At 41.6% G+C, this 72,089-nt stretch overlaps 1 protein-coding gene across 1 annotated transcript; it reads right to left on the bottom strand.

Annotated features, from left to right (window-relative positions):
• Nucleotides 1-16,157: 16,157 nt before the first annotated feature.
• LOC110537617 (junctional adhesion molecule 3B) lies at nucleotides 16,158-69,770 on the bottom strand. Its single transcript, XM_021623792.3, has 9 exons — nucleotides 69,594-69,770; nucleotides 21,710-21,778; nucleotides 21,423-21,536; nucleotides 21,051-21,203; nucleotides 20,030-20,232; nucleotides 19,268-19,367; nucleotides 18,993-19,116; nucleotides 18,734-18,788; nucleotides 16,158-18,639 (listed from the first exon to the last, which is right to left on the bottom strand). Exons 1-9 carry the CDS (start codon nucleotides 69,676-69,678, stop codon nucleotides 18,604-18,606), a joined length of 939 nt encoding a protein of 312 aa, XP_021479467.2. The 5' UTR covers nucleotides 69,679-69,770; the 3' UTR covers nucleotides 16,158-18,603.
• Nucleotides 69,771-72,089: the final 2,319 nt, after the last annotated feature.

Here is a 72,089-nt window from a genome sequence, read left to right as displayed (position 1 = left end):
GGGAGTACAGGAGGGGAATGAGCACGCAACCCTGAGGGGCCCCCGTGTTGAGGATCAGCGTGGCAGATGTGTTGTTACCTACCCTTACCACCTGGAGTCAGCCTGTCAGAAAGTCCAGGATCCAGTTGCAGAGGGAGGTATTTAGTCCCCGGGTCCTTAGCTTAGTGATGAGCTTTGAGGGCACTCTGGTGTTGAACGCTGAGCTGTAGTCAATGAATAGCATTCTCACATAGGTGTTCCTTTTGTCCAGGTGTGAAAGGGCAGTGTGGAGTGCACTAGAGATTGCATCATCTGTGGATCTGTTGGGCGGTATGCAAATTGGAGTGGGTCTAGGGTTTCTGGGATAATGGTGTTGATGTGAGCCCTTACCAGCCTTTCAAAGCATTTCATGGCTACAGACGGGTCGATAGTCATTTAGGCAGGTTACCTTAGTGTTTTTGGGCACAGGCACTATGGTGGTCTGCTTGAAACATGTTGGTATTACAGACTCAGACAGAGAGAGGTTGAAAATGTCAGTGAAGACACTTGCCAGTTGGTCAATGCATGCTCGGAGTACACGTCCTGGTAATCCGTCTGTGAATGTTGACCTGTTTAAAGGTCTTGCTCACATCGGCTGCGGAGAGCATGATCACACAGTCGTCCGGAACAGCTGATGTTCTCATGCATGTTTCAGTGTTACTTGTCTCGAAGCGAGCATAGCATATTTAGCTTGTCTAGTAGGCTCGTGTCACTGGGCAGCTCTCTCGATCTTAGTTCTGTATTGACGCTTTGCCTGTTTGATGGTTCGTCAGAGGGCATAGCGGTATTTCTTAAGTTTCCAGGTTAGCGTCCCACTCCTTGAAAGCGAAAGCTCTAGCTTTTAGCTCAGTGGAAATGTTGCATGTTATCCATGGTTTCTGGTTGGGTTATGTATGTACAGTCACTGTGGCGACGACGTCATCAATGCACTTATTGATGAAGCCAGTGAGTATTGAGATAAACTTTTGTTATTGACCAAATACTTATTTTCCACCATAATTTGCAAATAAATTCATTACAAATCCTACAATGTGATTTTCTGGATTTTTTTTCTAATTTTGTCTGTCATAGTTGAAGTGGACCTATGATGCAAATTACAGGCCTCTCTCATCTTTTTAAGTGGGAGAACTTGCACAATTGGTGGCTGACTAAATACTTTTTTGCCCCACTGTATGTTTTGTGGCAACGGAAAAACATAATCTAGCAACTTTTAGCGACAATTCAAGGAGCCAAGGAAAAATATTTTGTAATGTCAAGTCAGTCTTGAATTCATTGTTCAAAAGAGTTGGGGTCAAGTAACTTGCTAAAGAGTTGAAATCTGTTCATTGTTGGTGTTTTTGTGCAAGGGTGGGATTTTGAATTCACTGAAACTGGATACTGCCATTGTCATAAAAAATGGATCTGAGGAATTGAAAACGTTGTTACCCTATGTGACTGAACCTGAAGTGTCCACTGTAAGAACTGTTTTATGAAGAGTGTAACTTGCAAATTACATCGTCTTTTCTGTTTAGCTGACCTTAACCTCATGTACTTGTTTGACACAAATAGCATACCCCTTTAAAGCTGGAATCCTTAATGGTGAAACAGCCACGTCCATTTGGGAAATTACAACAACAACGAAACACTGTTTTTTCCCTCGGACATCATTGCATGAGTGATAGAAAAGCACAAAATGTACAGTTTTGTCCATAAAACAAAACAGTGCTGCGGGCAGCTGAGTGAAAATGGAGGAAGACTAAACTTCCAGGGGTCCTATCATCCTTTCACTCCCTCCTCTCACCCTTATTTCCCTCTGTATCCGCAGCTAAAGCTACTTTCTACCACTCTAAATTTTAAGCTTCTGCCTCTAAACCTAGGAAACAATTTTCCACCTTCTCCTCCCTCCTTAATCCTCCACCACCCCACTCTCTGTGGGCGACTTTGAAAAAAAGTTGTCATCTTTCTCCTTTCTCTCTCCAGATGACATCCTGCGACTAGTGAGGTCTGGCTGCCCGGCAACCTGCCCACTCGACCCCATGCCCTCCTCCCTTCTCCAGACCATCTCTGGAGACTTCCTCACTAACCTTATCAACTCATCCCTAACCACTGGCTGCGTCCCCTCTGACTTATAAATGGCTAGAGTTTCTCCCCTCCTCAAGAAACCAATACTCTACTCATCTGACGTCAAACTATAAACCTGTATCCTTTCTTTCCTTTCCAAAACACTTGAGTGTGCTATCTCTGCTCAACTTTCTCGTTATCTCTCTCAGAACGATCTTCTTGACCCTAACCACTCAGGCTTCAAGACGGGTCACTCAACCGAGACTGCTCTTCTCTGTGTATACATCAATGAGGTCGCTCTTGCTGCTGGTGAGTCTCTGATCCACCTCTACGCAGACGACACCATTCTGTATACTTCTGGCCCTTCTTTGGACACTGTGTTAACAACCCTCCAGGCAAGCTTCAATGCCATACAACTCTCCTTCCGTGGCCTCCAATTGCTCTTAAATACAAGTAAAACTAAATGCATGCTCTTCAACCGATCGCTACCTGTACCTACCCGCCTGTCCAACATTACTACTCTGGACGGCTCTGACTTAGAATACGTGGACAACTACAAATACTTAGGTGTCTGGTTAGACTGTAAACTCTCCTTCCAGACCCATATCAAACATCTCCAATCCAAAGTTAAATCTAGAATTGGCTTCCTATTTCGCAACAAAGCATCCTTCACTCATGCTGCCAAACATACCCTTGTAAAACTGACCATCCTACCAATCCTCGACTTTGGCGATGTCATTTACAAAATAGCCTCCAATACCCTACTCAACAAATTGGATGCAGTCTATCACAGTGCAATCCGTTTTGTCACCAAAGCCCCATATACTACCCACCATTGCGACCTGTACGCTCTCGTTGGCTGGCCCTCGCTTCATACTCGTCGCCAAACCCACTGGCTCCATGTCATCTACAAGACCCTGCTAGGTAAAGTCCCCCCTTATCTCAGCTCGCTGGTCACCATTGCATCTCCCACCTGTAGCACACGCTCCAGCAGGTATATCTCTCTAGTCACCCCCAAAACCAATTTTTCTTTGGCCGCCTCTCCTTCCAGTTCTCTGCTGCCAATGACTGGAACGAACTACAAAAATCTCTGAAACTGGAAACACTTATCTCCCTCACTAGCTTTAAGCACCAACTGTCAGAGCAGCTCACAGATTACTGCACCTGTACATAGCCCACCTATAATTTAGCCCAAACAACTACCTCTTTCCCTACTGTATTTTATTTATTTATTTATATTGCTCCTTTGCACCCCATTATTTTTATTTCTACTTTGCACATTCTCCCATTGCAAATCTACCATTCCAGTGTTTTACTTGCTATATTGTATTTACTTTGCCACCATGGCCTTTTTGCCTTTACCTCCCTTATCTCACCTCATTTGCTCACATCGTATATAGACTTGTTTATACTGTATTGACTGTATGTTTGTTTTACTCCATGTGTAACTCTGTGTCGTTGTATGTGTCGAACTGCTTTGCTTTATCTTGGCCAGGTCGCAATTGTAAATGAGAACTTGTTCTCAACTTGCCTACCTGGTTAAATAAAGGTGAAATATATATATATTTTTTTAAAACTGCCAAAGCTGACTTTCTCTCCTCTGTTCTCATCCTTCTAGATCTATCCGCTGCCTTTGACACTGTGAAATATCAGATCCTCATCTCCACCCTCTCAGGGCTGGACGTCTCAGGCTCTGCACACTCTTGGATTGCATCCTACCTGGCAGGCCGCTCCTACCAGGTGACGTGGAGAGGATCTGTGTCTACACCATGTACTCTCACTACTGGTGTCCCCCAGGGCTCGGCTCGGTTCTAGGCTTTCATCACTCTATACACCAAGTCACTCGGCTCCGTCATATCCTCACATGGTCAAACGCTACACTCAACCCGAGCACTCTGTTCTGCCGCCTCAGGTCTCTTGGCCCTCCCACCCATACGGGAGGGCAGCTCCCGCTCAGCCCAGTCCAAGCTCTTCTCTGTTCTGGCACCCCAATGGTGGAACCAGCTTCTCCCTTCTCCCTGAGTCCCTGCCCATCTTCCCGAAAATATCTGAAACCCTTCAAACAGTATCTTAAATAATCCTCCTCCTCAACTTGAATGTACTTTCTATGCCTGTGATATGTAGTTGTCCCACTTAGCGATCTGTCGGTGAATGCACTAACTGTAAAGCGCTCTGGAAAATAGTTCAATGCTAAATGACTCAAATGTAAATCTAGTGGCCGAAGGAAAATAAACAGACTGAAAATGAGTAGAAGTGACACTACTATGCTACTATGACTGGATTGTGATATGATTAAAATGTATCAATACCAATCTTCTTGAAAATGACTGTGCCTTCCTAAATGTTATTAATGGCCAATGTAACCCTGGAAATACACTGCCGTTCAAAGTTTGGGGTCACTTAGAAATGTCCTTGTTTTTGAAAGAAAAGCATATTTTCTTGTCCATTAAAATAACATCAAATTGATCAGAAATGCAGTGTAGACATTGTTAATGTTGTAAATGACTATTGTAGCTGGAAACGGCAGATTATTTATGGAATATCTACATTGGCGTAGAGAGGCCCATTATCAGCAACCATCACTATTGTTTTCCAATGGCATGTTGTGTTAGCTAATTCAAGTTTATAATTTTAAAAGGCTAAGTGATCATTAGAAAACCCTTTTGCAATTATGTTAGCACAGCTGAAAACTGTTATTCTGATTAAATATGCAATAGAACTGGCCTTCTTTAGACTAGATGGGTATCTGGAGCATCAGCATTTGTGGGTTTGATTACAGGCTCAAACTGGCCAGAAACAAATAACTTTCTTCTGAAACTCGTCAGTCTATTCTTGTTTTGAGAAATTAAGGCTATTCCATGCAAGAAATTGCCAAGAAACTGAAGATCTCATACAACGCTGTGTACTACTCCCTTCACAGAACAGTGCAAACTGGCTCTAACAAGAATAGAAAGAGGAGTGGGAGGCCCCGCTGCATAACTGAGCAAGAGGACAAGTACATTTGAGTGTCTAGTTTGAGCAACAGAAGCCTCACAAGTCCTCTACTGGCAGCTTCATTAAATAGTACCCCCAAAACACCAGTCTCAACATCAACAGTGAAGAGGCGACTCCGGGATGCTGGCCTTCTTGGCAGAGTTGCAAAGAAAAAGCCATATCTCAGACTGGCCAATAAAAAGAAAAGATTAAGATAGGCAAAATAACACAGACACTGGACAGAGAAAGATTGGAAAAAAGTGTTATGGACAGACAAATCTTAGTTGAGGTGTTCGGATCACAAAGAACATTCGTGAGATGCAGAAAAAATTAAAAGATGCTGGAGGAGTGATTGACGCCATCTGTTAAGCACGGTTGAGGCAATGTGGTGGTCTGGGGGTGCTTTGGTGGTGGTAAAGTGGGGGATTTGTACAGTGTAAAAGGGATCTTGAAGAAGGAAGGCTATCACTCCATTTTGCCACGCCATGCCATACCCTGTGGACAGCGCATAATTGGAGCCAATTTCCTCCTACAACAGGACAATGACCCAAAGCACAGCTCCAAACTATGCAATAACTATTTAGGAAAGAAGCGGTCAGCTGGTATTCTGTCTATAATGGAGTGGCCAACACAGTCACCGGATCTCAACCCTATTGAGCTGTTGTGGGAGTAGCTTGACCGTAAGGAACGTAAGAAGTGCCCATCAAGCCAATCCAATTTGTGGGAGGTGCTTCAGGAAGCATGGGGTGAAATCTCTTCAGATTACCTCAACAGATTACCTTTGACGAAAGCAACGTTTGAAGGACACAATTATTATTTCAATGAAAAATCATTATTTATAACCTTGTCAACGTCTTGACTATATTTCCAATTCATTTTGCAACTAATTTCATGTATGTTTTCATGGAAAAACAAGGACATTTCTAAGTGATCCCAAACCTTTGAACAGTAGTGTCAATATACTTGGGATTCCTATTCAACGCATAGGACTGTCTAATCCTATTTCTAATCCTATTTTCTTTCTAATCCTCCCGAATGGCGCAGCGCTCTATGGCACTGCATCTCAGTGCTAGAGGTGTCACTACAGACCATGATTCGATTCCAGGCTGTATCACAACCGGCCGTGATTGGGAGTCGCATAGGGCGGCGCACAATTGGCCCAGCGTCGTCCGGGTTAGGGTTTGGCAGGGGTAGGCCTTCATTGTAAATAAGAATTTGTTCTTAATTGACTTGCCTAGTTAAATAAATAAAATAAAACAATTCCTACACCTAAATTCAGCTTGCCAAAGCCACAATGTAAAGTTTTTCCCAATAAACCTGTCACTGTCAGAAAGAGTGTAAAGAGTGTAATGATGAATCCTGCCTATCGCTGTTTGTAGGAGTTTGTCAAATGGAAGGGCTCGCTGTTCTTCCGTTTCGTTGCCGTGCTAGTGGATCCTGACCCTATTACCGCTAGGTACGTGATGATCATTCATCAGTCACCAGTTCCAATAAAGAAATAACCTAATTAACTGAGGGAACTGTTAAATCAATCCCATCCCCGGTCCAACTCCTGCTCAAGAAGAACCCAGTGAGATTCTCTCAGCACTTCATCGAGTGCGTCTTCCACTTCAACTACTATGAGAAACACAAGACCTACAACTAATACTATTTCATCCTTCCACGAGATATAGTCCAGACACAAATCTAGGGTTGCTATCCAAGCCGGCTGGTCATTTGTTGTATTGGTTCTGTTGCCAGAGACGTGACCCAGTCCTTAAGTATTTTAATTCTGTATCAATGGACGCGACCCAGTCATTCGTTTTTATTATTCCATTGCCATACTGGCTGGCAACGTTCTTATCCCTTGCTTGCTAGCTAGCCAACTACGGCTAATTTACAGTTTTTTATTTTTTTATTTTTTTATTTCACCTTTATTTAACCAGGTAGGCTAGTTGAGAACAAGTTCTCATTTGCAACTGCGACCTGGCCAAGATAAGGCATAGCAGTGTGAACAGACAACACAGAGTTACACATGGAGTAAACAATTAACAAGTCAATAACACAGTAGAAAAAAGGGGAGTCTATATATACATTGTGTGCAAAAGGCATGAGAAGGTAGGCAAATAATTACAATTATGCAGATTAACACTGGAGTGATAAATGATCAGATGGTTATGTACAGGTAGAGATATTGGTGTGCAAAAGAGCAGAAAAATAAATAAATAAAAACAGTATGGGGATGAGGTAGGTGAAAATGGGTGGGCTATTTACCAATAGACTATGTACAGCTGCAGCGATCGGTTAGCTGCTCAGATAGCAGATGTTTGAAGTTGGTGAGGGAGATAAAAGTCTCCAACTTCAGCGATTTTTGCAATTCGTTCCAGTCACAGGCAGCAGAGAACTGGAACGAAAGGCGGCCAAATGAGGTGTTGGCTTTAGGGATGATCAGTGAGATACACCTGCTGGAGCGCGTGCTACGGATGGGTGTTGCCATCGTAACCAGTGAACTGAGATAAGGCGGAGCTTTACCTAGCATGGATTTGTAGATGACCTGGAGCCAGTGGGTCTGACGACGAATATGTAGCGAGGGCCAGCCGACTAGAGCATACAAGTCGCAGTGGTGGGTGGTATAAGGTGCTTTAGTGACAAAACGGATGGCACTGTGATAAACTGCATCCAGTTTGCTGAGTAGAGTGTTGGAAGCAATTTTGTAGATGACATCGCCGAAGTCGAGGATCGGTAGGATAGTCAGTTTTACTAGGGTAAGTTTGGCGGCGTGAGTGAAGGAGGCTTTGTTGCGGAATAGAAAGCCGACTCTTGATTTGATTTTCGATTGGAGATGTTTGATATGGGTCTGGAAGGAGAGTTTAGAGTCTAGCCAGACACCTAGGTACTTATAGATGTCCACATATTCAAGGTCGGAACCATCCAGGGTGGTGATGCTGGTCAGGCGTGCGGGTGCAGGCAGCGAACGGTTGAAAAGCATGCATTTGGTTTTACTAGCGTTTAAGAGCAGTTGGAGGCCACGGAAGGAGTGCTGTATGGCACGTCAAAAATAATAACAATAGCCGCATTTGCATTTGTTTAAGCTGTTTACTAGTGACATGTATTCGGATACATCCATAACAATGCGCTAATGAGGCGCAATTTCGCCTGGCATAGAAAATGTGCTCACGGGGCCTCCTGAGTGGCGCAGTGGTCTAAGGCACTGCATCGCAGTGCTAGCTGTGCCACTAGAGATGTTGGTTAAGGTTCAGGTTCTGTCGCAGCCGGTCGCGAACGGGAGACCCATGGTGCGGCGCACAATTGGCCCAGCGTCCTCCGGGTTAGAGGAGGGTTTGGCCGCGAGGGATGTTCTTGTCCCATCGCACACTAGCTACTCGTGGCGGGCCGGACGCAATGCATGCTGACACGTTTGCCAGGTGTACAGTGTTTCCTCCTTCACATTGGTGTGGCTGGCTTCCGGAATAAGCAGGCGTTGTGTCAAGAAGCAGTGCGGCTTGGCTGGGTTGTGTTTCGGAGGACTCACGGCTCTCGACCTTCGTCTCTCCCGAGTCCGTACGGGAGTTGCAAAGATGGGACAAGACTAACTACCAATTGGATACCACGAAATTGGGGAGAGAAAGGGGTAAATAAAACAATTATTAAAAGAATAAAGAAAATGTGCTCACTCGACAGGACTGACACTGTTGGTCAGAGGCGCTAACCAACAACACAGCTAACTCAATCACTTCAAACTGAAGCTGGAAAGACTGCAAACTAGCTGCACTTCATTTCACCTTTTTTAAAGTAAATTTCTTTGTGTATGTATATGCGTGTATGTATATATATTTTATTATTATTTATTCATTTCAAAAAACAAATATATATTATTTATATATTATATATTATTATAAAAATGATGCCAGCTGATTCATGATTTCGACTTGCTGACAAACGCTGCCTGCCCTGCTGTCTGTCTCGTCCCGACCCCCACACGTTCATTACTATTGGACAGCTGGAAATCGAATTTGAATATTAAAACAATGTTGCAAATGTCAGAGAGACAGATGGCAAGGTTTATACAAATCTCTGCTGTTGAAAACGAAATGTTAGTCTAAAAGAAATGTCAGATAATGTCTAGATGCCTTTTATAGTGGAGATCAAATTTATAATTTGCCTGGCTGGGTTAATGAGACAGTGGATTGCGCAGTCAGATGGAACAGAGTAAATAGGCATTTTAACGTCATAAATTTAGCCGGTGGTAATTTGTGGAATAGACACTGGCTGGATTGCGTTTTTAACCAATCAGCATTCAGGATTAGACCCACCCGGTATATAATTCGCAACAAAACTGAAGTGTGCGCAATTTTGGGGCCAAACAGACGGGTTTGGTTTAGATTGTTGACAACATGTAAGATATATTTCGTCACCAATGTTTATTGAAAACAAATACATTTGCACAATGAGCACGTGTCTGTCAAATGCATCGTTACAGTTGTTGGTTAGCTAACTAGCTAATTTTTGCCATATTAGCATTGACATGAAATCAGTCAAAACAAGGCATGGTATCAAGAACAAGATGAAACGAGCCACTTACGTTTCCCCACGTCAGTTTCTTGTCATTCTTGCTAGCAATCTGGCTATCCAGAATCACAACACAGCAGACTTCTGCTGGTGCCATTATGTTCAATAGCAATTATGTAGCTTGCCAGTGCCTGGTCCTTAACAGGTTGGAAAACACTGTTGTAAATGTCTGATTATTTGTTCTTCCTGAAAGGAGCCCAGAACAAAGAGAGGGTAAGAATCTATAAGTTCCTGCTGGAGCACTTTAGACACCTTTAACATTACCATCAAGATCAGCTAGAACATCCTAGGTAAGAGCAACAACTGTGGTAAATTGCAGGGTTCTCTCCAAAGAATGTAAGAGGGGTGATGTGCCACCTTGTGGACTGGCTGCATCACTATGTAAATACAAATATATATATATATGTATGTATATATATATATATATATATATAGCATTTTTTGCTTGATTTGTTATCATTTAAGGACATTTTGTTTCCTCTACATTGCAGGAAATGGCAGTTAGTTGCAAAATATGAGTTCAAATGCATGCTTTGTGGATGGGGAGCTGCCCCTGGACAGTGGTGGGGCGGCGGTGCCTGGTGAGACCTTTGGGATCCTCAGCCTCAAGGAGATCAAGCCGTCAGCGCTGAGTGGGGCGGCAGGGGCTGGTGGCGACGAGTAGATTGCCATGGCCAAGGTGGACCAGAAGAAGATAGTTTCATAGGTACGTTAAACTTTGAATATTGGTACTAGTAAAAATAGATTATGATAATTGTACTTGTAAATAATACAAAAGGGTATCATTTGGTTTCAATTGAAGCTTTAATTATTTACTTTTACAAGCAACATGTATTAATAGTACACACACTGTTTTATTATTAAACAATTGTTGTAGTAGTGATAATATCACTCTTTATGTAATTTACATCCAGTGACTTACAATATACATGCACTTGTCCCACACAGTACTTAAAACCACAACTTGTGTTCCAAGCCACTAGAGGGCGCCAATGGCTAATTAACAAACCCCCATCCATCATTTCATCCACCCACATTCAGAAGAAAGATTTGATCGATAACAAGATTCCCATCATCATCAATCTGAAGAGCATGCTGAAACAGAAGCGCTGGCCAGTTCTGAAGGACATCAGTTCTGAAGGACATCATGGGCTCCCTCCAGGTAAGGGAGAGCGAGAGAGGACAGCCACCATCATGACATGGAGTCCATTGTCAAGGATAACGTCCCTGATAACGACCTTAGAAATTATACTGAACAAAAATATAAAAGAGCAATTTCAAAAATGTTACTGAGTTACAATTCATATAAGGAAATCAGTCAATTGAAATAAATAAATGAGGCTCTAATCTATGGATTTCATTCACATGACTGGGAGTACAGTTATGCATCTGTTGGTCACAGATACCTTAAAAAAGGTAGGGAGACATCGGTGGCATTGTGTTGTGTGACAACTACATATTTTAGTAGCCTTTTGTCCCCAGCACAAGATGCACCTGTATAATGATCATGCTCTTTAATCAGCTTCTTGATATGCCACACCCAGCAGGTGTATGGATTATCTTGATAAAGTAGAAGTGCTCACTAACAGGTATTTAAACACATTGAGAGAGAAATAAGCTTTCTTGTGTGTATGTTATTTCAGCTCATTTACATTTATTTTACTTTTTTTTTCAGTGTAGAAACGTAAAGTCAATCTAAACTTAAATGTTTAAAACACTTTTTGAAGAGTAAAAAACATAAGACTACGTATGATTTGCCATACAAAATATATTCCGGACTACCGCAGCAACACAGTGACATAATACAAACAGTCCGGAGTCTCACTCTTGATAATACCATCATAGAACCCCCCCATTCTGTTCGCCTCACATAACTCATGCTGTATTTTAACAACTATACATTCTAAAAACATTTAACAAGACTAGCCAGGCCATGACGGACCTCCACATGAGGTCTGTGGTGTACACCACCGTTGGGTTCGCAGAATAGCAGTGGATACCTCTCCTAGAAACTGGACAGGAACATCAACTAGGATATACTCGGATTCAGGTTGACCACTGTAGGTTTTAGCCTGATTCCCCCCCCCCCCCCCCCCCGTTAAGGTGAGTGAACTGCCTGAGCTCTCTGCAGTGCCTTATCAGTTTCAGAGTCTTGCAAGCAAAAAGTTCATGATTTAGTGACAACATCCCTTACAAGCTGTCCCACAGCTTCACCACAATATTTCGGTTGTTTTTATGTGTTCTAAACCCAGAGGCACAACATCACCATACTTACAGGAACACTTTCGAAATAGACCAGGCCAAGGTTTTAGGTTTGAGAAGTCAGTGAGAGAAGTGAAAGGTTCTTCCTTAGTTGTTAATTTTCTCAATCTAAAGGCACAACCTAGATTCAAGCCCATGTCTGAAGTAATTGAACATGTTACTACTCCAACCTCGTGAAAGTGACAAACTGACACGTTTTAATTTGTCAAAAACAATACATTTATGGATTCTTTCAACCCGACTGCCACCCACACAAGGTTTCAATCCACACAACGTTTCATGACCCTAAACCCGCCTGGGGGACTGCAGGTTATGAGTCAACATGTGCATCACTAATACATCCTAAACAGGGCTGAAAAGTGACTGGTAGCAGGAATATATAACTACTTATGGTAATATATACATGTGAACAGGAGTAATATTGACCAGTAGCAGGATAAATACTAATGTTCATGGAAATCAATTAATGAACAGCAGTGTAATGGAGTAATACATCTAATCAATTACCATTTTAGCAGCAGGTTAGGTTGTCTGAGTGGGTAGAGACCTGTGGATGGGCATAGAATCTGTTTGGATAGTCTGAGGCAGAGCAGTAGTTTTGATCCATTTTAAGTCTGTTTGTCTAGCTGAACCTTGATGCACCGGTACCGCCTGCTGGACAGTAGTATGGAGAACATACGAGGGTCACCAGTATCATCTCATCTCTCGTTTCATGATAAGCATATGGACACATGTAGCCCACATGGAGGGGTTTTTACGTACATCCAAAACGGAAGCTGGCGAAAATCATGTAGGCCTACACAATACCTAGATAAAAAGGCGATGTCCGTTCACTGTTTTGCTGCTTCCAAATTTGATCTTTGAATAAAGCTTGGGTGAATTTTCAAAGCAGTCTCAAGAGTCAAAACGTTTATTGCTAGGCTTGGCTACTTGGCGAACACAAGTAGCCTTCTTTGAGGGAGAGGTTTTAATCAAATGAAAGCAAATGGTAAAAAACATGATTTTTTTTTCTTCTTTTTCTTAATACTTAATAGTATATGAGGCTTTGGTGACAAAACAGATGGCACTGTGATAGACTGCATCCAATTTGTTGAGTAGAGTGTTGGAGGCTATTTTATCAATTACATCGTCGAGGATCGGTAGGATGGTCAGTTTTACAAGGGTATGTTTGGCAGCATGAGTGAATGATTCTTTGTTGCGAAATAGGGAGCTGTTGGGAGCTAATCATAACTTCTGTTTAATTTTCACTTTGGGATTTATTTTCAGCTGCTGCTACAGCGGCACAAGTGCCAAACACATTGTTTATTCCATGTGTAACTGTGTTGTATGTGTCAAACTGCTATGCTTTATCTTGGCCAGGTCACAGTTGCAAATGAGAACTTGTTCTCAACTAGCCTACCTGGTGAAAAATAAATACACAAAAAAATGCTGTTTTTATTCAAATATAGAAGTATCTATCCCTGTCAATCCTGGTATTACAAATGCATTTTGAAAGATATCTGGCTGTTAAATATAGAATATGAAGCAATGTCTGAATCAGAATTTCAATTGTCTACAAGCTACATATTTAATTTCATTTGTCATATGCGCCGAATACAACAGGTGTAGTAGGCCTTACAGTGAAATGCTTACTTACAAGCCCTTAACCAACAATGCAGTTTTAAGAAGAAAAATAAATAAGTAAAAAATAGAAAATAAAAGTAACAAATAATTAAAGAGCAGCAGTAAAATAACAATAGTGAGGCTATATACAGGGTCAATGTGCGGTGGCACCGGTTAGTTGAGGTACTATGTACGTGTAGGAGTTAGTGACCATGCATAAATAATAAACAAAGTAGCAGCAGCGTAAAAGGGGGGGATGCAAATAGTCTGGGTAGCCATCTGATTAGCTATTCAGGAAGCTGTTCAGGAATCTTATGGCTTGGGGGTAGAAGCTGTTAACAAGTCTTTTAGACCTAGAATTGGCGCTCCAGTCCTGCTTGCCATACGGAACACGAGAGAACAGTCTGTGACTAAGGTGGCTGGAGTCTTTGACAATTTTTAGGGCCTTCCACTAACCCCACCTGGTATAGAGGTTCTGGATGGCAGGAAGCTTGGCCCCAGTTATGTACTGGGTTATACGTACTACCCTCTGTAGTGCCATTCGGTTGGAGGCCGAGCAGTTGCCATACCAGGCAGTGATGTAACCAGTCAGGATGCTCTCGATGTTGCAGCTGTGGAACCTTTTGAGGATCTGAGGACCCATGCCAAATCTTTTCAGTCTCCTGAGGGGGAATAGGCTTTGTCATACCCTCTTCACGACTGTCATGGTGTGTTTGGACCATGATAGTTTGTTGGTGACATGGACACCAAGAAACTTGAAGCTCTCAACCTGATCCACTACAGCCCTGTCGATGAGAATGGGGGTGTGCTCGGTCCTCCTTTTCGTGTAGTCCACAATCATCTCCTTAGTCTTGATCACGTTGAGGGAGAGGTTGTTGTCCTGGCACCACACGGCCAGGTCTCTGACCACCTCCTTGTAGGCAGTCTCGTTGTTGTTTGTAATCAGGCCTACCACTGTTGTGTCGTCTGCAAACTTGATGATTGAGTTAGAGGCGTGCGAGGCCATACAGTCATGGGTGAACAAGGAGTACAAGGGGTGGATGAGCACGCACTGTATGTGGGAACTCCTTCAAGACTGTTGGAAAGCATTCCTCATGAAGCTGGTTGAGAGAATGCCAAGAGCGTGCAAAGCTGTCATCAAGGCAAAGGGTGGCTACTTTGAAGAATCTCAAATATAAAATGTGTATTGATTTGTTTAACACTTTTTTTTGGTTGCTACATGATTCCATGTGTTATTTCTTATTTTAGATGTCTTAACTATTATCCTAAAATGTAGAAAATAGTCAAAATAAAGAAACTCTTGAATGAGTAGGTGTGTCCAAACTTTTGACTGGTACTGTATATTTATTGTCACATATCAGTTTGCAAACAATGTAAAAAATAATAATATTTTAGTCAATAAAACTGCATACAAAAATGTTTTGCTTTCTTGAGGAAGACAGCTCCAGAATTAAAGTGTTTCAGCCTTGCTCAGTCCTGTCTGTGGTGGTGGGGCAGCCAGCGGAAAATACGTAGAGTAGGGGTTGGGAATGTTCTCTAGTGTCGCCGTGATTGGCTCAGTGTTCTGTCAATCATGGGGACACTACGTCACCGCAAAATCTACAGGGAGAGCTAGACAATTCAAGCCCCTTGGGTGCTGCCATAGAGTTACATCAGAAGTACCCATCCAAGAAGGCTCAAGGTAATTGGCCACAGATAAAATGACGTCAAATCAAGTTATATCTACTGTAGATTTGATTGGACTTATCGTGTCAACATCATACTTTCAAAATCTTAGCTAGCAGTCATCATCATGAATCAAGTCGACAATCTACTGGCAAATCCTTTTCAATCCTTGTCATGTGAAGAGAAATGATAGATAAAACGTATCGGTGCAAAGAAAGCTCTGCTGTCGGGACAGATTTATGTAGGCCCTAACAGTTTGTGGACACCGTTTGTCACCATTATAGCGAAATTAATGAAAAGTCTAGTGTTGTGTTGTGGCTTTGCTGGCATGCATTGGTGATGAAAAAGAAGTTTGCCTCACCAAGATTTACATAGTAAAATCACCACGGGTGGTATTTTCAGGTACTGTCAACAATTTACTGACTAAATGAAAGGTCCTTAATGTAGAGAGAAAAGTGCTGCCATTAAGCCACAAATCAATGGCTGGCGGCCCCATGATAAATCTCACCAAGAACAGTGTCCGGAGGTGGCCATTTTCCAGTCACTAAAGTCATCAGTTGGCACTAAGCTGCAACGCTAGAAGTTCTACTATCTTAAAAGCTGCTAAACCTAATGCCAAACCCTACACTTGATCCTAACCAAACTGCTAACCTTATGTCTAATGTTAAAGACCAAAAAGCTAATTTCCCAACATAATATCCTTGTTACATGTTACTCAGGTAACATAAACTAAGTTACATTCGGGAAAGGAGTCAGCACCATCTTCAGTGACCGGAGAACAGGTATGCTAAATTTTGATCTTTCGACAGATGCCAATTGATCATAAGAACATTGTGATAATGTGTTTGGTTTGACTGTTTGTTTTTTTTCTTCACAGGTTCAAAGACTGGGGAAGATGTCACCTGATCAGCAGCAAGTAAAAATTGTAAAGCGTTAAACCATTTTAAATGGGTCGAATGTTTCACCTGATTATTCTCTTGTATTTTCAGAACTCGTGTCAAGGTAATGGAACTTGCAGTCCCCACTCAATAATAAAACAACAAGACAAATCCAGCAATAGTTGTTTATTTTTCTCTTTTTCATGTTCTCTTCTGTCCGCACTGAACACACTCAATGTCCTATCTAATATTTACTGTTTTTATTTTTGTAAATTAAAATCCACTGCACATGTCAGAATATTAGAAGTGAGTTTTATTATTCATAGACATACGGTTTAAGAATTCTCAGAGGATTTGTACCTGGCCTGAGATGGGTGATACATGAGTGTGGTTCAGAAAATAATCAATAAATTAAACATGTGAACACTTGAAAAGCTTGAACCTTGACATGACTTCAATGCCAACCTCCAGCATTGGGGAAATTAGAGGAAGATTTTCAACACTGGATAGATGGAACCTCATGATCTTTGGATTGGAGGAAATGTGATTGGCAGTTACTATTTGGCTTAGCTAGCCCCAACCACAGAACATGTATTGGAATACATCTTTCACTGTGTATTTACAACTAAATTGTAGGTTTTAAAGAAAGGGCTTGTAGATAACATCTATTTTCAATGCCTTGGAAGTTGCAGGTGTTTTCTGGCTTTATGGTAAATGTAGGCCACATGCTTTTGTGTTTCTCCATCCATTTAGTCTGTTAAACTTTGTATGTTCTTCTGTTTGTGTACTAGTGCTGTGTCTTTACTCTTTACCAAAAATAATTCCCACTATATTTAGGCACTAATACATCTCTATTTCTACTCCAATGGAAATGAGTTTAATCCTTCAAAGAATGTGAAACGAGAATCTATTTACAAAGCAAAGCAGATATGTACAAATTATTTGGGTGGGAAAATGTTACACTATTCTTGTCTTAAGAATAGGTGGCAATGTCATTCCTCTCAAACGCTGTTTGTAGAGTTAAAAATGCCATTAAAGTTTATGTTAAAAGTGTTGAAGCTGATCTATTGTTGTAATGGCAGAAGGCACTTAAAAGGAATGATCTTTATCAATGTACAAAGGAAAAACTTCAGTACCTGTTTTGTGAAAAACTATTTGTTTATCAGGCAATTGTTGTGTATGTATCTCAGAATGTTTTGTAACTCTTGGAAATGTCTGAAATGAATTTGGGAAAATGTCAAATACCATTTGTCTAAGTTGTTTACTTCAATTTTCTATTTCAAATTCAGTTTTCAGTTATTTTTGCCTGGAGTAGAGATGATTGAACAGTATTGATATCTTCCTATGTGCTAACATTAGGCAGATCAGCTCTACCATGACCATGTCTTTTTCAAACCATGGAAAGAGTTTCATATTGCCTCCTTTTGGTAGTTTTATATCTGATTATTCTCCAATGTTTTTCACCATAGTCTCGATTGGTGGGGGTGGGAGGGAACAAACAATTATCTATATACAATCAGTACAATTGTTAGCCAACATCAACCCTGTATTATTACAAATACTGAACATATTCCTGACATACAGCAAAAAACCCAACCTGGACAGTATATTCAAAATATACAAGATAAACAGAAAGCACAGAAGGACACTTTAAAATCAAGGATATGCACCACTGATTGTGTACAGTGTTTCCTAGCTTTTGGCTGGTACTCTTTGAAGCCTCCTACTGTCTAAGACTATATCTACAATACAAACATCAACATGTAACTTTCTTTCAATATTAACATGGAAATCCCAGCAGTAAATAAAATATCTAAGACCATTCTAGAGGAAAACCTTGAGATGCTAGGTTTTGTAATTACATTTTTTTTTTCATGATCAGGAAAGGTGACTGTTTACAGCTGAATATTGATTGAGTGGTTGAAACTTAGATATTTTTCCCAAAACCAAATAAAAAAAACGGTTAGTATTTTACAAATATTTAAAAAAGTAAACCTTTATCTATAGGCGTTTCAAAATATATTCCATCAAAAATAGTCTGACATTTTGCTGGTAGAAAAAAAAAGTTATAAATGACAGGTTTTTGAAGCAAATGTTTACAGTAGAAATGTGTTGTGTTAGATTTACTTCAGAACTTAGCTAAATACTTTTTTCCCTCCTAGCAGAAGATCTTACATAAATGTTGTTTTTTTTCCCCGCAGATGATGTTAAATACCTTTTAAAACATGCAATAACTAACTCCATAATTTAGCAAAATAAGTTGATTGGTGATGAAAGCGGTCAACAAGTTGGTTTCAAAACTTGTCTGTAACAATGGTTAACAGTTCTATATAGATGTGAAAACTTGTCTGTAACAATGGTTAACAGTCTATATAGATGTGAAAACTTGTCTGTAACAATGGTTAACAGTTCTATACAAATGTGAAAACTTGTCTGTAACAATGGTTAACAGTTCTATATAGATGTGAAAACTTGTCATCTTTGGCAAACTTGAATCATTTCAGACATGCTGAGAGCTCAAGGCACGTACTGTGGCAGCTCACTGGTCATCTCACACACTTAATGAGTTCCGTCCAAAGTACCACACCTTTCACTTCCATGCCCTTCGTCTTTCTCTTCAGATGACAAACGAAGATTTGTGTCGGAAGTCGCCCTGGAATAAAAAGGAAGAGCAAGTAAGCTAAAGTTAAAGGACTGCCTAGTTGAACTTTTTGGAGTTAAAAAAATTGTAGTTTTTCTTTACGCACCTCGTCCTCGGCTCTGACGTAGTCCACTCCTTCTCCTTTGGCTGGTGCTTTGTAACTGTGAAACACAACGGAGACATGATCAGAAGGCATTATGCTGTTGCAAAAACAACACATTTCTAGAAAGAATTGTTCCATGCATGTTATAAAACCAGGTCAAGTTGTGAGGTCAAGCTTGTTCATGAAGTCTAAATTGGCAAATGTTAAACCTCAATGAGCCATGACCCATCACTATTGCCGCTCAAGAGGAAGTTTCACTCACTTGTTTCCAGTCTGTTTCTGGCTGGCGAAGTAGCCACGCTTGTACGCAAAGCAGAGGCCCACTGTTATGCACAATAGCACCACCACCAGCACTCCCAGGATGATCCTGGCAATATTGATATCATCTGGGGAAGAACAACAGGAAGAATGAAGAATTGATGTTGAGATACCTTCAACTGGCCCTTTATGAATTGAACACCGGACTACTGGAATGACATGCTTCAACAAACAACATGTGTCTTGTGTACAAATTTGTCAGCTGTCAGACAGACTTACAGATTTCCATTGTCTGCGGTCCACACTCTGAGTGGCCCGCGTCGTTCTTTGCTCGGCAGAAGTACTCTGCTGAGTCGTTCATTCTGACAGCACTGAATTTCTGCAGAGGAAAAACCAACAGCAGCAAGTCTCAATTACACTCAGTATAAACGGAGTCCTTTCATTCTGGTGTATTTACTGCATGTGGGAAAGTGCAGGCTTATAACGAGGTTCAATTTGAATTACATTGGGGGTGGAACTGTCCCGAAAATGAGTTGCTTTATTGTTCAACAGATATCCCTTCAGTTCTCATTGTATGCTGTCTCCCATCAGATTTTAACCCACGTTAATGAAGGTCTTGTCCTCTAATTCTAGTCCTGTTACTAATTAGTTAGCTTTCAGTTGGATATGAAAAGCAGATTTGGCAGCATGTGCTGGTGGTCTTCAAGGACAAGCGGCCAATATGAACAGTAGTAGGGTGTGACTCCCTGGAAGTAAAGTATGTCAGTGACAGCCAGGCCAAACTTTAGAAGCCAGTGTAAAGGTTGAGTGGAGTGAAAAGGCCGAGCCACTGACTATCTGGCTGAGCAGGGGAGAGGGAGTTCAGGAATGTGCCAATGAGGACAGCAGATTCCCCTAATGGCCCAAGCCCCCTCACACCATCAACTGTCACCCCAAAATATCTGCCCCTACCGCTGGGGGCAAGGCCACCACCCCCGCAGCCTCGCCTTGCACTACAGTGGCCCCTTCCCTCCCAGTCACCGCACACAAACACACACTCACCAGGGTGCCTGTTTCGGCGTTGAGCGTGTAGGAGGAGTTGATGAACTTAGGGCTGGTCTTGGGGTCATCTGGGATTTCCTCCTTGTTGCGGAACCATTGGTACTGAGACTTGGGGAAACCTTGATCCTCCACGCATCGCAGCTCTGCCGCCGTCCCTACAGGCACCGATTTGGGGACAGCACATTTTGGCACCACTGGCTTCACTGTGGACACAATCACACATTTAGCAATGGCAACATTCAGCATCTGATTGTGTCAAAAACAGCATAGCCTATGATACACACTGAATTGTAGTTACTAGGCCAATGAATGATCTCGGAGGGTGGGAATGTGTTTTTTGCCCCGTGCCAAACCCTGCCAACACTTTCCATCTTTAGCACTGCGATTTAGCGAGGGTGCAGTTTCAGAGGTTTCCCCATATAGCCCAGAACACGCCTTTGGGGCAGGGACGGGCCTGTCAAAAAGCATCCTCATACACTACGTGTGCCAAAAGGTTGGCGTGACCTAAAACACGGTTTCAGCTTACAGCATCGATAGTTGTAACCACTAATGCAGCTCGGTTTTAGTAAAACAGAGGAAAAACAAGTCCCTGTAAACTGATATGGCTGTTTTAGGTACAAAGACTACATGTTCATTGTGTTTTGTATGTTATGTTTCATAGCAACTTTCAAAGCTTCAAGGTTTAAGACTAACGGCAAACATTTTAGCAGTGAAATTATGAGATGCATTAAATCATGATGAGATGATGAGATGCATTATTGCAACGCAAATGACTGATGGCAAACATGTAATTTCACAGAGGTAGCAGCAATGCTCCCTTCCCCAAACATGTCATTTCAGTCATAGCCACAAGGTGATGCATCTTCTTGTGGGTGTATAGTCTTGAATTTATTCTGGTTTCAATATTATACCACAGTTTACTGTAGTAATACAACTAATGATGTGCTTCTGGTGCAAGAAGCTGATGATGATGTGTTGAGCAGATGTGAAGAAATGTGGCTGGCTGGGATGATAGACCTACCTCTTACGACGAGGTTGATCAAAATCTCATCAAAGGATTTAAGGTCAGTCTGGGCGCTGACCTCGCAACGGTAACTGGCTGAGTCTGATCTTGTGGCGTTGGTTATCACCAATGTCGCAGGCTCTCTGATCATTGCTCTGCCCTCCAAATCTCCTGCAGGATTAAAAAAACATGCTTTAAGTTGCCATTGATTTAATACAGGAATAATTCATGATGAGTATAAAACAGAATGTCGTTCCCTCATTAGTCCAAGTTGTTTGTGTCTGTAAGAGGATTTGAACATTTTTGGGGGGGGGTTTGTCACTTTGATATTGATGTTGGAGATATTAGTGAAGACGCCATTATGACAAAGCACTCCGTTGAGTCTGTTACCTGAGATTTTCTTCTCAAAGTAGACATAACTGGGCTCCCCATCCTTAATTTTCTTCCATTCAATTCTTGGGTTTTTTGTGGAGATGGACTCTATCAAACAGGACAATTCGATAGCTGCCAGAGGAGACAAGAGGGAATTAGATTTAAGGTTTTTTTTTAAAGGAAGAAGCAGAGGGTCGATGTTATCTACTTCTGGTTCCTTAGTGTCATGTCAAGGTCAAGCAGGAAATGTTTGTAACTGATTGTCATGTTGGTGTATATATTACGACATCTCTATTGGCTCTTACATTCAAACTCGTTGGCCCATGGCGCATCATTCGTTGTTTTCAGTATTACTGCCAATACGTTGAAGTAGCCTGCAAAACAGGAAAGGAAAAAATATGAGCCTTACTAACAAACGTTGCTATTACACACACGTGCAATGTCCATTGGTAGCTGTTTGCAGTGCTGTGGTATGTCAGCTGGCTGTTATGCCTGCATTAGGGATGTTTCTAACCAGTCAGTTCATCCAAAATTCCAGAAAGTCAATCAACATCAACCCCTCCATCCCCTTGCTCCCAGTCTACCACCCCACCCAGACGCATTCTTCATTCTTTCCAGCGTACCATGACCTGGATCTGTTACCTTCCATTTTTAGTCTGGCGGGGCGAACCAATGCGGACATACTCAGTTTCTGCGCACGGTGGGTAATTGTGCAGGGAGACGGGCGCCCTTCTCTGTGCGAGCTCTCCCGTGCCAGTGGCAGCCTAGCCGCCTGCCCGAACCCTCTCTTTCTTTCTCTCTCTCTCTCTGCTCCTGACACGTGTGCCCATGTAGCAGTAATGGGCCATGAGTGCCCTGGAAACACGCCCGCTTTTGTCTATGACAGAGGGATGTACTATAAAAAGTTTAATTGAAGCAATCTTAAATGTGTTTTCTTCTGAACAAACTAAATTATCTAACATTAATGGCAGGTAATTTCACTTCTTTTAACGAAAAAAATACACAGCGTTTTCACATATGTAGACACTGGGTTGGTGCTGGAGGTTGAAAAGTGATGGAGTTGCAAGTCATTTATCTTACATGTAATTTCAAGATATTTTACCTTAAATCGTCTTATCTTTAAATGAGATAAATTACTTGCAACTCAATCACTTTTCAACCTCATATTCATTATTTCCAGCACCAAACCAGTGTCTACATATGTGAAAAGGCCGGGCTTCTATGATCTGTGGTTAAAAAGATAAAAAGAGTCCTAAAAAATGCTTCTCTGTGACATCACAGGGTGGGATTAAAAGTTTTTTTTAAAAATGATTTTCAAAACCTGCAACAAGTTTTTAGCCAGAGGGAGGGTATTTTCTAGCTCCCTACATCACCGTGACTCTCATAGTGTTTGAAAATCACAGTTTAGAACTTTTTAACATTATTGTTTTCTACCAAACATACAAATGTAGAGACACTGGTTTGGTGCTGGCATTTTTTAGGCAAAAAAAATATCTGCCAATGATAGTAGATTGGTAAAAAAAAAACACTAATTTTAATAAATGAATTATCACTCATTATGAGATATTTATGATTGATTAGATTTCACTTTTTGCCGTGTGCACTTCAGAATCATACAGAAAGGCCATGCTCCCACACATGCATCCCAACCCAGTCATACACCCATGAATAGTCTCCCTGAGACTAAAGCTTAGGCTCAAGTAGCTGCTAGAGGCCTAAGCCCCCCAATCCATTAAAAAGACAGGAGCCCATTTAGAGCCTTTTACTGTTTTAGAGTTCACCAGGCCTCTGCTGACACAGTGAATTAGCAAAGCACCACACAGTTCTTTCACACAGTAAGGCGAGTCGGTGACCTGAAGTCTTTCTGAAAGCGTAAGGTCACGGATCCTTTGGTAGACCATTCCCCAGGAAATTCTACTCACACCCAGGCATTAAAGTAGGTGTGTTTTCTGTGACACTCACCCAGTTCCTTGTAAGTCAAGGTCAGTTTGCTTTGGTATCATACCAGTTCCCTGCTATCCAATGCACTATCCAATGCAAGCATGGTTGAGGGAGCTGACTGGGGTTGCCTTCTAAAGCAGACAGGGTAAGCTGCTTACCCTAATGTCTCTGAGATCATTACTAGATCACAGCTTGTTTACCTTATGTCGTCAGTTTAAACACCATGCTATTGTCCCACGTTTTGAAAAAGGTGATTATCCGCCCTCTTACATTAATCTTATATTGAACAATTAATGAGATGTAGTAAGGGAGTGATCCGTTTACCCTCACTTCTTGGACAGACCAGAGCCTTAGATATGCAGTTTTAGAAACTGTTTTTCGTCCAGTCAGCATTACATGGCAATACAGGAATTTTGATAGTGCACAGGGCTGCGGGCCAGAATGTTGTAGGTTGGCATACCACTGTAGACAAGAGTAGGGGTGGAAATATCGCCTTTATGGTAAAAACATTGCATGAATCTGTCATCGTATTTGCAGGTCAGAGAAAAAAATTGCCTTTTAGAAACATTTCACGCAATTGTACTTCATTTTACATATTAGGAGATTATTTTTTATGACCACACAAATTACTGAAATTGCAGGCTAAGGATGGACAGAGAAATAGGTCTATGTGTTTATCTTATCATATTTCTGCAATTCCAAATCAGTGTGTCTTGTTTGCAACGAACCTGTCGCTGTTTCTAAACATTTTGATCTGAGCGTGGTACTTTCAAAAGTTAGGCCTACCTTTCCACCCTAGGCCGACCAACACAGAAAAATGTCTGCTTTAACTGCTGGCTACTCTTCTTCTGTGGCTTAACCCAACAAAAAAAGGTCACAAGTGTTTACCGAAAAGCTGTCTGGGTTTAAACAAAAACATTATATTGTACCGAAAGTGAATAGCTTAATCAATTGATAGTGACAGAATTAGATTACTTCTCAAGCAGTCTATTTTTTGTCTCCTCGGTTAAAGGTTGTAGCTCAGCCTCTGAATGTCAAAGAAAATTAAACAATGAAATCCCCATATCCACCGGAGTTACATCTTTCCCTGTCACGCCCTGACCTTAGAATTCTTTGTTTTCTTTATTGTTTTGGTTATGTCAGGGTGTGACATGGGTGATGTATGTGTTTTTTGTACTGTCTAGGGGTTTTGTAGGTTTACAGGGTTGTTTATCATCTAGGTGTTTATATATGTCTATGGTTGCCTAGATTGGTTCTCAATTAGAGGCAGGTGTTTATCGTTGTCTCTGATTGGGAACCATATTTAGGCAGCCATCTTCTTTGGGCAAAAAGCACTGTTATAGATCAGTTTATATAATCGGATCCATTTTATTTTCTTCAAAATGTTTAGCTAACAAGGGGTAGGCCTGTGCTTTTTGCCATTTTATTTAATAAAAAGCCCATAACATCACTGGGGCCGAGCTCCCTGCCATCCAGAACCTCTATATCAGGCGGTGTGAAAAGAAGGCCCAGAAAATTGTGAAAGAAACCAACCACCCAAGCCATAGACTATTATTTCTGCTGCAGCACGGCATTGGCATTGGTCACTCCAGTATGTAAATGTGGTATTGGACCTGACTTTTTAAATATTTCCGGTATATAGTATGCTTCCTTACTTAAATACACAATAAAGTTTTTCATATTTCTTAATCTTATTTCTTGTGTTTTTTTCTAGTAATACATTGTTATTGATTATTGCACTGTTGGGTTTTGAGTTTGCAAGAAACACATTTTACTGTACTTGTGCATGTGACATTAAAACTTGAAACTTAATAAGCAACTAATTCTAAAACACTGAAAAATACAGAAATGGAATCAATTACAAATGACTATGTTTAAAAAATACTATACCCTCCCCTTGACTGAAATGTAAAAAGCATGACCCTACTCCATTTTCCTCCAGGTAACCATTAGGTAAATGTCGATCCATTGCTAAAGTTGAGGAGTGGGAGCGATGGAAAGGAAGGACTATGAGTAATTCTTTAGTGTAAGCCTTTGAAACTTTAATGTTCCCCACATTGCTAATGTTAATGGCTATGAATCTTTAATAACAGTATTTTGGGCTTTGTCTCTCGAGATGTGATCCATTTAATACAGTTCTAGTTCAGACAGACAACAAAAGTTAGGCCCTGAGAGGAAAAATTTATTCAGTTTGCCTTTTAAAAAACCCACAAGCATTAGAAGTGACAAGGCATAAAAGCAGTATAAAATACAGTATTTTGTTAATACTGTAACAATGCTTGACTGAAAAGCTAATTTACTGTATTTCTAAACTGAAACATCAAATTGTTTTGTCAAAGCCTGAAACATATTCACATATTCTTCTATTTCAGAATATCAAGGGACAAGAAGACATGCCCTTGGTTATGAAAATAGAGCTCTTTGGCCATGCACACCAGTGGTGGGTTTAGCGTCGAAAGAAGGATGCATATCCAATAAGGAACCTCATACCTACTGTAAAATATAGAAGGGGAAAAGGGACACCTAGTCAGTTGCACAACTGAATGCATTCAACCAAAATGTCTCTTCCATATTTAACCAAACCCCTCTGAATCTCTGAAGGGGGGCTGCCTTAATCGACATCCACGTCATCGTCACCCAGGGAGCAGTTGTTGTGGGGGTCAACTGCTTGCTCAAGGGCAGAACGGAAGATTATTCCAACTTGCCAGCTCGGGGATTTGAACAAGCAACTAACCGCTAGGCTACCTGCCGCCCCAGGTAGTTGTGAATCTTTGAAATTATGGGGCTATTTTGCATCCACTATTTTGCTTCCATCTTTAAGACAATAAACCCATATCAGCTTGCCTAAATATATTTCTAAACACAATAGTATTTTGTCTTTGATTTCACAAAACAGCTTTATAATTTTTTTTTACTTGCTAAAAGACTAGCTAAGGCTGTAAATAAGACAGTATTAGTGCATATTTAGTGCTTAAGTTAGCTTGAAACTCCAATAAAAGGTTGTGAGGTCTGGCCTAGAAACAATTGTCCAGGACAAAAATTGCAAAAACTCCAGGAATAAATTCCCATCTACATCCAGAGCATACTCGTTGGGAGTGCAGAAGGCAGCTTTTTAAACAACATACTAAATACTGTGAAAATATACTGTCCCCAACGAGTCCCGACGTTTGGTAATTTACACACAAAATAGTCTAGTCTGCAGGCAGGAAGTCTGAATTCCTAATCATTTCCCTGGTTTGGCAGGCGAGGCTAGCTGAACAATACAAGAGATAGAGCGGATCCAGCAGGCCAGGCCCTTGCTTGAACATACATCCTCTTAACAATGACATCCTCCTTAGCGTTTGCACAGCAACAGATGGAGCTTTCCTGATGGGGGGCATTAGCGGATCGGCGGCAGTGGCCAGTAAAGCATTCGGAGTCTAGGCGGCAATGAGGAAGTGATGACTGTGCGCTGTGGGACAGGTATCTCCCGTCTCTCTTCCCCTGTCTGCCACATCCTGCCCTATGACGCCTGTCTTCCTGTCTATTCCCTCTCCGCCTTGCTCTGGGAGAGACTCTTCCCAGTGCCATGATGCAGCCCCTAACACCTGGGCCTGAGAGGCTGCTCTAGTGTTTCCCACTGGGTTCATATACAGTGGACGAACAGATCTTTGCAGTGTGTGTGCCTTTGTGTGTGTAGTTTAAGCCCTCAAACCATAAAGGTGCTCTGTGACTTATATTAACCTGTCTTTCCTTCTCTCTTTCCCGTCTTCCTGGCAGGGCACATCTGTGTGCGATCTCCCTCGCCTTCCTCAAGAGGGAAGGCTGGTTCTTCTTGGTAATCTTAAAATCCCAGGCGTAGCAGTGCTGAATAACATTTTTAGCAGAGCAACTGGAGAAAAAAGCCATCCCTTAGCTTCATTTCAAATTATACATGCAGATGACATGGAGATGGTGATTGAACTGATGACTAGAGAAAGGATGCCTGCATGTGAATTGGATCCTAGCTTTCTATGGTGTTTTCCTATTTGGAATGGCACAAATATTTCCCCTTCTGGTAGTAAAAGAAAGTTATAGAGGAGTGTGAAGTCATAAATGGAGGGTACCAATTAAGCTTCCCAGTGAAATCCCCAAGTGACAACGCTGCCTAGCACCTCAGCAAGATACTCCCATGCCCCTTTGAAAACCCCAGACATTTAAGTACCTAGTTTGCGAAGTATCTTCTAGTTGCTGTCTTCAAATAATTTTTTGAGTAGTGCACACAAACACGTGATTAGAAATTTGACACATCTCCTCAGTGAACATTCAACAGCACGTGAAGCGGATAATATTCCTCGTTATTTTTAAACTGCTCCATTGGTTCAGTTCCCCCAGGAGGAGGAGGCTGTGCGTTCGCTGAGCAAGTGGTGCCCACAGAGCAATTCATTATCCTCCTTAGTTAGCGATGGCATTGGATGGGATGTGTTTCTGTGCTCTGCAACTTCCACTCCATGTGTGGATTGTGTTAAACTAGGCTCTACCCCAGTGCTAAGAAATACTGTCCAGTACAACACTCCTCAAGACTTAAGCTCTCTTCTCCCTCTACTGCTCTTAAAAGTTCTGCATGGCTCCCTGTTGGCCAAGGTGTGGAAAAGGTCATACATTCTCCAATTCAGCCACTCGGGTAACTGCACTTCTGTACCGCCACAGTGTCTTGGCCTGCCGAGAGTTTAACTTGTAGCCGAGGGAGGCTATGTGAACACTTGGAATAGCCCAAAGAGAGTAAATATTTATCTTCGCAAGCAAAACTAGGTTACAGTTTTTGTCACCACATACAGTGAACTACAAAAGTATTGGGACAGTGACACATTTTGTTGTTGTTTTGGCTCTGTACTCCAGCACTTTGGATTTGAAATGATGCAATGACTATGAGGTTGAAGTGTAGACTGATTATGGATAATGCTGAATGAATCATGAATAATAATGAGTGAGAAATTTACAGAGGGTATTTTCATCCATATCGGTTGAATCGTTGAACCACTTTTTGTACAGAAGTATGTAGCCTTGGTGTGCCTTGGCATGTGCGAGCCTTGGCGTGTGCGAGCTGGAATGACTCAAAGGAGCAGGAGCCTATCTCCAGTTTATGTAGTGTGAGGCAGCTTGAAGTACAAGTACAGCCCCTGGACAGGACCCTCGTCTATCGCTGGCCTTACCCCCAATCTATCTACTTAATGCTGCGTGCCAAGCAGAGACGCATCGGTTTCCCAGAGATGCATCTGGTTCGCATCAGATCTCATTTTTACAGTCTTTGGTATAATTCGGCCGGATCGAACTCACAACCTTCCAATCTCAGGGTGGACACTAACCACAAGGCCACTGAGTTGGTCATAGTCCCCCCATTTTAAGGAACCAAAAGTATTAGGACACAATTCACTTATATGTGTATTAAAGTAGTAAAAAGTTAAGTATTTGGTCCCATATTCATAGCACGCAATGACTACATCAAGCTTGGGAATCTCCAAATTTGTTGGATGTATATGCTGTTTGTTTAGCTTGCGTTTCAGATTATTTTGTGCCCAATAGAAATTAATGGTAAATCATTTATTGTGTCATTTTGGAGTCCCTTTCATTGTAAATTAGAATATAATATGTTTCTAAACACTGGATACTACCATGATTACGGAATAATGAATCATGATGAGTGAGGAAGTTAGAGGCATAAATATCTCCCCCCCCCCCCAAAAAAAAGAATTTGCTAACCTCCTTATTGTAATGGTGAGAGGTTAGCATCTTGGGGGAATGTTTATTCACAATTCATTCAGCATTATCCATAATCATGGTAGCATCCACATTAATGTAGAAGTGTTTAGAAACATATTCTATTCATATTTACAATAAATGTGACCCCAAAATGACACAATACTCTATTTACCATTAATTTCTATTGGACACAAAATAATCTGAAACAACCAAAACAAACAGAAAATGCATCACATTTGTAGAGTAACAAGCTTGATGTAGTCATTATGTGCTATGAATATGGGACCAAATATAATTTTTTTGACTACTTTAATAAACATAAGTGAATTTGTCCAAATACTTTTGGTCCCCTAAAATGGGAGGACTACATGTATGTACAAAAAGTGCTGTAATTTCTAAACGGTTCATTCGATATGGATGTAAATACCTTCAACTTAAAGCTGACAGTCTGCATAAAACAATATGTACATTTACACACCAGAGATGTGTTTCCATCAAACTGACTTATTGCGGATAAAAGGCTGTGCGTGATGACGTAGGGCACGTAAAAAAATAACTTGTTTTAAGTACCGAATAAAAAATACATAAATCGGTTTCAATCACATTTTCAACTATACTGATGGTTTAGTCAGAAAAACTGTTGCATTACAGTATATAGCCAATGTGCCCACTCAAATCTTGGCACGTACTCTAGCCAACAGCTCGCAGATACAGCGCGGGTAAACTACCTACACGATGAGATTATATTTTTTTATTTGTCAAACGGCAACCAAGCATCGATCAACATGTCACCATAACTGATTTGCCTAGTTAAATAAAGGTTAAAAATTCGTAGGTGGAGGACCACACATCAATCACTTAACTCCAAGTTTACTTTGATATGATGGTAATTGTATCGATATTTGCGCATAAAGGTGTTTCCACCGCCATTTCTCAAATAATTAATTTTACTGACACAAAAAGATCCCACCATGTTGAACGAACAAATTGTCGACATTTATAAAATTGTCCCAGCATTTCCTGTTTCTGTCTGCCCGGTCGTGACTTTTTTCATATGTCAGGTAATTCATTCGCATGGAATGGTTGGCTAAAAACCTGGTTACAGAGAGTCTGTTTTTCTTTGGTCGGTGCTGTGAGCAATTTACTGGGAGGCCCTTCATGAAATGTGCAGGCTAAACCACATTGTGTTTTGAGTTACTTTTATCCCACTAAAACCAAATGCTTTCACAATACTGTTAGACAGGATAGTGTTCAACAGAAGTAAAATGAAAATAGCCTATAATCTCAGTGGCATGCTTTGCTTTCTCTCAAAAATACAGATCTGATTTGTTTTACCCCTAGGAGATGCCAATTCCCACTTAGCTTAGCTGCAAATTTATACACTGTGTCTGGACTCAGCCAGACTAATGAATTCATGAATTGACATTTATATTCCATATAGAATAAACTCCTTTCTAAGAAACGATTAGCCCTGACCCCAAAACAAAGCATGTTCCAGTTTCCACAGTTTCTATACCAAAGCATGCAAATTTCCCTTCCCCCACCAGTAACCAGGAGCTCTGGTTGTCAGGGTTGGGGAGTGACTGAATACAGTTAATCTCTTACATGTAATCTGATTACAAAACAACTGTAAATCTAATATGTTACCAGAAAAAAAGTATTGTAATCAGATAACAGATACTTTTGAATACTTTTAAAATTCAGAAAGAACGTTTGTGAAAAAAGACTGATACATTTCTGTTTTCTCAATGACTTTAAATTAGGCATTGAAAAAAGGTGCAAGTTAAAAAATTTTCCACCTGAGGGAATCTGACCACAAGTCAAATGTGTTTGATGGATAATTTGTGTTCTTTCCTGCCTCTTGTGGGGAAAGTAATCAGATTACATTACTGAGTTTGGGTAATCCAAAAATTGCGTTAACCCACTGTTACTAGGCCGTCATTGTAAATAAGAATTTGTTCTTAACTGACTTGCCTAGTTAAATAAAAGGTTAAAGAAAAAAATAGAAAAAAATACAGATTACATTTAGAAAGTAACCTACCCAACCCTGCTGGTGGTGGCCCACCTTTTTTATGAGCTGGGGGGAAGTGGCTAAATGGGGGTTTTCCATTACAGCACCATTGTGTTGCCAGTGATTATGTTAATTTTTTATAAAAAAAAATATTTTACATTTATTTAACTAGGCAAGTCAGTTAAGAACAAATTCTTATTTTCAAAAGTACCAGTGGCCTGGGCTTGGCCCCAGGTTAGACCAGGTCCGCCGAAGCAATGGCCCATAAGATGGAAACAGCCTTTTGGGGAAAACACTGGTGGTAAGTCCTTAGTAGAAATGTGCCAAACTGACCTCAAGTCTTCAGTGAAAATAACAACAACAATAGCAGGGACCGGTTTTAGGGCAAAGCTTGCAGGCCGTGTGACCGCAGGTTGTGTTGTCACAGCTAAGGTCATCCAGCAGTGTCAGTGACCTCCAGTTCCTCAGTGGAGGTCACTCTCGACAGCTGACTTGACCGGTCAACTTTGTTATCCCCTCTCACCCCTATTTTTACGCTTCAGGTCCAACACAGTTTAACATTGTTGTGGGGATACATAGTGGCGAGGGCACACTGAAGCCTCTTTATATAAGAAGTGAAGATTACCACCATGGGCCGACTAACACCATTACCAGAGGTATTTAGTTGAATTTTCACCCCGTTTCTTGGACGATAAGCAAAATCGCCCACCATTTGCTTTCGTAAAGTGCCACTTCTCTTCTTATTGGATGATACTAATAACCTATCGTTTCAATCAAACACTGGATCCATCTGTTCATCCTCCAAGCTTGAGCTCTGACAAGATATTCTGAAACGAAAGGTTTGTCTGCTGTCACAGATGGGCACAGATGAAACCCGAGGAGCAATATAAGCATCTGCGCATAGGCGGCAATGAAATACAATGAACAAAAATATAAACGCAACATGTAAAGTGTTGGTCCCATGTTTCGTGACCTAAAATATAAGATACCAGAAATGATCCAAAAGCTTATTTCTCTCCAATGAAATACACAAATGTGTTTACATCCCTGTTTGTGAGCATTTATCCTTTGTCAAGATAATCATTCACCTGACAGGTGTGGCATATCAAGAAGCTGATTAAACAGCATGATCATTACACAGGTGCACCTTGTGCTGGGGACAATAAAAGGCTACTGTAAAAGGTGCAGTTCTGTCCCACAACACAATGCCACAGATGTCTCAAGTTGAGGGAACGTGTAACTGGCATGCTGACTGCAGGAATGTCCACCAGAGCTGTTGCCAGAGAATTGAATATGCATTTCTTTAGCCGCCTCCAACATCGTTTTAGAGAATTTGGCAGTACGTCCAACCAGCCTCACAACCGCAGACCACATGTAACCACGCCAGTCCAGGACCTCCAGATCTGGCTTCTTCACCTGTGGGATCGTCTGAGACCAGTCACCCGGACAGCTGATGAAACTGTGTTTGCACAACCAAATTTCTGCACAAACTGTCAGAAACTGTCTCAGGGAAGGTCATCTGCTTGCTCGTCGTCCTCACCAGGATTTTGACCTGACTGCAGTTCGGCTTTGTAATCGTCTTCAGTGGGAAAATGCTCACCTTCAATGGCCACTGGCACGCTGGAGAAGTGTGCTCTTCACGGATGAATAGCGGTTTCAGCTGTACCAGGCAGATGGCAGACAGCATGTATGGCTTCGTGTGGGCGAGCGGTTTGCTGATGTCAACGTTGTGAACAGAGTGCTCCATGGTCTAGGTGGGGTTATGTTATTGGCAGACATAAGCTACGGACAACTAACACAATTGCATTTTATCGATGGCAATTTGAATGCACAGAGATAACGTGACGAGATCCTTATGCCCATTGTCGTTCCATTCATCCCATCACCTCATGTTTCAGCATGATAATACTGTCGCAAGGATCTGTACACAATTCCTGGCAGCTGATGTGTCACACTGCATGAGGCAAATGGTGGTCACACCAGATACTGACTAGTTTTCTGATCCACGCCCCTACCTTTAAAAAATTATCTGTGACCAACAGATGCCAGTCATGTGAAATCCATAGATTAGGGCCTAATTTCTTCCGTGTAATTAACCCTAGGCAACTTTAACATTTGACCACTATTGCAATGCTGTGATTGCACAATATGTTGTGATAGTACCCTAAGAGTCACACATCATTTTTGTGCCTCATCTCCTCGAATCACAGGTTGTCGCTGGACTTGCCTTGCCATTGCTGTTTTCCTCTCTCTTTTCAGTATTGGGTAACAACTGAATATGGCACCAGCAGAAAGTCCTTTTGTATCCAGGATGCTGGGGTTGCTAGTGGATACCAGATCAGGGAATGACGTCACATTGGTTGCATCTATATGATGATTGAAACAGTCACGGGAGGAATGTTAACTCCTGTCATAAAAGGATTTGATATCTAATGGTAATGCATACAGGCAATCAAATTCCAAGTTCAGAAATGTACATGGCTTTGTGGTCTTCCCTCATTCCATTGCGACTAAATATAGTGCAGTTCAAGCAAAGATAACGCAAGCCTCTCAAAGAAAATACCTCGGAGTCCTTCAGCTGCCGAGCAAATGTCACCAGGCTTGATATGGGAGAGGAGGGCTGTGTTGTAACAGTGCAAGAGAGCAGCAAACTTCAATTGTATGTGCAATCTTTAAATGATAATGCCCAAGAAGTCCGTGTTCGGAGGATATATTGTCATGGGTGTTGTTGCAAACCGTGCCATACAAGGGATTACCAACATATTTCCATTAAAAACATTATTTTGATGAATTTATTCATAATCCTTCCACAAGATATGTATTTATTTTTTCTCTATTTAACTATGCAAGTCATTAACAACACATTCTTATTTACAATGACGGCCTAGGAACAGTGGGTTAACTGCCTTGTTCAGGGGCAGAACGACAAATTTTTACTTTGTCAGCTCGGGGATTCGATCTTGCAACCTTTCATTTACTAGTCCAACACTCTAACCACTAGGCTACCTGCCGCCCCATGTAGTCCTGACACAAATCTAAGTTTGCTACCTAAGCCGGCTGGTCGTTTGTTCTATCACCCAGACATTGTATTTTTTTCTGTATTCTTTATAAATGTTCTTTATAAATGACATACTGGCTGGCAACATTATTATCCTTTGCTTGCTAGCTAGCCAACTATAGCTAACTTAGTACATCAAACTGTGCAGCCAGAAAAACAGTAGTAAGTAGTTGCATTTTGTGTTTGTTTAAGCTGTTTTTAGTGACATTTATTTGGACGAATCCATAATGAGCTAATGATGCACGATTTCGCCTGGCATAGAAAATGTACTCTCTTGTCAGAACACTGTTGTTTAGAGGAACTAGCCAACAACACAGTTCAAACTAAAGCTGGAAAGACAGAAAACTATCTGCATTTCATTTTGTTTTATCTGTATATATATCTATAAAAATGATGCCAGCTGATTCATGATTTCAACTGTCAGAGAAAAGCTGCCTGCCTATCTGTTTTGTCCGGACTCCCGACATGTTTCTTACTATGGGACAGCTGTATATCGAATTTCAATATTGAAACAATGTTGCAAATGTCAGAGAGACAGACAGCAAAGTTTATCCAAGTCTCCACTGTTGAAAACCAAATGCTAGTGTAAAAGAAATGGGAGATAATGTCTGGATGCTTTTTATAGTGGAGCTCAAGTTTATAAAGTGCCTAGCTGGGCTAATGAGACAGTGGATTGTGCAGTGCCAGTGAGATGGAACAGAATAAATAGGCATTTCAACAACATAGATTTAGGTAACTGCTGGAATGCAGTTTTAACCAATCAGCATCCAGGATTTGACCCAGCCGTTGTATAACATGCTATATCCAGTAAGATACCTACTGCTGAAAATAAACTGTGTGCACTGTGTGTGTATAATGGTCTCTGATTAGAAGTTATGGTTGGGAATCAGTAGTATGCTCATTTACATTCCATCTTCTCCAGGTCGACTCTGGCAGAGTTCAGTTTTATCCTGAAGGGCTCTTTGCGCATTCATTTATTCTGCATTTGCATGTGTGGCTGTGATAAGCCCCGCTTCAGGGCAGCCCCCTGTGCTTTTACGGCAGGGAGGGGTCCTCTTGATCTACGCAGGTCAAAGAGTAGGCCTGACTAGAACCAATGAGAGAGTGGAGGGGTTAGGGGGCGATGGTGTCACCGAATGCCTGGGAACCTGTCACTTTGCGTCAGCGTTTTCATCTGGCCGCTATCACTTTGTCCTCCAGCTGAGTAGTTACTAACTCACAGGCTGGTCCACAAAACTTCACTCTTCACCTTTGGTGGCGCAGCCATACCAGTTGTGATCTGCACTCGCTTAACATTAGAATACAGGATGTCAAAGTGCTCCAAAAATGTGCTATTCAATTGAATTATTAACTAAATGCAAAACATTTCTGAATGGTCTTTGAGCATTGCCGTCCCCATTCATTGAGTCATGTGCAGCGTCTTTGCATGATAAAATCTTGTTCCTGGATTAAAATAGTGCTCTTGTTTGGTGTCCTACTGGTGGTTCACAGGGTCCAGGCCCTCCTGCATGCCAATTGAGACCATTGTTTTGTGACACAGTTTTAGGCAGTAGGAGTGAGTGAATGATAAATTCAACTGAACAATTGTCGATGGCCATTGTGTGCCAGGAATAATGGCATTCCAGCTTTACCCAGTAGAAAAGCATAACTAAAACTTGCATCCCCCGGCCTACAGGCCTAACTGAATTAAGAGGTCCAGAGATATGCCTGACCAGATTTACATTTGTAAAGTTGTTTAACAGAAACATTGCTGCATTAACTCCTATAAAGATATGAAATATTTATGTTAAATTCAAGGTTGTTAAGATAATCATGTTTCGATCATTTAATGCAGTCTTTATTCCTCTTGACTTAATATGATATCAGATCTCAACACTCAATATTACCTAGATGTAAAGAAACAAGAACTTGATTCACAGTATGTTTCATCATACTTATCTGAACCAAACAGACCCCTCTGTATACATAGACATTTACAGTCAGACATCAGTCCTACTCATAATTAACCAGCATTTATCCTTACTTTTCTCCATAAACTATTCTGCTGAGCTACAGAGAAAAATGTCATACTGTGTGCTACCTACAGTGCATTTGTAAATTATTCAGACCCCTTGACTTTTTCCACATTTTGTTACGTTACAGCCTCATTCTAAAATTGATTAAATAAAATGTTTTCCTCAATCCAAACACACACACACACACACACACACACACACAATGACAAAGTGAAAACAGACCTTTACAAAGTATTCAAACCCTTTGCTATGAGACTCAAAATTGAGCTCAGGTGCATCCTGTTTCCATTGATCATCCCTAAGATGTTTCTACAACTTGATTGGAGTCCACCTGTGGTAAATTCAATTGATTGGACATGATTTGGAAAGGCACACAGCTGTCTATATAAAGGTCTCACAGTTGACAGTGCATTTCAGAACATAAACCAAGCCATGAGGTCAAAGGAGTTGTCCGTAGAGCTCCAAGACAGGATTGTGTCGAGGCACAGATCTAGGGAAGTGTATCAAAAAATGTCTGCAACATTGACGGTCCTCGAGAACACAGTGGCCTCCATCATTCTTAAACGGAAGAAGTTTGGAACCACCAAGACTCTTCGTAGAGCTGGCCACCCGACCAAGCGCGGGAGAAGAGCCTTGGTCAGGAAGGTGACCAAGAACTCGTTGGTCACTCTGGCAGAGCTCCAGAGTTCCTCTGTGGAGATGGGAGAACCTTCCAGAAGGACAATGATCTCTGCAACACTCCACCATTCAGGCCTTTATGGTAGAGTGGCCAGACGGATGCCACGCCTCAGTAAAAAGGCACATGACAGCCCTCTTGGAATTTGCCAAAAGGCACCTAAAGACAGTCAGACCATGAGAAACAAGATTCGGGGCCTCCCGGGTGGCACAGTGGTTAAGGACACTGTACTGCAGCGCCAGCTGTGCCATCAGAGTCCCTGGGATCGCGCCCAGGCTCTGTCATAACCGGCCGTGACCGGGAGGTCCGTGGGGCGACGCACAATTGGCCTAGCGTCGTCCGGGTTAGGGAGGGCTTGTCTCATCGCGCATCAGCGACTCCTGTGGCGGGCCGGGCGCAGTGCGCGCTAACCAAGGTTGCCAGGTGCACGGTGTAGCCTCTGACACATTGGTGCGGCTGGCTTCCGGGTTGGATGCGCGCTGTGTTAAGAAGCAGTGCGATTGGTTGGGTTGTGTATCGGAGGAGGCATGAGAAAAAGGGGTGTAAAAAAAAGGAGAAACAAGATTCTCTGGTCTGATGAAACCTGAATGCCAAGCATCACGTCTGGAGGAAACCTGGCCCCATCCCTACGGTGAAGCATAGTAGTGGCAGCATCATGCTGTGGGGATGTTTTTCAGCGGCAGGGATTGGGAGACTAGTCAGGATCGAGGTAAATATGAATGGAGCAAAGTACAGAGAGATCCTTGACGAAAACCTGCTTCAGAGCACACAGGACCTCAGACTGAACACCTTCCAACACAACAACGTACCTAAGCACACAGCTAAGACAACACTGGAGTTGTTTCGGGACAAGTCTCTGAATGTCCTTGAGTGGCCCCGCTAGTGCCCAGACTAGAACCTGATCGAACATCTCTGGATAGACTTGAAAATAGCTGTGCAGCGACGCTCCACATCCAACCTGACTGAGCTTGAGAGGATCTGCAGAGAAGAATGCAGGTGTGCCTGTTTTTTATTTGTAATTAATAAGGAAACATTTAAAACACGTGATATACGTTTTTTTTTAAATACATTTGGAAAAAAAATGTAAAACCTGTTTTTGCTTTGTCGTTATGGGGTATTGTGTGTAGATTGATGAGGGGGAAAAAAATCTATATAATCCATTTTAGAATAAGGCTGTAACGTAAGAAAATGTGTAAAAAGTAAAGGGGCCTGAATACTTTCCGAATGCACTGTATTCCCCGTGTTGTATTAAATGGCAAGCATACTGTTTATATTACTACCTCTTAGGTAATCTCTTTTTACTTGCCAAGGGCAGCATGAAATTCAAAACAGCCAGTGCTATAAATCTGATAACACCAATAGAATAATGATAGGGTGTGCTGATAACAGGTAAAATAATCTAAGCTTGGAACTGCTAATCTACATATTTATATCCAGGCACATTTACACAGGAAGCATTATAAGTCATGCACATTTTAGTGGGTATGAAAGTGCGAATGGAGAGGAGAGGTGCGCCAGTTCGACATTCTGCTGTGCATAAAGGGAAGCCACCATGCTATATGGGTTGTGCATAGCTTGTTCTGGAGTCAATACTGTACATTAAGTGCAGGTTAGTGGTGGACAATTAGCAGTAGCGGGTCTGGTAGGGTTAGCGTTTGAGAAGCCTTGCAGCTATAGTGGCCCCCATAGTTTGCTAAATGGTTGCACTCTCAAGTAAGCATCGCAGCACTACATTTCCTGATATTTTACAGGCAGCTGGGGAAGCCTTGAGCATCCTCCCTTAAGATCAATAGGTGGCTGATTTTTCAACCCCCGGCTGGCCCGTGTAAGATGCTGAAAATACCTTCTGCCAAGGCAAATTGAGTGGACGGCGCCCCTGAGGTAGCACTCCGGTGTTTACAATCTGACACGCCACACATCTCGCACGTCAAAATACATTGGGGAGCTCCCTCAGACCGTGGTAGGGGCTTAAGAGATCCATGGGCCTAATTCAGCTCATCACAGAGTTTTGGCAGGGGACAGAGTCAATCCCGTGCTCGAAGCGAAGCTCCTACAACAAAAATCTGTGTTAAATCGTGTTGCTCTCGGGTGCCAGAATTAGCTGCTCACAGCACTCTGCACAGATGGCATCTGCCCTGCTCGCTGCAAATGCCTCACATTCTAGTCAGCAGACTGACCTTTTCCTAAATCCTAATTAGGAATGTAATTTCCACCCCAGCCTTTTCCATTGCAACGAAAATAAATGTCTATGCTTTGTCGAGAAAGGGAAAAATAGCTTTTTGTGGGTTTAAATAGGTTTCTTGGCCAAATATTATGGTCAAGTAATGTGATTGTGATGACATTTTGAAAAAACGAAACAAGCAATGGGGTTGACACATGGATGATGCTAGTTCACTCCATAACCCCTGACAGTGTTCATACACAGATAGATAATACTATTGTGGTTAAATCTCTAGACAGGCCCTGAGAATAAGAGCTAAATATGTATAACATCATCCTATAATAATCCCAGCTTCCACAGACATATGCACAACCCCCCACATGTACTTCTCATCCTCCAACTGCGATAATAACTCTTTCCTAAATCTTTCCAATAACAAGATACAACTCCTTAATAATTCCTCACGAGCATAAAGAGATACCAATGCGTGAGTTTCCGGAATGTCGCCTCAGCGTATAGTTTACGTCGTAATGGCCTATTTGGCCCGATACACTGGGGTAGGTTCGGCCACATTGGCCCGAACTACAGTGATAAGCGGCCATTGTTGAGAGTGCCAGCCGACGTATGCAGCAGACACCGGTGAGCTAAGGCTTGTCTGACAGCTGAATAATAACGCCACACTGCTAGCAGAGACGGGTTGATTTAGTGGGGGCAAAAGCCTTAATCCGCCTCACTTCCTGGTCCAAAGGATGCTCGCTGTGCTCTGAAAAAGGGCTGAGTTGACAGGGCGTCCTGTGTGACACTGCCTCTGGGGACAAGAACATTGGCCAGACTTCACTGGCTCGCTTGAGCTTTTCACAAAACTGAGACTTTTCACAACCTTAAATATCTAAATCTAGCAAAGTGGTTTGGCTTTATCTATTCATCTCTCTGTGTTTCCCAATGGAATTTATCTACTACGTAGGCTTAGATCCTGTTGGAAGTGAGTGGAACAGTTTTCTATTGGACAATGTGACAATGGCCGAAACACATTGTAGCACAGCCAAAGATAGTCACTTACTGAACTCTTTAGCCACACAATCATGGTGTTCACAGGGCAGAGTCTGTGAGAAGGCAGCAGGAAGCTCATGAAGTCTCTATAATGGGCCTCCCGGTAGCATTCAGTCCACTCATCGAGATGCTATCAGCCCTGGAACAGCAGCCCAAGCACAAATCCCCCACTGTCTTCCTCTCCAGCAGTTCCCCCCCCCCATAGCTAATCCCATTAATTGCCTTTTGTTTGCACTCCTGAACAAAAGCCATCTTGTGCAGTGGGACAGCAACGTCGAATGCCTGGACAGTTAGGCTAGTTGAATGGATAAATAGCCTATACATCCCCCTAGTCACCTCTCTATTCTGGACACTGTTAAGTGGTTTCTTTTTTCATGACATGTCAAGGTTGTCAACAGCCATTTTATTTGATGAGATAGTGTGTTGCAAGGTATGCCTTTTAGAATGTTATTCTTACTGGCATTAAAAGAAAAATGAGCTAGCACTTCTATATAAAGAATAGTGAAGGGTGGGGGGGAGGGAATTGATACAGTCACATATTGCAATGACATTTTTGGACGATATGTCTATATTCGACTCAATTTGTTAAAAAGAAATATACAGTGCCATCAGAAAGTATTCAAACCGCTTGACTTATTCCACATTTTGTTATGTTACTGTCTGAAATCAATATTGATTCAATTGTTTTTCCTCACCCATCTACACACAATACCCCATAATGACAAACTGAAAGCATGTTGTTGTTTTTTTGCACATTTATTGTTAATGAAATCTCATTACCTAAGTATACACACCCCTGAGTCAATACATGTTAGAATCATTTTTGGCAGCGATTACAGCTGTCTTTCTTTCTGGGTAAGTCTAAGAGCTTTGCACACCTGGATTGTACAATATTTTCCGATTATTCTTGAAAAAAATATTCAAGCTGGGTCAATTGGTTGTTGATCAATGCTAGACAACCACTTTCAAGTCTTGCAATATATTTTCAAGCAGATTTAGGTCAAAACGGTAACTCGGCCAACATCTCCTTGGTAAGCAACTCCAGTGTAGATTTGAACTTGTGTTTTAGGTTATTGTCATGCTGAAAGGTGAATTCATCTCCCAGTGTCTGTTGGAAAGCAGACTGAACCAGGTTTTCCTCTAGGATTTTGCCTGTGCTTAGCTGCATTCCATTTATGTTTTATCCTGAAAACCTCCCTAGTATTTAACGATTACAAGCATACCCATAACATGATACAGCCTCCACTATGCTTGAAAATATGGAGAGTGGCACTCAGTAATGTGTTGTATTGGATTTGCCCCAAACATAACACTTTGTTTTCGGGAGAGAAAAGTTAATTGCTTTGCCACATTTTGCCTTGTTGCAAACAGGAAGCATGTTTTGGAATAAAAAATATTCTGTACAGGCTTCCTTTTCGCTCTGCCAATTAGGTTAATATTGTGAGGTAACTTCAATGTTGTTGATCCATCCTCAGTTCGCCTATCACAGCCATTAAACTCTGTAAATGTTTTAAAGTCACCATTGGCCTCCAGCAAATAAGTTAGGAAGGACGCCTGTATCTTTGTAATGACCGGGCATATTGATACACCATCCAAAGTGTAATTAATAACCTCAAATGGATTTTCAATGTCTGTTTTATTTTACCCATCTACCAATATGTGCCCTTCTTTGCGAGGCATACAAAACCTCCCTGGTCTTTGTGTTGAAATGTGTGTTGGAAATTCACTGCCTGACTGAGGAACCTTAAAGATGTATGTTTTGGGTACAGAGATGAGGTTGTCATTAAAAATGTATGTTAAACAATGATTGCACACAGTGAGTCGATACAACGTATGTGACTTGTTAAGCAAATGTTTACTCCTGAACTTATTTATGCTTTCCAAAATAAAAGGTGTTTTATACTTATTGACTCAAGACATTTCAGCTTAAAATGTTTAATTTGTATACGTTTCTCAAAATATAATTCTGCTTTGACATTTGGGGTATTGTGTGTAAGCCAGTGACAAAAACATCTAAATTCAGGCTGAACATACAAAATATTTTGCTACTGAAAAGTAGCATTAGCTAGCGCTAGTTGGCTGAACCTGCGCCCCCACAAAAAAAATTCATCCTATAGCATGTTCTCCATCTTCTTTTTAAATAGTGGTCCAACATATTTTCAGAACTTTTATTTCCCTGACTGATTAAAACTTGTTTTTCTCGTGCTCTCTCAGCAGCAGACATATCGTGAGAAATATGTTTGGAACATCAAATCGCAATAAAAATGGCAGTAGTGAATCGCAATACATATAGTGAGAATTGCAATATATTGTATCGGCACCTAAGTATCGTGACATTATCGTGAGGTCCCTTGCAATTCCCAGCCCTAATCAAGACATATCTACACTTAATTCTACACAGAATTAAAACAAATGTTATTTGTTACATGCTTCGTAAACAACAGGTGTAGACTAACAGTGAAATGCTTACTTACGAGTCCTTCCTATAAATGCAGAGAGAAATAATAGAAAAATAATAAATACACAATGAGTAATGATAACTTGGCTATATACAGTACACTGGATACCAGTACCAAGTCGATGTGCAGGGGTACAAGGTAACTGAGGTACAGTTCATTGTAAATAAGAATTTGTTCATACTAAAGTTACACACATATGTACATATAGGTAGGGGTAAAGTGATGAGGCAACAGGATAGATAATTAACAGTAGCAGCAGCGTATGTAATGAGTCAAACAAAAGAGGGTCAATGTAGATAGTCCAGGTAGCTATTTGGTTAACTATTTAGCAATATTATGGCTTGGGGGTAGAAGCTGTTCAGGGTCCTATTGGTTCCAGACTTGGTGCATCGGTACCACCTGCCCTGCAGTAGCATAAAGAACAGTCTATGACTTGGGTGGCTGGAGCAGTTGACAATTGTTATGGCCTTCCTCTGACACTGCCTGGTATAGACCCAGCAAAAAGGGGACGCCCTGAGGACATTCGGCGACGTTCCCATTAGGTCCCTTAAGGGTTTTGGGCACAATGTTATCCCACTGACGTTCTGAGACTGTTCTAAGTTTGTCGCGTGATGGTCTAGGGCAGGACTTGCCCACCAGAGTGTACACACAATGCCGCTGGGGGTACGCCAAATAAAAATGTGATTCACATTGCTTTAAATATTTAAAAAATACATTCCTTTACAAAAAAAGTAAAACAATTCTTCACGATTTCAAACAGTCCATTTAGTAAGGCCCTCGTCCATAGAGACACATACCAACTCTACTGGTAGTACTGCTACTACCAGCAGTACTACACCTGCAACTGTCGACGACACAAGTTGTTCTGCTTCCACGAGCACATCCAATGTTTGCATCAGTAATTCTACATGTTGTTAACCAAGCTAGCATGGACACTGACAGTTGTGAATCTGATGCAGCCAAAGAGCTACTGCCCTCTTACCCGGGAAAGCACAGAACAACAGACAGGGACGTTGGACCATCAAAGCTCAAATATGATGAGAACGACATTGATTTGGAGTTCATTTATATTGCCTTTTCTCAGCCACAGTGTGTTATATGTGCAAAAGTACTATCTCACAACTCAATGAAACCTTCACTCTTGCGTGCATTTAGTAATGTGCGTGCATTCAGAAACAAAAACATGCCCATTTGAAAAATAAGCCACAGGAGTTTTTTGAGCGAGAATTAAGACGACTTCAGAGTAGTAAGACATGTATAAAAGCAACAGATACCATTAATAAGAAGGGGCTAGAAGCAACTTATATGGTGAGTTACCAAGTGGCTGGGACAGGCAAGCCCCATACTATTTTGGAAGACTTAATTCTTCCTGCTGCTGAGGATATGGCTGAGACAATGCAAGGGGAAAAGGCCAATAAAACTATACAGACAATGCCTTCATCAAACAACACTTTCATGACACATCAGTGACATGGCAGGAGATGTTTTGAAACAATTACTGCTTCACATACAAGCCAGTGAATTATATGCGTTACAGCTGGATGAGTCAACAGACGTGGCGGGCCTGGCACAGCTCCTGGTATATGTCCGTTACGTTTATGTGGGGTAAATTAAGGAAGACTTCCTCTTCTGGAAACCAGGACAACAGGAGAGGATATTTTTAAAGTACTGGACAGCTTTGTGACATCAAATGGACTTTGGTGATCAAGATGTGTTGGTATCTGTACTGATGGCGCAAAGGCCATGACAGGGAGACATAGTGGAGTGGTAAAGTGCGTGCAAGCAATTGCTCCCAATGCCACTTGGGTACACTGCAGCATCCACCGAAAGGCTCTTGCTGCCATGGGAATAACTGACAGCTTGAATGATGTTTTGGACACTACAGTGAAAATGGTTAACGTTGTTAAAGTAAGGCCCCTGGACTCTTGTGTATTTTCTGCACTGTGCAATGATGTGAGCAGCGACCATGTAACACTTTTACAACATACAGAAGTGCGCTGGTTATCAAGGGGCAAAGTATTGACACATTTTTTAAAATTGAGAGACGAGATTAAAGTTCATTTTATTTTACTAGGCAAGTCAGTTAAGAACAAATTCTTATTTTCAATGACAGCCTAGGAACAGTGGGTTAAATGCCTGTTCAGGGGTAGAACAACAGATTTGTACCTTGTCAGCTCAGGGATATGAACTTGCAACCTTTCGGTTACTAGTCCAACGCTCTAACCACTAGGCTACCCAGCCACCCCTTTACTGGCAATCATTTTCACTTGTCTGACCGCTTGCATGATGACAAGTTTCTCATACGACTGGCCTATCTGTGTGATGTTTTTTCTCGCCTGAATGAGCTGAATCTAGGATTACAGGAACTCTCCGCAACTATATTCAATGTGCAGGACAAAATTGAGGCTATGATTAAGAAGTTGGAGTTCTTCCCTGTCTGCATTAAGGACAACACACAGGTCTTTCCATCATTGTATGATGTTTTTGTGTGTAAAAGAACTCAAGCTTACGGACAATGTCAAATGTGATATAGCGAAGCACCTGAGTGAGTTGGGTACACAATTACGCAGGTACTTTCCCGAAACGGATGACACAAACAACTGGATTCGTTATCCCTTTCATGCCCTGCCTCCAGTCCACTTACCGATATCTGAATAAGAGAGCCTCAGCGAAATTGCAGCACGCGGTTCTGTTAAAATCAGAAGCCACTGCCAGATTTCTTGATTGGGCTGCCCTCAGAGTATGCTACCCTTGGCAAATCGCGCTGTTAAGACACTGATGCCCTTTGCAACCATGTACCTATGTGAGAGTGGATTCTCTGCCCTCTCTAGCAAGAAAACTTAATACAGGCACAGACTGTGTGTGGAAAATGATTTAAGAGAGACTCTCTCCAATACAACCCAACATTTTATGAGAATCCTTTCAAGCACACCCTTCTCATTAACCTGTGGTGAGTTATTCACAATTTTCGATGACTAAATAAGGTTTTATATGTAAGATTGTAAAATAAAGAGCAAAATTATTGATTATTATTATATTAAATATGTTAAGTTTTCTGAAAATATGCATTAAGTACTGCAGTGCATCTCCTCCACGTGGACTGCACCAGATTTGCCAGTTCTTGCTGTGAGATGTTACCCCACTTTTCCACCCAGGCACCAGCAAGTTCCTGGACATTTCTGGGGGAAATGGCCCTAGCCCTCACCCTCCGATCCAACAGGTCCCAGACGTGCGCAATGGGATTGAGATCCGGGCTCTTTGCTGGCCATGGAAGAACACAGACATTCCTGTCTTGCAGGAAATCATGCACAGAATGAGCAGTATGGCTGGTGGCATTGTCATGCTGGAGTGTCATGTCTGGATGAGCCTGCAGGAAGGGTATCACATGAGGGAGGAGGATATCTTCCCTGTAACGCAAAGCGTTGAGATTGCCGGGCAATGACAACAAGCTCTGTCTGATGATACTGTGACACACCGCCCCAGACCATGACGGACCCTCCACCTCGATCCCGCTCCAGAGTACAGGCCTCGGTGTAACGCTCATTCCTTCGACGATAAACGCGAATCCGACCATCACCCCTGGTGAAGAGCACTTTTTGCCAGTCCTGTCTGGTCCAGCAACGGTGGGTTTGTGCCCATAGGCAACGTTGTTGCCGGTGATGTCTGGTGAGGACCTGCCTTACAACAGGCCTACAAGCACTCAGTCCAGCCTCTCTCAGCCTATTGTGGACAGTCTGAGCACTGATGGAGGGATTGTGCGTCACTGGTGTAACTCGGACAGTTGTTGTTGCCATCCTGTACCTGTCCCGCAGGTGTGATGTTTGGATGTACCGATCCTGTGCAGGTGTTGTTACACGTGGTCTGCCACTGCGAGGACAATCAGCTGTCCGTCCTGTCTCCCTGTAGCACTGTCTTAGGCGTCTTACAGTACAGACATTGCAATTTATTGCCCGGGCACATCTGCAGTCCTCACGCCTCCTAGCAAGATGCCTAAGGCACGTTCACACAGATGAGCAGGGACACTGAGCATCTTTCTTTTGGTGTTTTTCAGAGTCAGTAGAAAGGCCTCTTTAGTGTCCTAAGTTTTCACAACTGTGACCTTAATTGCCTACCGCCTGTAAGCTGTTAGTGTCTTAACGACCGTTCCACAGGTGCATGTTCATTAATTGTTTATGGTTCATTGAACAAGCATGGGAAACAGTGTTTAAACCCTTTACAATGGAGATCTGTGAAGTTATTTGGATTTTTACAAATTATCTTTGAAAGACAGGGTCCTGAAAAAGGGACGTTTCTATTTTTGCTGAGTTTATTTGTGCCCTGGTCCTATTAGAGCTCTTTGTCACTTCCCACGAGCCCGGTTGTGACAAGAACTTACACTCATTCTTATGTTTAATAAATGTATGGGAAGCACTGGTCTAGGGGACCTTTGTCTAGTTCCCTGTATGTTCCCAGGATGTCACTGAGGACCATGTCAGGACGTTCTCAGGACTTTCATTTTACTAGTTCTTAGGACATTGCCTGATGGTCCCAAGGGAATGTTCTCTGGGGGACCTTAGTCTATTTCCCAATTTGTCCCGGGGACTTTTTAGGATGTAATCGGGACGTTGTGTCATGATCCCCTGAACGTTCTTTGGACATTGTGTCATGGTCCCCTGAACGTTCTTTGGACGTTGTGTCATGTTTCCCTGGAACTTTTTGTCATATCATGGTCCCAGGTGTTCCAAACCATTTTAAGTAAAATAATGAAATGGTTTTGTGGTTAAGGTAAGTGGTTCGCTGTTCAGCTAAGGTAGTCAAATCTTTAAATCAATGGCAACATGATTACATTTGACATGATCACTTAGTACTTTGGACGAACCCACAACCTCTGGATTTGAGGTATGCTAATCTTTCTGCTGTGCAACAAAAACTGTTGAATTTCAGAAGTCCCCAACACATTCATTACCTTTAATATCTCTCTGTACTTAGCAAAAGAGTGCCATCTGCACTGCTATTTTAGTTATCAGTTAATCGGACTATTCTCTCATTGATTTCATTGACTTATTTCAGCAATAGTAGTTTGGGTTTTCAGTATAGTTATTATGCTGTTTTAATGTTACTTCTGAATCCCTGAGCACGGTTACATGCACACAATAATGCGATTATTGTGGCTATTCGGGTTAATATAGTTTGTTTAAAACGTTTACATGCTTTGCAAGAAAAATGATTTCCCTAACAATCCTGTTTACACGGACACATCTGAAATCAGGCTACTGATGGGACTTTGATAAATGCAGAAAATCGGCAATCAAAATAAACGTTCTACCACAGAGACTATTTTTGCGAATACCATTTGATTTATGAGCTCTGACATATAAAGTTTATATGTCAAAACTATTTATAAGATGTATAATTTCAGTTTTTCAAAAGTTACTTCACTCGCGCATAAGATGGAAGCTTGCACTACCCGGTGCTGGCACATGCGCAGATTAAATACACCACTGGAATGCCGATTAAACTGGTTACATGTCCTAATAATTCTACAGATTGCCCAGAAAACCATATGTTTACTTCGATTATGACCTTACGCCGATTAAGACAAGCAGAGTAAGGTGTTTACATGACTAGTGCCATACTCGGTCTTCTGCCATAATCAGTTTAATATCAAATTATTAGTGTGCATGTCAATTTACTCACTATGATAAATATGATCGTTTTTCTTCGGTTATTTTTAACAGTGCTGAAATGTACTTTGAAGTGCAAAGTGTATGAATAGACCTACAGGTGAAATAAGCCATTGATACAGACATGGTGACGTAACAGGATGGAATGCCATAAACCAAGAGGTTGTGAGTTCAAATCCCAGGAGAGGACATGTTAAATAATCATTACCGTATGAATAAACACAATGTAATCATGTATGTCAAAGTGTGTCAAATATGTAAGTTAAAAACGCTATGTTAAAAGCCTTGTGTGTGGATGTCCATAGAATTGCCAAAAGAAAAAGAGCTGTGACTGAATCAGTGGTTCACCAATCAAGACCTTGATGGGCTTGGAAACAGTAACAAGGGCTGATGTGTAGTGAAACTAGGGTGTGCGCGCCCTGGCTATTTCTTTGCACCCATCAGGTGACGTCCCTGGGACAAACAGGGAGCTAGACAAAAAAACACCAGGGGACCATGACAAAACATCCCAAGAACGTTGTAAAAACGTCCACGGGGACATACCCGGGACCAACAAGGAACTAGACAAAACCTCCAGGGGTACGTGACACAACGTCCTGACGAAGGCTACCATTTAATGAGGTCCCAGGGACGTCCTAGCGACTCATTGTTTCCAGGAGAGGTCATGGATGGCTGGGAGCTCGACCCCAATGATGTACTGGGCCATACACACTACCCTCTGCAGCGCCTTGCAGTCGAATGCAGCCAGTCAAGATGCTCTCAATGGTGCAGCTGTAGAACTTTGAGGAACTAAGTGCCCATGCTAAATCTTTTCAGCATCTTGAGGGGGAAGAGGTGTTGTTGTGCCTTCTTGACTGTATTGGTGTGTGTGGACCATGTTAAATACTTAGTGATGTGGACACTGAGGAACTTGAAGCTCTCGACCCGCTCCACTACAGCCTGTCGATGTGGTTGGGGGCGTCCTCGTCCCTCCATTTGCTGTAGTCCACAATCAGCTCCTTTGTCTTGCTGACATTGAGGGAGCGGTTGTTATCCTGGCACTACACTGCCAGGTCTCTGACCCCATCCTTATATGCTGTCTCATCATCGTCGGTGATCAGGCCTACCACCGTTATGATGTCAGCAAACTTAATGATGATGTTGGATTCATGTGTGGCATCGCAGTCATGGGTGAACAGGGAGTACAGGAGGGGACTAAGCACGCACCCTGAAGGCCCCCGTGTTGAGGGTCAGCGTGGGGGATGTTGTTGCCTACCCTCATCACCTGTGGGCGGCCCGTCAGGAAGTCCAGGATCCAGTTGTAGAGGGAAGTGTTCAGTCCCGGGGTCCTGAGCTTAGTGATGAGCTTGGAGGGCACTGTTGATCGCTGAGCTTTAGTCAATGAACAGCATTCTCACATAGGTGTTCCTCTCGTCCAGGTGGGAGAAAGCAGTGTGGAGTGCAATAGTGATGGCGTCATCTGCGGATCTGTTGGGGAGATATGGCAATTGGAGTTGGTCCAGAGTGTCTGGGATGATGGTGATGATGTGCGCCATGACCAGCCTTTCAAAGCATTTCATGGCTACAGGTGTGAGTGCTACACATCTTTTTTTATGACTCAAAGATGAAGGTTCGCACCTCTGTATATTTGTAGGTAAAAAATAACCCCTGTTAAGTGTTTTCATAAAAGTTGTTATTTTAAAATATGCTGGCCATGCAGGATAGTGCTCAATGAAAAATGGGTCCTGGCAACAAAACCCATTTTGATGAATGACCCATGACTAGACTCCTGAAAATGATTGAGTGTTATGAACGACTGTACTCAGAAAACAACTAGCATGAGGAGAGGTTGGAAGATGTAGGCTACCTAAACATTGTCTGAGGCATTCATACTATTCAGACTTTGCTTGTTTTCTTTTTAACTTAATATTTACTGACAAAATAGTAGTGTCAACACTTTTATTCCGGTGGGGAGCTGTCCACAATCGCTACTATCGATTGAGGGACTCAGCAGCCATACAAGTTATATACTGCTTCAGCTAAGAATATATATTTTGACCAGATTTTAAGTAGACCTGGACTCAATAAATACGGTTATATATTTTGTGAAATGCTGTGGGCAGCAGTTCTGGCCTATTTCATTGTTCCTTAGTAAGCAGTTAATGTGGAGCGAGTGCGGAGGAGTGTAGAATGTGAGGTCACCCAAAGCATTTGACACAGTGGGGACAACCGGTCACAGGTGATGCAGATGTTTTGACAAGCGTGGACAGGGACAAGGGTCCCTTTTTAAAACGCACCCACACTCTACTCATAGACTTTCAGTGGGAGAAAGTCCTTCCAGGACGAGGTCAAGTAATGACAACAATCATAACTTCCCCCGTTAATTTGTTTACGGTCCCTTTTTATAATCCTCGCTTGTTAGTGTGAATACACTTGTCCAACATATAAAAAGCTGATTAAAGTGCCTTGCTGAGGTAAATACATGGCTCTGCTGTGATATATTCTATGTAGTCTTCACTACAGTAGGGTTTGTATTTTCATGTTTATTGACATCACAGCTGACCCCATTTAGTCAACTGGTCAATTGTTTGGTTGATAGACTGTTGGTCGAGATTTTTATTTAGTCGAGCAGTGGCAAGTGTATAAAAACAAAATGATGGAACACGAGACATGTCGGATACATGCCTGTCTGAGTGGACTAATCCATTGGAGGCCGCAGGTTTGGCACACCAGTAGTACATTTACAGTTCATTCACATTACTTCTAATCTGCAATATTTATTTGGTTACAGTAATTTCTGTAAATGCATTCAACATATTTTTAGTTTTATCGTGGTCATTGTAGGAGTGGACGCCTTTGCAGAGTGCAGAACCTAGGCTACGCTTGTTTTTTTTATTCATTTCATTTAGGAGTTCTCAATTTATTCATTGGCTTTTGCTTGGAGCGCTCCTGTCAATCTTGATTAAGGACACGCACCTGATTACGCATATAAAAGTAGGACTAGTCTACCTGGCCGGCTCGCAAATGTAGGCCTACAAATGTGCCCATTTGGAGATCTGATACTATTGCTGGTGGTCTTAACTCACCATCACTGCAGAGCTTCTCAAACTAATTTTTTCTTCGCTTCAAACAGCAAGTCAACAGTCTGTTTTTACATCAATTGAGCATGACAATAGTTCCTCAACGTAGCCTATTAAAAAAAATATTTCCAGCTCTCTCCCTTTTGATTACCACTCAGCATAAAAGGGGCCTACCTGATTACTTTTTATCCCTTTCACAAAATAGCCTACAGCTGTGTCTGTCTGTCCGGAGCTCACTGGCATGGGAAACTCTTGAGGACCCTGAATATTTTGTTTTTTGCTATCATGAGCTTTGCTCATCATGAGCTTCGGGCAGGACCAAGTTAATACAATGTTTCCAGTTTGTTGCAGACAGGCCATGTGTAGCCAACGTGATTTATAGGATATTTATTTTCATCAGGATATTTACCTGCGGGATGCAATATTTTTATTTGTTGGCTTTACAGTGCATTCGGAAAGTATTCAGACCCCTTGAATTTGTTCCACATTGTTACATTACAGCCTTATTCTAACATTGATTAATAATGGAAATTGATGGGAAAAAAATGATCACTAGCCACTTTAAACAATGCCACTTAATATAATGTTTACATACCCTACATTACTCGTCTCATATGTACATACTGTACTCAATATCATCTACTGCATCTTGCCTTCTTTATGTAATACATGTACCACTAGCCACTTTAAACTACATACCCTACATTACTCATCTCATATCTCCTTGCCTATGCCGTTCTGTAGCATCACTCATTCATATATCTTTATGTACATATTCTTTATCCCTTTACACTTGTGTGTATACGGTAGTAGTTGTGGAATTGTTAGGTTATATTATTCATTGGTTATTACTGCATTGTCGGAACTAGAAGCACAAGCATTTCGCTACACTCGCATTAACATCTGCTAACCATGTGTATGTGACAAAGAAAATTTTATTTTATTTGATTAAATTGTTTGTTTTTTCCCTCAATCTACACACAATACCCCACAATGACAAAGCAAAAACGGGTTTAAAAAAACAACAACTAAAATGTCACATTTAAGTAAGTATTCAGACCTTTTACTCAGTACTTTGTTGAAGCACCTTTGGCACCGATTACAGCTTTGAGTCTTCTTGGGTATGACGCTACAAGCTTGGCACACCTGTATTTGGGGAGTTTCTCCCATTCTTCTCAGCAGATCCTCTCAAGCTGTCAGGTTGGATGGGGAGTGTCGCTGCACATCTATTTTCAGGTCTATCCAGAGATGTTCAATCAGGTTCAAGTCCAGGCTCTGGCTGGGCCACCTAAGGACATTCAGAGACTTGTCCCGAAGCCTCTCCTACGTTGTCTTGCCTGTGTGCTTAGGATCGTTGTCCTGTTGGAAGGTGAGCCTTCACCTCAGTCTGAGGTCCTGAGTGCTCTGGAGCAGGTTTTTAATCGAGGATATCTCTGTACTTCGCTCTGTTCATCTTTCACTCGACCCTGATTAGTCTCCCAGTCCCTGCCGCTGAAAAACATCCCCACAGCATGATGCTGCCACCGCCATGCTTCACCTTAGGGATAGTGTCAGGTTTCCTCCAAATGTGACGCTTGGCATTCAGGCTAAAGAGTTCAATCTTGGTTTCATCAGACCAGAGAAAATTGTTTCTCATGGTGTGCAAGTCCTTTGGGGAAAATTCAATAGGGCTGTCATGTGCCTTTTACTGAGGAGAGGTCTCCGTCTGGCCGCTCTACCATAAAGGCCTGATTGGTAGAGTGCTGCAGAGATGGTTGTCCTTCTAGAAGGTTCTCCAATCTCCACAGAGAAACTCTGGAGCTCTGTCAGAGTGACCATCGGGTTCTTGTTCACCTCCCTGACCAAGGCCCTTCTCCCCCGATTGCTCAGTTTGGCTGAGCAGCCAGCCCTAGGTAGAGTCTTGGTGGTTCCAAACTTCTTCCACTTAAGAATGATGGAGGCCACTGTGTTCTTGGGGACCTTCAATGCTGCAGGCATTTTTTGGTACCCCTCCCCAATCTTTTCCCTCAAAACAATCCGGTCTTGGAACTCTACAGACAATTCCTTCAACCTCTGGGCTTGGTTTTTGCTCTGACATGCACTGTCAACTGTGGGACCTTATATAGACAGGTGTGTGCCTTTCCAAATCATGTCCAATTAATTGAATTTACCACAGGTGGACTCCAATCAAGTTGTAGAAACAGCTCAAAGATGACCAATGGAAACAGGATGAACCTGAGCTCAATTTCGAGTCTCATAGTAAAGGGTCTGAATACTTATGTAAACAAGGTATCTGTTTTTTTATTTTTAATACATTTGCAAAAATGTTTTAAAAAAACTGTTTTGGCTTCGTCATTATGAGGTAGTGTGTGTAGATTACTTGGCACTCCAAATGGAAAAGGTTGCCGACCACTGGCATAGCCTATTACCAGCGACTTCAGGAGAGTAATGGAACAATCTGCAAAGACCAGCAGCAGTGGAAAGTGGGAGGAAGAGGATCAGGAACAGTTTTTTTTCTTCTTCTGCTTAGGCTATATTTATCTCTGTCTCCCTCTTTAGTCATTTGTGTCTTCATTTTTTGAATGCAGTGCTTAAAGCATCAGACAAGCTCAGTAGCCTACATATAGGGTGTGTTTATACAGTATATGGAAAAATGCACATTTAAACATTTTGACCAATTGATTGGTCGAAAGAACAGATGACTCTGTCGATTAAGTGTTTTTATTTTTTCAGGGATAGCCCAAATTGACGTCCCAGAATTACTGTGTTCTGACTTTTCTGGTGGAAAAAGCGTTCTTACCACCCACTCTCCAAACTCTAAAGTCTCCCAAGTTCCACAGCATAAGGTACATAACTTAATCAATCAAGACTATTTCAGAACCATTTCCAGACTAGACACTAACACAATGCTCTCATATAACAAAAAAGACTTGAGACTTCAAAGTGCGCAATTCCCCGGTGAGCAATCCCAGCGACTGACCCAGTGAGCAGTCCTTCAGAACAACACAAAGGCATACTCCAGACTGAAATAGTTAGCATAGGCCGTCTGAGGAGCAGGACAGGGAATGTTACCACTGACCTTCCCTACAATACCCGTTTCCATCACCTGCTCGGGAGGAATTCCCCACAGGTTTCTATGGGGAATGCCGGATAAACGCGCTGCATAGCAAAACCGCTGAGCGCTCCGTGCCCCCCATTCCATGGCTGGCTTTAACGCTAGAAATGCAGTCACTCGCATGCTGTTACAGGAAGTAAGACATACTGTACAATGTTACAATGCAACCTGGATGTTGGGACACAATGGTCAGCCACGGAAGTGCTTTCATGGCAAGAATAGAGGACAGCTGTTGACCTTTGTCACCTGCCAGGTCTTTGCTTACATCAAACGTCCTCTGTGGTGTTCTGTTTGATAAACAAAAGTGCTCCACCGTCAGTAGCCCTCCTTTATGTTTAGCCTCAAACGTAACGGAGGAAAAAGGGGGAAACATCAAGATTAAAGTCGCATACAAACGTGAAATTCTGGCACAGTTGCCTGGCAGGGACTTCTTTAAATAAACAGTATGCCTTTCCCTGAAGCTCTGAAAGACTGAATGATATAGTTGGCAGATTAAGCAGTGTTTACATGTCAAGACAGAGTCACAAAAAAGATCTGGACCTTTCTAAACCCGCAGGTAATCCTCATTATTTATTCACTATACAGATGTGCAGTGCACTGCTGAGGTGTGTTCATAGCCCAAACTCCCAACCAATGAGAGCAATCACCTGTCTGAGGGTTTCTTGCTATGCTTGTTCTCATCTTCTGTGTCTCATGCAATGGAGAATTCCTTTGCAGATACACTTTAATGATACAGTTTAACCTATTATTACAGTACTATCTGAGTAATTGTAGCATGACTCAGCTAACCGAGAGGGGGAAAAAAATTGCCCTTTAATGGGAAATAATTAAGGTCAAGCTCATTAGTCACACTGAGAATATCCCCAGTAATTGAGAATATCAATTACTGGAGAGTGTCACTGGTCTGCATATTGCTCTGAGTATTATTTTTATTTATTTGTTCAAATATGATTATTTATTTGTATATTGTATTATGCATTGTTGGGAAGGGCCAGTAAGTAAGCATTTACCTGTTAGTCTACACCTGTTGTTTACGAAGCATGTGACAATTAAAATTGTATTTGATTTGAATGTCCAGATTATGATGGACTCTTTGCACCTGCAATTACAGTAGCCTCACTGCCGATAAGTGATGTCTCCAACTGATTGGCCAACTGCTGCCTGATCTCTAGTCAAGCGCCCAGCTAAACTGAGGGGAAAACAGTCAAATTGAGTGGGTATCAGTATGTTTAACCTACTGTACATACAGTACTCTACACTACCTTCATTGCTCAAATCTGGGGCCTCCTGTAGATATATGCTTAATCACAAGGCCTTCCACGAGGCCTTCCACGAGGCCTTCCAAGCTCTGTCATTCCCAGCACAAGGTCGGTCTCAAAACATTGCACTAACAATCTCCCAGAAACCAAAGGGATGCTGCCCACGGACATATGAGGGATGATCCTGAGTGTTGATGATCTGAAATAAAACTGCATGGTTGGCCAGTTCCGCATGAATGACCGTCAGTGCGGGGAATTAATTACACTGAGCAGGAGGCTGGCTGTTTAAAAGGGACTCGTCAGCCAAGAGATATACTGTAGATTCCCTCTGAAAGTGTGGTGAAAATGCACAAACCCATAAGATCCTTATTGTGGCTCAAACCGGATACAGACAGAATGGATGGGTCTGAGGAAGCTGCGGTTCAACTTTTTGGGGGGCGAGAAACTTTTGTTTTTCCTCTTCTCATCCAACAGACTCACTTTTTAAGGCCCCGCGTGAGCGCTAACATAACTCGTCCTGCGTAAAAAGCTTTTGTTCTTGTGTTTTCTACCGTTCTTATTTATTCAATCAATAAATGATGTGTGTGCTCTAGTCCTTCTCTCTGCTGTTTTATGTGTTGAATATTTCAAGAGACGCACAGCTGTGCTCGCATTGTTCTTTCGGGAAAGACTATAAGTCACGTCTTCATCATACCAGCAGTGCATACTGGAAATGAAGAACACTGGTCAAGCCCCTGACAACGTTCAACTTTTTTCTTTCTCTATTACTGCTATCAGCTCAGTGTCTTAACTCTATTGGTGCAGGTTGACCAGATGTTCCATCAGGGTCATAGTACGTTCATCTGATTTTACAGGACTGTCAGGATATATCTCTCAAAAGTATTTAATTTCATGGTTTGTTATCAATATGCTACCTTGCAATGCAGGAAGTCTTTGTTTGAAGATCGGGGTTTGTACAGTGAGGGGTGTTATTTCAACCAATAACAATCTCACAACTGATGACATTTTGGGATTTAATAAGCCTATATAGGCCTGCAGACTGACTCAACATGGGTCTGACAAGTCACAACACAATTTTCTGTGTCAGGGATTCAGGGCAACTAAAGTCTGCAATTGAGACCAGTGGGTGGATGGACGAATCCGAAGTTCTATATTAATCTTAGCTTTAATCCATGCAGAGACTATAAGGAAATGGGGAGGATATGACAGAATGATCCTGTACAGCTTGCAGATAATTGTGACTGTGTGTGAAATGTGCATTCGTGCATAGAGGGTCTTATAATCAATCAATGATATAGAGCATTGATTTTAGAAAGGGATATTATTCCAGTGGAGAAGAACTAGAAAACATGCCATTTTTATATCACAATCTATTCTAATACTGACTTCAAAAGCATTATTGTTGCTTCTATTGGGATTTTTAATTGTTTTATTTTTATTTATTTCACCTTTATTTAACCAGGTAGGCTAGTTGAGAACAAGTTCTCATTTGCAACTGCGACCTGGCCACGATAAAGCGTAGCAATTCGACACATTCAACAACAAATAGGTTAAGGGGAAAGTTTGGGGGCCTTCGCGCTTCAACAAACAAAGGAAAAAAGGGGTTTTAAGAGGGACAAATTGAATCTGTTTTTTGTCTCACCTCCCATGTTGCTTTGCTCACAAGAAGTCGTCATTTCTATATCTCAGCCGTTCATCTAGTGGTCTTGAATTCCTTCCAGCGTTACTCTTCTCGTGTCCAACCTACATGGCTATCTATGGTGAATGTACCAGTATCTTTGTTGTGGTATCTTTCCACGTTGTGAGGATCTCTTTTAAGCTACATAATCCCCTCCAATAATACTGTCTGATTATTCTGCCTGTGTAAAACCCTTCCAAGGTCTTGGTGGCTCCTTTTAAGGTAATCTTGTAAGCATTGATCAGGACCATTGTGTAAACATGTTCAACTCGGGAAGTGCGACTATCAGGAGGAAATGGCAGATGAGATAGCGTGGTCATTTTGGGATGTCTCCGTTGCATTTCACATTAGAACAATTTAGTTGAATTACAAACTTCTTGCTTTAGAAATCGGGAAATGCCTGAGCTAAATGTGACACATTTGACGACAGTTGTCTACTTTCTTCACTCCTATTTGCTTTTTCTTTCCCCCCCTCATCCCTGGCTGATGCAGCAGTGTTTATGAAAATGTATCCTAATGACTGTGCACTTCCATGCGTTGGTCTTTTTTTTTAAACTTGCCAACGTCACCAGTTCAGGCAAGCACCCTTATCAGCCCATATAAGCTCTGCTACTAAAATGGACTCTTAAGCAAGCTTCACACATGACTGATTAAACCCTCTTTCTCCAGCTCTGAGGCTGCGGCCTTGTCCAGCATCCGGTTACAGCCATGACAAATGTCAGCCAAAGCTCTGTTGTCACAATGAAAATGACCCAAATTGTTATTATTTTTGTATAGCTTGCTGTAACATGGTTGACAGGCAAATACTACAGAATATACACCCTCTACCGGAGCTCAGTCGAGGGCCACCATGGTACAAACTCGTCAACAATTTCTGGCATGTCGACAAATATCTCAGGCACTTACTTACCCAAGGTATGCACTCACACACGTGTGGCAGCTGTACTGTGTGCATACTGTATCTGGGCTTCTACCGTGTTCTCATGCACAACTCATGGCAAACCTGAAAACATGGGTCGCCTACATCCCTGTGATACATTCTGACAGGATTAGAAAATGCCATTAATGTGGCTGGAAATCAAATATTTCAGTGCTCATTAAGTATTTACTGTATATATACTCTGTCCGAACACTTTTCTCAGGCTTTTTTCCCCACTTAACTGATGAGCTTTTAATGGATGTGCTCCAGACTACGTCAGTTGAAAGCCACCGTGAATATATTATTACTGGCTATACTTACAGTCCTGTTTCTGTCTATATTTACCTGGTGTGTACTAATGAAATTATGTGATGACAATTAATACTTTTCGGTCCTTAATTCAAATAAAGCAATACTTCAAAACACTATTACCTGGGCCCAAATGCTGGTGCTTTTTTCAATTAATCCCACATAAACCAAACAAAGTTATTAAGCTATTATTGATTATTTATTACCATTTCACCATGTAATTTCTAAGTAAGTACTAGGTAAATAGCATACTGTAATATAAAGAGTATAGGACAAAGTAATTACTGAGGTCATACTTGCTGAGTTACACTGCGGTACCTCTGCCGCATCAAATCATCCTTTTTACCAGTTAATACTGTAGCCCCTAAGTGTTAGCCCTAATGCCCGGACACCATATGGTCTGGTTACAATCTTCCAACACTATCTGACCAGTCAGCTAAATTAACATTGCAAGTCAGATGCTAATGGTGGATTTTCAACAGTAAAAAGAAAGGCTATTGATTCTAATAAGGCCTTCCTTTGTTTAACACAAATCATTAATATTTTCTTGTAGCTTTGTCTGTTCTCTGTCGCCTATTCACCATCATTTTAACATTTAATGGAGATAGGCATTATTTAAGCAATAAGGCCCGAGGAGGTGTGGTATATGGCCAATATACCACGGCTAAGGGCTGTTCTTATGCACGAAGCGTCGCGGAGTGCTAGGACACAGCCCTTAGCCGTGGTATATTGGTCATATATCACAAACCCCCGAGGTGCCTTATTGCTATTATAAACTGGTTACCAATGTAATTAGAGCAGTAAAAATACATGTTTTGTCATACCCGTGGTATATGGTCTGATAAACCATGGCTGTCAGCCAATCAGCATTCAGGGCTCGAACCACCCAGTTTATAATGTGAAATATAGTGTGTGTTTGTAAATTCAATCTGGAGTGCCAGAGTGTGCTCAGAGTGCGCTCGTAAATTCAGAGAGTTGCCAGATTGTCAGTTCGTAAATTCAGAGCGTTTCGCTCTCTGAGCGTTCAGAGCGTTCTGGGCTCACAACGGTCGTCAAGCCAACTGGCTAACGTTGGCTAGCTACTTCCAGATACAAATGAGAGTAAAATCTCCCTCTGACCATTTTATGTTATCACTATTTTATGTGTTTTCATGTTATCCAGATCATTGGTGACTGTAACCGTGCTGCTGGCAACAATTGAAGTATGCTTTTTTGCTGACGTTAACTGACACCGCCCATATTCAACGGGTGTTGAGGGTTCGTAAATTCATCAGTTATTCTGAACTCTGGCACTCAGACGAGAGTGCTCTGAAATCGGGGTGGACAACCAGAGTGAATTTACGAACGCATCCATATTCAATTGGAAACTGTACTGTAGTTGTAGGCCTACCTATCAGCTGCCCAAATACAGGGCTCGATATACAGGGCTGCCCACTGGCCCGGGGAGATTTTGGAAACTCTCTGGGCCAATCAGTGGCCCACTTGGGCCAGTAAAAACAATATGGTAATAATGCTATTTTTAATCTAGGCTATATAATTGATTTAAAAAAAACTGATTCCCAAAGCTGTTATTTTGTTTTTGTCGGTTATTTATTCACCAGCACGCCGTACAGGCCTATATCTGTCGGGCAGAGAGAGCATGCAGATCTGAAACAGCTGGTTGTTGCATGGAGTTATGATCTCTACCAGTAAATGGTAAGGCAAGAATGGGAATGCAAACCAGGTATTTAAAAAGTTCAATCTGTTGGTTGAATATGTGCAATGCGCAATTCAGTTACGATGTAATTGCCTACTTTGAAAATCAGACAGCTCTGAGGCGGATGATGTTGGTGGGATTTGGAGGATGATGGAGGCAACAGGGGAAAGGGCCTCAGATCCACAAAGTCCCTTCCACCAGGTGGCTGATGAGATATGTTGGCACGACTGCCATATTGCATCTCAATCCCAAAGCCCTTACTTGGAAGTGTACTTCGCCAAACTGCCAAGAACCTTGCTCTCATCCAGGCCAACGTGGCGAGACACCGTAGTGATGACACCATAGGCCTTGTTGATCTCTCCAGCAGACAGGATGCTCTTGCCAGCATACTTGGGGTCCAACGTGTACGCTGCGGTGTGTATGGGTTCAGGCAGAAGTCTCCAGCTTTTTGACGCATTTCGGAACTGTAGTTTCCTCTGAGGTAGATTGCTGCTCTAACTTGATGACCCTTCACACACATAACCATTTCCTTGGCTCTCTTTTTTAGAGTGGATCCATTTTTTTCAGTGCCATGATGTCCTTGAGGAGCAGATTCAATGCATGAGCAGCACAGCCAATGGGTGTTTGCAGCATTGTCTGTCACCAGTGCAAATACCTTCTGTGGTCCAAGGTCATTGATTGCTGCCTTCAGCTCATCTGCAATGTAGAAACCGGTGTGTCTGTTGTCCCCTGTGTCTGTGCTCTTGTAGAATACTGATTGAGGGGTGGAGATTATGTAGTTAATTATTCCTTGCCCAAGAACATTCAACCACCCATCAGAGATGATTGCAATACAGTCTGCTTTCTCTATGATTTGGTTGTCCTTCACTTGAACTCTGTTGAACTCTGCATCCAGCAAACGAGTAGATTAAGCATGTCTGGTTGGAGGGGTGTATGCTGTGCAAAGAACATTCACAAATCTCTTCCAACTCACATTGCCTGTGAGCATCAGAGGTGAACCTGTTGCATACACAGCTTGAGCAAAACATTCATCAGCATTTCTGACTACGTTCCTCCATTGAGTAAAAAAAAAACATCTGATTCTAGGAGGACCATGAGCTGTTGCTATGGATAAGGTGTCTGATTCATCATTTTCACCTCGAAAAGAACTAGAGGGACATTTGTCAGTGGTTGCTTGTTGTGAGTGCTAAGGGAACTTTATGCACTCGGTCAGATGATTCTGCATCTTTGTTTTATTCTTCACATGTGATTTGGCACAGTATTTGCAAATGTACACAGCTTTTCCTTCTACATTAGCTGCAGTGAAATGTCTCCACACATCCACACCGTGGCATTTTCCTGTAAAGATTAGAAAATAAACGAGTAAGAATATACACTTCCATGTACAGATTAATAGTAAAGTAGTTAGATTAAACAACTACTTTGTAAAATAAATGTTTTAAAGTGAAACATGTTTGGAAACTGGTGAATTAACACCCCTCAGTTAGCAGGCTCAAGCAAATTAAAACCCACATGGTAGCAAACACTATCAGAAATTGTTAACAAGTTAGAAATTATTTAAACACACTTCGCTGTAGGCTACTATTTACTAGTTAACAAAAAATCATGCATGTCATATAAAATATATTCACCCCACCCAGTATTGTAATCAAAACTTACCAGAAAGCATATAGTCCTTGGCTCAGACAGTGTTGTAGTGTGGGCTCAATAGCATCTCATTAGTGTACAAGATCTGAAAATCAGCTGTGCACTACAGAGATCACTGCACATGTGATGGAAGAATGCACTGTGCATGCAGAGGGTTGCAATTCCATTGAATTGGGGATAGTTTAACCAAAATATGCCACAAGACCTAGAATTGCCTTGTGTGTATCCCACAAAAAAAGGGTCACTGTTATAAGCTAACTTTTTTTAATGAATTTAAGCAAAATTCCCCAAATTCTGGGGCTTAACTTCCCATAGAACATTTCCCTGAAAGTTTCTGACCCTTTGCAACCCTAGTGGTAATGCATACTTTTTTGCATACATTTTTGAGAGTTTTTTTCCTATAGTCTATGACAACAATTCATAGAAATTTGGTAATTGAATTAGAATGAAGTGCTTAAAAAGGTTACAAATCTTTGAATTTGACTTGCCACTGTCTGTATGCCAGTTGCCACTGGCCTGTACCTGAATGTCGAGCCCTGTGAATAAGAACCTCGGGACAAAATTACTAAAACTGTGTAATACCAAACTTTGATGGACCAAAGCGTTATCTGATCAAAAATCTCATTTGCGATGGCATGGTAGTCTGCAGTAGACTACTGTACATTTCCTGAGCTTGAGATGGTCGTAAAGAAGGATTTCTCCCTGATGATGAATAATTTGTGGCAAATGTGTCACTGGGTGGATAAAGCATCTGGGCCAATTACCTTGGATAGAAACATAAAGAGAAGTCACAGTAAACTCCCAACACTCCCTTTGGATGAACACAAGAATTGCACATCCCTCCCTGGAGGCCGTACAACCATGGCTCTTGCACACTGACCTTTTTGGGTAAGGCACTACATCAAGAGAACGCCTCAGCGTGGATTAGTTACGGTCAACACAATTATTGGAATGTCTTTTTTTTATCACAATTCTGGTGTCGTATGCCCTTCATAGAAGACACTTAAGGACACTGCTCTAAGGGATTGGAGTCGTCGTCACACCTGCAATTCACAGGAAGGAGAGTGTTTTGCCTGTCAGCTTGGCTGTTGGTGATAGACTTGTTTTGGGGGGCCTAACACCGCTCTCTCTGAAAGAGACAAATTGCATTTTCAGGAGGGTAGAAAAGCAGTGATGATGGCGCTGAAGCTAGCCAGTTGTCGTCAATGTGTCTTTGATAAATTATTTTTTTGGTCAAGTGGAATTTCTAATATGATTCAAATCTATTCTCCAATTTTGAAGAGGAGAAACAATTAGGAGAAAATGATTTTCAAAATCTTCAATTTTGTCTGATAATGCCAATAGTTTCTATAGTAGTTTTATTATGGTTTAGATGTCAGCACTATGCATATGTTTCAAGTTGAATCATATATTTAGAGTTGCTTGATTACAAGCCCAATGCTTCGGAATAAACAGTGTTCAAACACCTGAGGGTGTCTCATGATTCTGGCATCTGGCTATTTATAGAGAGAGTAATTGCCTTTGTGACAGTATGGTAAATAGAGGAGGAATCCAAAGCGATTATCTGGCTATGACTCCCAGCATGTAGCTCAGCCTTCCCTTGCCTTTTCAGACAGGCAGTTCTTCAGCAGCATTCACTTCATTATCTGTGCACTGTCATCAATTATTCTGTAATAATTTCACCAATTTGACAGCATCCCATTGTATGATCAATGGCGGTTCCTCCTGACCTGTTGATGTGCTGGCTCTATCTGAATCCAGTGACTGAACACAGGGAGTAAAAATCCTCTGGTGCTTCCTCCCCTAGGGATCATGCGACCACAGATAGCCCAAACAGGAAATCAGCCATGCACTGCTCAGACAGCCGATTGAAGAGAATTTCAAAGATTATTCCGCAGACACAGAATAAACATAATAATGTCTTAGTAAATCAAACAGCCTGCTATTGACAAGGGGAAATATCTCTTCCAGACGTAATGTTGACATATCTCACGACAGACAAAAGTGCAAGAAAGAGAAATTCCATGAAACTACATTGGGGCCTACAGTACCAGTCAAGTTTGTACACACCTACTAATTCAAGGATTTGTCTTTATTTTTACTATTTTCTACATTGTAGAATAATAGTGAAGACATAAAAAAAATATTAAATAACACATATGGAATCATGTAGAAACCAAAAAAAAGTGCTAAACAAATCTAAATATATTTTATATTTGAGATTCTTCAAAGTAGCCACCCTTTACCTTGATGACAGCTTTACACTCTTGGCACACAATGTAGAAAATAGTAAAAATAAAGAAAATTGAATAAGTAGGTGTGTCCAAACTATTGACTGGTACTGTGTGTATATATATATATATTTATGGTGGGGTTTGGCCAGTACTTCAGCTTATACAGCCAGGCACTAGGCCTGTTCTTTTTATCAGCGCTTCTTCCACATGATAGTCTTATTGACATGTGAAGAATGTACATGCTTGCCATTCCTGGAGCGCACAGTAAGCATGTCATTTTCAACTTTCCCCTCAGCATCTGCCACTACTTACCAAGAGGAGATTTTTTATTTAAAGCATGATAGAGCCGACTTCAATAACCTTTCAAGCTCTTTGTGTGAAGTTCATGTGGATTTGTATCTCATGAAAGACCATTCCATTTTTTTATCCAGCTTTTATGTGTAACTCCTTCAGCTAACACAACTGTTATGCTTTCTTAGTTAACTCCCCCTTCATTTTCATTAAGCCCAATTTATCCGCAGGGGTTTCCTTCTATCTCTTAACAAAACAGGTCAATCAAATCTAATTGTATTTGTCACTTGCTTGCTTCGTAAACAACAGGTGTAGAATAACACTGAAATGCTTACTTACAGGCCCTTCCCAACAATAAAGAGAGACATTTTCAAAGAAATAATAGAAAGAGAATAATACGAGGAATTAATACACAATGAGAAACAATAACTTGGCTATATACACAGGTACCAGTACCGAGTCGATGTGCAGGGGTACAAGGTAATTGAAGTAGATATGTACATATAGGTAGGGATAAAGTGACTAGGCAACAGGATAGATAATGAACAGTAGTAGCAGCGTATGTGATGAGTCAAAAGAGTTAGTGCAAAGGGGGGGGGGGGGGGTCCATGCATATTGTCGGGGTAGCTATTTGGTTAACTATTTAGGAGTCTTACGGCTTGGCGCTAGAAGCTGTTCAGGGTCCTGTAGGTTCCAGATTTGATGGATTTGTACCACTTGCCTTGCAGTAGCAAGAGGATCAGTCTATGACTTGGGTGGCTGGAGTATTTAACATTTTTTAGGGCCTTCATCTGACACCACCTGGTATAGAGGTCCTGAATGGCAGGGAGTTCGGACCCAGTGATGTACTGGGCTGTACACACCACCCTCTGTAGCGCCTTGCGGTAGGATGCCAAGCAGTTGCCGTACCAAGCGGTGATGCAGCCAGTCAAGATGCTCTCAATGGTGCAGCTGTTGAACTTTTTGAGGATCTGAGGCCCCATGACTAATCTTTTCAGCCTCCTGAGGGGGAAAGAGGCATTGTCGTGCCTTCTTCACGACTGTGTTGGTGTGTGTGGACCATGTTAATTCCTTAGGGATGTGGACTCAGAGGAACTTGAAGCTCTCAACCTGCTCCACTACAGTCCTGTTGATGTGGATGGGGAGCATGCTCGGCCTGCCATTTCCTGTAGTCCACGATCAGCTCTTTTGTCTTGCTGACGTTGTTGTTGAGTGGGAGGGGTATTGTAATTCACTGTACATTAGAATGTTTTTTTCCCCCCTCCGTATGCTTTTGATTCAGAATGCCATATGTGCTAACATACGGCGTCTGAGGTTTGGGAGGGACGCCACAGATATTTCTGGTCACCCATGCATTCACACCAAACACCTCCACCCACTCCTGCTCAGCTGTTTCAGGCCATTCCAATGTAGGAGGTATTTTCTGCGCTGCCTTTTATCCCACGCATAGACCTTTGTAGCGCAGTTATCATCTTGTTGTTGCCCATGGATTAGCTCCAACTTGAGTGTAACTTCTAAATGCTGAAATTAATCTGCATGTTTCGTGCACATCACATAATTCAAAATGACATTTCAGATTGTTGTCAAAACCTAACCCAAGAATAGGTCAACTGTAAACAGCTTTACATGCAAAATAGAAATGTAGGCTAGAGCTGCAAGCCTTATTACAGTGCTCCAAACATTTGCTCACAACCTGTGGGTGGGAAGGGAAGCACCTGATAACAAGCACCTCCTGGGGGAAGCACTAGCAGCACTTTCCCTGGGGCTCACTAACTCCTGCCTACCCCAGTAATGCCACACATTTCAGACAATGAAGAAAGCACCTGTCATCTGGCACTTGTTTAAATGGATGCTTGTAGTGCTTAAAGTCGTCAGCATGCTTCAGTTCGGGTGGCGCCTAGCCGGGCTCAGCTAGCAGAACCGAACGGGTGCGCTCGCATACTCCCTTAAAATACCTTCGCTTGAAAATAAAAAAATCAGCAATGGTACTGTTTGTCCATTTTGAGACGCCGTAGCCAGTATACATTTTCTCAAAATAGTCCGAATTAATCTAAGATAAAATGAATGACAGATTTCTTGAGTTAACGGTTTTGAAGAGATCTTAGGGCTCCTGAGTGGCACAGTGGTCTAAGACACTGCATCTCACTGCAGTATCTGGTTCGAATCCAGGCTGCATCACATCCGGCCGTGATTGGGAGTCCCATAGGGCGGCGAACAATTTGCCCAGCGTCGGCAGGGGTAGGCCTTCGTTGTAAATAAGAATTTGTTCTTAACTGACTTGCCTGGTTAAATAAAAAAAATTGTAGTGCAATTTTGCATCTGACTAGGATGTCTGGTGCAGTATTTCTCAAGTGAAAAAATGTGCATAAGGACGAGTCGTCTCTCGTTGAATGACAACAGGCACTTCATTGAATAATCCCTACTTTTGACCAATCACCGGCGAGGGGGGCGGAGACTTTGGCTACCATCTTCGGCTACTGTCTTCGGTTTGCCTCGAGAAAAAATGTGTGCCCAAACAGCCGAAAAAAACATTGCCAAAGTCCAAAACATCACAAAATGTCATCATAGTATACGCACAAACTGTTCTGAACTGTTTTGGCTGGAAAGCACTCGGACGCCTTAATTCAAAGAAGACAGACGTCTTATCCTTCATTGTGTGTGTGTGTGTGTGTGTGTGTTTTCTTTTCTTTACTTACATTATCTCCTCAAATAAGGAACTTCTCTTCTCACCCAAAGAGGCATAAGGCTTAAGCAGACTTACTGTGAGCTTAACAAAAAAAAACTAGACCAGAGTCAATCATTTCAGTTGGCCAAGCCTCCACGAGTAGCCACTTATTTGCTAAAAGGTCATTTATCAAGTCTGAAATAACATTTGCCACAACCATGCTTTTAAGAAATACATGGTAGATTGTAATGCATGTTTCTTTCACATTTATTCAGACTGGAAACATGTTTTATTGCAATCAATGTACAAACTTGCATTTTAGAAAACAATAATTCTCGAACTTCAAATAGGAGTGACTGGACCTTAAAAGGGTTGTTTTGCCCAGGCGCTTTTTCTATGCCTATCAAGGAAAGATCAACGTTTATATTGGCTTGGCACTTTTCCACTTAGAGCATTGTTCAGCTCCCACATATCTTGGCACTTCTAAGTATTGGCAGGAGTTCTCAGGCAAAATGCGTTCCTGAGTACTTACACCTTTCTTAGGAAATGTGATGTAAAAGAACTTATGTAAATCCAACAGCGAAATATCAGCCTGTTCTCTAAGATATGTAATGGATACATACACAATAGCTACATTTCTTATAACTATTCAAAATAAATATAAACTATGACATGAGTTCAAAACAGTTCTTTGACAATGAACAAACAAGCCAATGATGAGTAGCCTAAAACAAATGAAAGAATATGCATAGCAAGAGATCTAATTAATTTTAGATTCAAGCAACAAAAATAAATTAAAACGTGTTTAAATGTACAAAGCTGATTAAAGTTGTTTTCCTCAGAAATGTTTAATTATGTTGTGGTAAACAGTATTTCCAACAACAATCAGGGTCAACCAGCTCTTACTATATAGCCTACAGACAATAACAACTGGATAAGCTGTAAAATCATACACCACTTAAAGCACACTAAATCAGATTGTCAGTAGGCCTAAATCCAGAGCAACAGAAAAAGACATCAGCAACATATTAGGAAGCAGCCTTCTTGCTATTCCTAATTAAATCCACATAGAATTAAGCCAATCCACACACTTGGATGATCAGAGGGGCTGAAGGCACAATGAGGTCTGCCCTCCCCCCCCCCCCCCCCCTTTTCTTGTGTGTGTGTCTGTCGTCATGAAGGGTTCAACCAGGCTTAAAGAACACCAGGAAAACAGTTAAGTCAAGCCCTTGCTCAAAGCAAATGAGCACCACCAGTCCATCACATGTGGTGCTGTTTAATAGCATCCTGCTATGATCTAGTCTTATTTATTGTGTATGCGAGTAGCCTTAACTTAGTATCATTAACTTTAGTGATTATACTTCTTATTACAATACACACAATATCAATTTGACATAGGCTATACTATAACACCTGCTACAGGCTATTAGGAGCCATTTGGGAACAATTCTAAATGTTTTGGTTACATTTTTTCTTAATCTGAGTTCTATTTGGTTTCATTAAGCATCAATGACAACCGTTGTGAAAGTTGATACAAACGTAATTCTAAAATGTCAACATAATGATTAAACGTTCTTTCCGAGGAGGATCTGACCATGCATGAGCTGTCTAAAACACGTGGGAACACTTTTCCGGAACAAATTGCATCATACCCTTTCAGAAACATAGCCCAATCAAAACATGAAAAAACGCCACAATTTGGCCAGGTGCAGAGACAAATCGCTTGATCTGAGATGGCTAATAAAAAGTTACAAATCACCGTTTTAGAACCGATCTTCAATGAGTTCTCAACGCTTGCAAAGCGCGCTGCATGCTGCTTTCAGGCAGGCTCCTCCCGCGGACTGTCTTTATTCCCGAATGGGAAAAACGCTATCTCGCATCACTGAATATTGCCAGTCTGAACTTTTATCAACCACAATTCAAACACCTTAAAACAACGTTTGAGAAAACCTATGTTACTATCAAATACGTATTTATTCAACACAATAACACATTTAGAGTTGAATTGATAGGTGACAACTTTTGAAAGTAAGACGGACAAAAGGGACTCGACTCGTCCCGTTGAAACAACACGCCTCTAAAATAATGTATACATTTTATATCTTCTTGCTATTTCATAAGGTAAAGTTTGTAGCAAATAAACATGCGCTATCGAAAACTAACTGTATGTAGAGCAGTTTTCGGGGCTTTCTATCTCTGAAGAGTTCGAGAAGCTAGACATGCCTCCAAATGCCATTCAGATAACGGTGCACTGTCAGGCTCGCGACGGATCAAACATTCCAACGCTTGAGCCTCGTGCGTTACCAAACGATTTCCTACTTCTTGTCTTCGATTGCTTCATTTATACATTAATATATCTCCATTTAATCAGAACATCATCCATGAATAACAAGATAGCTGGTTGACTATAGCTAGTTTGCTGAGTTTAGTTAGGTCAGGAAGAATCACTTAGGTTATATCCTAACGTAGATCACATTGTAGCTCGAAAATGTCAAAGTAGCTAATTCTGAATAACAATTGCGAATGTCACGTCCAGAATGTATCTGAGCTAGGGAAATCAAGCGTGGTCCTCATGCATTTACTTACAGTGAGTTGAGAGCAGGATCAGAATGCAAGCCAGACGTGTTAACGCCATCTTGGAGTCGATGCAATGTTCAGTTTGGCCGTACATGCGCAAAGTTAAGAGCTTTTCAGTGGATGGAGAGAGGAGGACTGGCCGGGGAGAGAGAGGCGGGGGTGAATCAGGTTTCGGTGAATCAGGTTTCCATGGCTACCAAAAGCATCACTCACACAGTCAAGAATTAATGGTTGACAATACGTGGAGGACCATACGTTTTACAACGGTGGAAGCTGTGATTGAAGACTACTGTATTAGGCTACCCATTCTACCCATTATATTATATCAGACAAACTCTGCTGTGAGATTAACATACAAATTACAAATGGACAATAATAAAAAAAATGATTATCAGATATCCAAACAAATCCCATTCTTAAAAAATAAAAAATAAACAATAGGCATCCTTCCTAAAACAAATTACTTTGAGATGTTGTGTTGACTATTCATGTTGTGTAGAGTAAACACGGGATTAATGTGCATTGATTGGAGGCTCTTTTTACTGGCCTAATCTTGTCAGTGGTAACTGCTCTTAAGTAGGACCCCACAGCTGTATCATCAAGCAGATCGTGATTGAAGGAATCTGCTACTTATCCTAGTCAATCTCAATTGAGGTTGCATGCAATCGCTATTGCTTTTAGATAGCTCAACCAACCATTGGAATAGTGTCTGCTAGAAAGTATTTGATTGGATGTGTGTGGATTGCGTGAATGTGTGTGCATGTGCGTGCGTGCCTGCTTCTGTGTGTGTGCGTGCTTGTGTGTGTGTTGGTGTGTGGACTAGGAAACATTGTCTGGATTGTAGTGTTAACATGATTTTTATTCACACTCATTTATGTGCCTCAAATATATTGCTTGCAATTTTATTGCGACAATATCAGATTAAATGTGTATTGCTTTGATGAACTGGAGGGTATAAAAACTATTAATTGCATTACACTTTTCGGGTTGTCAGGGTGGCTTCCCCCTAATGAGTTCGTATGGTTTTTAAATATCAGACCATGTAAGTACTAGGTAGTAATACAGAAAATGGAACAGTACTGGTCATTTTACTAGTAGTTTAATGTGTTCCATGTTGTCAAGGTCCACTCAGTGAATAACGCTCAAATGTAAAACGCATTCCCAATATTGTAACGATTCTCGTCCTCCTCTTCTGAGGAGGAGTAAGTAAGAAGGAGGACCAATGCGCAGCGTGGTAAGTGTCCATATTGTATTTATTATATGAACACAAAACAAAAACAATGAGAACGAAACAGTCCTGAATGGTGAAATACAAAACACAGAACATAAAATAATCACCCACGAAACACTGGTGGGAAAAGGCTACCTACAGTAAGTATGATTCTCAATCAGAGACAACTAACGACACCTGCCTCTGATTGAGAACCATACCATACCAGGCCAAACGCAAAATACAACATAGAAAAACAAACATAGACTGCCCAACCCAACTCACGCGGCTGACCATACTAAAACAAAGACAAAACAAAGGAACTAAGGTCAAAAGGTGACAAATATGCACCTAATGCACCACCCTTTTTAATGTACAGTGTTGGAAAGTAACCCTTAAATACCCCTACCCCCAGACACACACAAACAATATGTAACAGCTTCTTTTGTTTCCATTGTTTCTATTATCTTTTGAATAATAGAGGTGCCTTGAGTCATTTAGAGACTTCCTGAATTCTCAGGTTTACTTTCAGCACTTAAGACAACAACATTCTTCGTTGCCATCCACTTTAAGTCCAAGCTTTTGGCTCTGAGCCCATATTGTATTCACGGTCATCATTCTTATCCCTGGGTTCCTCTTTCAGGGCATGTTTTAAGCAGAAGGGACGTATACAGTCAGACTGAAACTTTGACTTGCATGGTCAAAAAATGTTTTTAAAATCTGTATTTTCCATCTCTCGCAAGTATACAGATTTATTTTATTTTTATATACTCATGGCTGTTGCTCCAAGTCACTTATGTGGCAGTCAGCAAGGTCAGGGGAAAATGAGGCGGCTATCTAAAAAGTTCACAATGAATGTCCTCCCATGAAGGTTTAGACACTTTCTATTTATACTGAACAAGAATATAAACAGAAACATGCACCAATTTCAAAGATTTTACTTATTCACAGTTCATATAAAGAAATCAGTCAATTGAAATAAATTCATTTGGCCCTAATCTATGGATTTCACATGACTGGGAATACAGATATGCATCAGTTGGTCACAGATACTTTAAAGAAAATGGGCCTCACAATGGGCGTCAGGATCTTCTCACAGTATCTCTGTGCATTCAAATTGCCATTGATAAAATGCAATTGCGTTTGTTGTCCACAGCTTATGCCTGCCCATACCCTAACCCCATCACCAACATGGGGCACCCTGTTCACAACGTTGACATCAGCAAACCACTCGCCCAGATGACGCCACACACATGGTCTGTGGTTGTGAGGCCAGTTGAATGTACTGACAAATT

Source organism: Oncorhynchus mykiss, chromosome 12, assembly GCF_057628025.1.
Source record: "Oncorhynchus mykiss isolate SJ-2025 chromosome 12, ASM5762802v1, whole genome shotgun sequence".
In the NCBI taxonomy this organism is placed as follows: Eukaryota; Metazoa; Chordata; class Actinopteri; order Salmoniformes; family Salmonidae; genus Oncorhynchus; species Oncorhynchus mykiss.
This window is presented reverse-complemented; position numbering and strand designations above follow the sequence as displayed.

What these genes read in the sequence shown, in the direction of transcription:
- LOC110537617 (XM_021623792.3), bottom strand. Translation starts at nt 69,678, where the DNA reads ATGTACGGCCAAACTGAACATTGCATCGACTCCAAGATGGCGTTAACA. An exon ending in GATCAACCTCGTCGTAAGAG is followed by an intron (nt 20,233 to 21,050) that starts GTAGGTCTATCA and finishes TTGTGTCCACAG; the next exon opens with TGAAGCCAGTGGTGCCAAAA. An exon ending in ACCGCAGACAATGGAAATCT is followed by an intron (nt 19,117 to 19,267) that starts GTAAGTCTGTCT and finishes GTTCTTCCCCAG; the next exon opens with ATGATATCAATATTGCCAGG.